General features: G+C 35.3%; 1 protein-coding gene across 1 annotated transcript; it reads right to left on the bottom strand.

Annotated features, from left to right (window-relative positions):
• Nucleotides 1-23,690: 23,690 nt before the first annotated feature.
• LOC131860354 (disease resistance protein RUN1-like) lies at nucleotides 23,691-43,726 on the bottom strand. The gene is made up of 2 exons (XM_059214750.1): nucleotides 43,077-43,726; nucleotides 23,691-25,917 (listed from the first exon to the last, which is right to left on the bottom strand). The coding sequence occupies exons 1-2, from the start codon at nucleotides 43,595-43,597 to the stop codon at nucleotides 23,691-23,693; spliced, it is 2,748 nt and encodes a 915-aa protein (XP_059070733.1). The 5' UTR covers nucleotides 43,598-43,726.
• Between the last annotated feature and the right edge of the window lie 28,363 nt (nucleotides 43,727-72,089).

The following is a 72,089-nucleotide window of genomic DNA, read 5'->3' as shown; positions in this document are numbered from 1 at the left end:
TTGTATGGCCTCAAACAAAGTCCTAGGATGTGGTACCAGAAATTTGATACATATGTGTTGAGTTTGGGATTTGAACGTTCTAAATCAGATCACTGTGTTTATTATAAATCTCATGGTGATCATTTCTTATTCATTGCATTGTATGTTGATGATATGTTATTCATTGGTAAAGGGAAAGGTATGATTTCAGAACTGAAGTCTCAGCTCGCTGCTAAATTTGAAATGAAAGATCTTGGTGCAGCAAAGCACATTCTTGGGATGGAAATTAGAAGAGATAGGGTGAACAGAAAGCTATGGCTAGGCCAGAGTAAGTATGTGAATTCAGTGTTACAGAGGTTCAACATGCAGAATTGTAGACCATTGAGTGTTCCTTTTACAGTTGGAATGAAACTATCTGTTTCAGATTGTCCTACATCCCCATTGGAGATGGAAGACATGAGCAGAGTGCCTTACCAGAGTGCGGTTGGAAGCTTGATGTATGCTATGGTCTGTACTAGACCAGATATTGCCCAAGCAGTGGGAGTACTTTCTAGATATATGTCTAATCCTGGTAGAGTTCATTGGGATGCAGTCAAAAGAGTCTTTAGATATTTGAAGGGTACTTCAGAGTATTCTTTGTGTTATCATGGTAATTCAGTTGGAGACATGACTTCCCTTGATATCCATGGTTATGTGGATTCAGATTGGGCAGGTGATATTGATAGCAGAAGATCCACCAGTGCTTATGTGTTTACTTTGTTTGGTGGTGCAATTAGTTGGATGAGTAATCGACAGGTTGTGGTTGCTTTATCCACTACTGAAGTAGAGTATATGGCAGCTACTCATGCTTGTAAAGAGGCCATTTGGCTTAAGAGACTGTGTTCGGATATTGGAATAAAACAAGGTACAGTGACAGTTTATTGTGACAGTCAGAGTGCAATTAGCCTAGCTAAGAACCCGACATTTCATGCCCGGACCAAACATATTGATGTTCAGTATCATTTTGTTAGAGATATGGTCGAAGATGGTAGGGTGAAGCTGGTTAAGGTGGAAACTTTGATGAATGTTGCAGATGCTTTAACTAAGGCTGTGAGCACAGAGAAGTTCAGATGGTGTTCAGAGTCTATGGGCCTTATGGCCCCTAGCAATTGATTCATTGTGTTGACATTCCCTTCCGCTCATGCAAGGTGTTCGACAAGTGGGAGATTTGTTGGGAAAAATGGTGTCTCAACCTTGCATTTATGCGCGGTTACTATTTATAGTAAGTTTTCATTTGAGCACGAAATGGTGCGAAACTCTCCCTGAAGCTTCTGGTTGGCTAGATAAGCATTCCGGTAAAGTTGCGTCGCAAGGTCACAGCTAGTTTTGAAGATATTAATGTTTTCGTCTTGGAGGGGTGCAATAAAATGTTTAAACTTAATTTTGGGGACTTTAGAGGCTCCTAAACGCCCTAAAAAGTGGCCGTAACCGGCAAGGCTCGTTACAAGGCGATAGAGCACTTCGCGAGCTTTCCGGCGCTTCAAACGGTTCGTCAATCGGACACCCGGTTCTCAAGTTATGGCCTCCGGAAGTTTGTACTCCTGAAATAGGAAAAATAATTTGTATCGGATACATAAATGAGTTGTAAAAGGGAGCAACACGTGTTGATGTGTGCTTTAACATGTCATAGAAGGGAGATAAGGTCGGCTACACCTTATTGGGTGGTTTTAGCCCATGGTTTTGTAATACCGTTTGACGGTTTCTTGTATTGTATCTCCTATTTATGAGGTGTGTGAGATAGAGGTTGTGTGTAAGAGTCTTATGGCTATTGAGTTGCCTCTGAATCTCTGATTAGTGGTACTCCTGCGAAGAGCTTGCTCTGCAAGTATGTTGTAATCTGTTTTTGATTGCTGAATAAAATATTGAGCTGCTTTTGGAGGGTGGGGTTTTTCTCCCGAAAGGGTTTTCCCCACGTAAATCACTGTGTTGTGGTATGAATGTTATTATATCTATTTCTATTTTCTGTAACTGTTGTAACGATCTGAAAAAGTTTTGCATTACCCTCCTCTCAAGGTTAGTGTAGGGAGTTGTTTCCGCTACTTAACTTCCTTACAGAAAGCCTACCCACAGTCACATAATACTTCTGCAGAAAGTATGTGATACAATGAGGGGCCTGCACATGTAGGAAGGCCAACAGCCTAGAGCATACTGCTCATTAAAAAAGAGTGTCACTGACTACAGAGAGGTTAAAACCACCTCAATATGATTGGACAATAATCCAAAAGAATGAACTACCAGAGATAGCATCTACCATGCCCGATTACAGTCCAGATCAAGCTCAATGTCGGAGAACTAAATCCTTTTCTGAATCCAATTCGATCACCAATGATCGACCAACTCCTCTGTCTGAGAGATATTACAATATTCGCACATTACATTCCTTGACCATGACCCTTTTCAACAACCGTGATACTCTACAAAGAGTTTCTACCTCTTATTTATACAAACCCTAAGGCCTAAACCAATAAGGTCGGCCACCCAAAAGATATTACAATAGGATCATTAGATAAATCCATATTACAATGATATGTCATGTCGGTTTAAGACCAAAACAACAATAACCAATCCATAAAACGTCCCAAAACATCTTGGTATCGTGTAGAGTACACATTAACATGGTACCGATCTATAACCTAGATAGGTACTAGACCTATTCTGAGTCCACCACACCAAAGCAATGTTTTCAAGAAATTGAAGCGCGATCAAAGAACATCTTCAGCATCCTGAAATCCATCTAGAAGTTGCACCAAAACCACTTATATATACTGTCAAGATTCCTCAGTGAACGCTCTGTCAGTTATACCTTAAACCAATGCCCGTAAGGGTTTACAAGAGTGTATGATAGCATCTGATTACCAAGTCAATACCAATTGACCAAAACATACTCTAGAAGCATGTAAGACATAAAATCAAACATACTCCATAGATCCAAACACGCTAGAAGTGTCCAACAGATAGTCTCTTATGTCGGTAACACTTGATCTTCTATCGATAACCAAAACCAGTCTGCCGGTAACCAACCATAACAGCTAGTGTTGACATCAATGACAAAACATCAATGCCACACATAATAAATTCATCCATAATGCCAACAATCTCCCCCTTTGGCATTGATGGCAACACTAGATGTGAACAAAATCTAAGTACCAAGAAATGTCAAACAAGTCTCCCCCCGTGGAAGACAACCAACAATCTCCTGAATAAATCTCCCCCTGTGAATGATATCTGTATAAGGCTATGAATTTATTTCACATTACTATCTCTCCCCCTTTGAAATCAATGCTAGAAATCTGACACAAATATCAAAGCAAGAATGTAAACCTCTGAATCTCAAAGCTGACTACTCCCCCTGAGTAGTAGCACCACTCATCAGCGTTAGAATGAATAATATCGTTGATAATGCATGTCGAACTGATGACAAACTGCATCAATCAAGTCTCTGGCAGAGGGACAGACACCCCTAACCTATCTCTCAAATATTCAAATGATTCCTTACACAGTGATTTAGTGAATATATCTGCAATCTTTTCTTTAGTGTTCACATAAACCAATTTGACTTCCTTTCCTTCTACCTTGTCCTTCAAAAAGTTATACTTTATTGATATATTCTTAGTCTTAGAGTGAAATACCGGATTCTTAGACATGTCAATAGTTGCAGAGTTATCACAATAGATAACTACTGGCTCACTACAATTTACCTTGATATCCTTCAACATTTGCTTCATCCAAAAGACATGAGTGCAATTAGTTGCTATTGCAACATACTTAGCTTCTGCAATACATAAAGAAATGCATGACTTTTTTTTGCTGATCCAAGAAACCAATTTCTTTCCAAGAAAGAAATCTCCACCAGAAGTGCTCTTCCTGTCATCAGTATCTCCTACCCAATCTGAGTCAGTATATGCACATAAAGTGAAATCATCATTCCTAGAATATCATAAGTCATATTCTGTTGTTCCTTGCAAATACCAGAATATCCTCTTTACTACACATTCATGATTTTCTTTAGGATTACTTTGATATCTTGAAACAATACTTACTACATTCATAATATTCGGTCTATTCCGAGTTCGATATAACAAGCCACCAATCATAGACTTATACCTTGTCGGATTTACCAGTGTAGAAGTATCCTTGATAGATAATTTATCACTTGTTACCATAGGAGTACTTACCGGTTTGGAATTATCCATACCAAAATTTTCAACAATTCCCTCAGATACTTAGTTTGACAGATAAAAATGCCTTTGTCAGTTTGAGTAATTTGCAAACCTAAGAAAAAACTCATCTTGCCAATCATGGACATTTCAAATTCATTCTTCATATTATTAGAAAATTCCATGTACAATTTATCTTCTCCTCCAAAAATGATATCATCAACAAACACTTCAATAATCAGAATATCATCATCAGTGACCTTATAATATAAATTACTATCAGCACTGCCTTTAGTAAAACCAAGCTTCAAAAGATATTTATCCAACCTTGCATACCAAGCTCTAGGAGCCTGTTTCAATCCATACAAAGCTTTCTTCAATCTACAAACCATATCTTTATCATTTGTTAGTGAAAATCCATCAGGTTGCTCAAAATATACTTCTTCCTCAAGTTCACCATTCAAAAATGCACATTTAACATCCATTTGATAAACCTTATAGTTCTTATAAGCTGCATAGGCAAGAAATAGTCTAACAGCTTCAATTCTAGCTATAGGTGCAAATGTTTCACCATAATCAATTCCTTCCATTTGAGAATATCCTTTACAAACCAATCTAGCCTTGTTTCTTACAACTTGACCATCCTCATTTAGTTTATTTCTAAAAACCCATTTAGATCCAATAACATTCTTATTTTTTGGCCAAGGAACTAAAGTCCAAGTCTCATTCTTCTCTATTTGATCTAATTCATCTTACATATCCTTTAACCAATGTTTATCCTTACAACCTTCAATAACAGATGTCGGTTCGATTTGAGAAATAAAACATAGCTCTTCATTTTCTAGTTTCCTTCTTGTCATAACTCCCTTATTCATATCTCCAATGATTTTATCTTCAGAATGATTTAATCTTACATACCTTGGTGTCTGCCAAACTTCAGGTTCACTACTCTGATCATCAGTCACAATTGAATTTACTGATTGTGTCGGTGTAACTGTCTCAATTTCCTATATCAGTTGAGGCATTGTCGGTTCTGTTATGATCATTTCCACTGTCAGTTCCCTGTCATATGATATAGATTGATTTCTATATTGCTCATCCACTTTCACATTAGCGCTCTCCACAATTTTCTGCAATCTTTTGTTATAACATCTATATGCTTTGCTTTGAATTGAATAACCAAGAAATATCCCTTCTGATATAGCATTTACTTCGAAAAATTCTAAAATATTTAATAGTAGGTTTATGTCCAAACCATAATTCATAAGGGGTCTTACCGATTTCACCTTTGATATGAACTCTGTTGAATGTGTAGATTGTTGTACTCATTGCTTCTCTCCAGTAGATGTGAGGCAATTTGGATTCCATCATGTCATAGATCTTGTTGCATCCAAAATGGTTTTGTTCTTTCTTTCTACTACTTCATTCTGCTGAGGAGTCTGGGGTGCAAATAACTGTCTCCTTATCCCATTTGTTTCACAAAAACAGCTAAACTCATGCGATGTGAATTCACCGCCTTGATCTGATCTTAGACATTTTATTTTCAATCTAGTTTTTGTTTCAACCTTTGCTTTAAAGATCTTGAATGTTTCAAAGGCTTCAGACTTCTCCCTAAGAAAACTCACCCACATCATTCTAGAATAGTCATCAATAATCAACATAAAATACCTATCACCTTGAAAGCTTCTGATCCTTGCAGGACCACATAAGTCAGTGTGAATCAAATCAAGTAAATCATTAGATTTATCATGTATGCTATTAAAATAATTTCTAACTTGCTTCCCCAATTGACATTCCTTACATACCGCATTATGAGGTTTCACAATCCTAGGTATATCTCGGATTGCTTTAGTTGAATTGATCTTAACAATACAATCAAAATTAACATGACACAACCTTTTATGCCATAACCAACTTTCATCAATATGAGCAATTAAACATGTCTTATTACCAGTGTTCAAGTGAAAGATATTACCTCCAGTCTAAATACCGGTTGCAATCTCTAAACCAGTCTTGTTAATGATTTTGAATTTTCTATCTTTAAACTAAAGTTGGAAACCCTTGTCCACCAATTGACCAACACTTAAAGATTATTCTTTAAACCTTCTACATAATAGACATTATTAGTATTATGTTTTCCATCCAAAGAAATAATACCTCTACCTTTGATCATACATGTTTTGTCATCTCCAAATCTGACTTGACCGCCATTGTATTCTTGCAGGGACAAATTTTTTCTTTTATCTCGAGTAATATGATGTGAGCATCCACTATCAATTACAAATTCATCCTTATCTTCAACTTTTGCTGCCAGGGCCTTTTCTTCATTCATGATAGCCGGTTCTGGTTCATCTTCCTTTAAAGCATAAAACACACATTCCTTTCTATTGTCAGATGCACTAGTAGAGTCTTATGTCAGTTCATCCCTAGAGTCACCACTTACTCCTTCCTCATCCGCTATGTAGCATTGTTTACCTTTCTTGAATCTATATCTGTTCTGGTTAGGCTTAAATGATTTCTTAACTCTTTCCTCAAATCTTGCATTCCTTTTAGGACATCTAGAAGCAAAATGAGCAATCTTATTACATGCAAAACATTTAAAAGGTTCTTTTCCTTCATACTTACTTCCCGTCGGTCCTTTAGGTACTCTTCTAGCAAATAAGGCTTCAAGTTTATCAAATTCTTCATCTTCTTTTCTCATATCTTCCAATTCTTTTGCATATAAGACTTTCCAATCACTTTTTTCAGTAGATGATGATGCATGAAAAGAAGGTTCAGACTTTGCAGCTCCAGAAGATCCAAATTCTTCAAGTTCAAAAGCAAATAATTTCTCAATCAGAATGTCTCTGTTAACAGAAGTGTTTGCCATTGTTCTCAACTCATTAATTGCAATTGTCTTCATCTTGTAAGCCAGTGGAAGGGATCTCAAGACTTTGAAAACTATTTCATCTTCACTCAAAGACCCTCCACAACATTGAATTCCCATAACAATCTCATTTACTCTTTCCATAAACTCAGTAATTCTTTCATTATCTTACATCTTCAAGTTTTGATATCTTACCCGATAACCATCAAGTTTAGTAATTTTCACAGTAGGGTCACCTTCATTCAGAGTTTGCAATTTATCCGACATAACCTTCATAGATGATTTGTCATTCAATCTCATGATTTGTTGATCAGTGAGTGCACACAAGAGGGCTTCTCTTGCTCTGCAATCATTGTCAATATTCTTATCCAAGTCTGCCATAACAGGATTGCCAGATGCCAAATCATAAGTTGTATATCCTTTCTCTATGATCTCCCAAATATCCTTGCCAAGACATCTAAGATGAGTCTCCATCCTGATTTTCCATATTCCATAGTTTGTTCCATCAAGCTTAGGGATTTCTCTTCTGAAAATAGTTGCCGGTGGATTTGAAGTGTTAGTTGCCATAGGATCTACCTCAAGTGGTTAAGCTTCTACAAAAGAGGACCAGAGCTCTGATACCAATTGTTAAAATAACCGATGAACAACTGAGAGGGGGGTGAATCAGTTGTTAGCAGATTATGCAAATCCAACAACTTAATAACCATAAATCAGAGCACATAAACTTAAATACCGGAATAGCAGAAACAAATATCGGTAAGCATTAAAAATTAATAATTAAACAAAGAATCAACACAATGCAACCATACCACATAACACCATGATTTGTATGTGGAAAATCCAGAAAGAGAAAAACCACGGTGGGAGGCCTACCCACAGTCAAATAATACTTTTGCAGAAAGTATGTGATATAATGAGGGACCTGCACATGCAGGAAGGCCAATAGCCTAGAGCATACTGCTCATTACAAAAGAGTCTCACTGACTACAAAGAGGTTAAAACCACCTCAAGATGATTGGACAACAATCCAAAAGAATGAACTGCCAGATATAGCAACTACCATACCTTATTACAGTCCCAATTAAGCTCAATGTCAGAGGACTAAATCCTCTTCTGAATCCAATTCGATTACCAATGATCAGCCAACTACTCTGCCAGAATGATATTACAATATTTGCACATTACATTCCTTGACCATGACCCTTTTTAACAACCATGATACTCTACAAAGAGTTTCTACCTCTTATTTATACAAACCATAAGGCCTAAACCAATTAGGTTAGCCACCCAAAAGATATTACAATGATATGCCATGTCGGCTTAAGACCAAAACAACAATAACCAATCCATATAACATCCCAAAACATCTCGGTAACATGTAGAGTACACATTAACATGATACCGGTTCATAACCTAGATAGGTATTAGACCTATTTTGAGTCCACCACGCCAAAGCAATGTCTTTAAGTAGTTGAAGCATGATCAAAGAACATCTTCAACATCCTGAAATCTATCTAGAAGCCGCACCAACACCACTTATGTATATTGTCAAGATTCCTCAATCAAAGCTCTATTGATTATACCTTAAACCAATGTCGGTAAGGGTTTACAAGAGTGTATGATAGCATCCAATTACCAAATCAATAACAACTGACCAAAACATGCTCCAGAAGCATGTAACACGTAAAATCAAACATACTCCATAGATCCAAACATGCCGGAAGTGTCCAACAGATAGTCTCTTTTGCTAGTAACACTAGATCTTCTACCAGTAGCCAAAACCAATCTATCAGTAACCAACCCTAATAGCTAGTGTTGACATCAATGATAAAACATCAATGCAACTAATAATCATTTCATCCATAATGCCAAAAATAACATGGATCTAAACCAAATGCTCAAATACACAACACCACCAAAAATCTTGCCAAGATCAACCACAACTTGCTACATCACCAGGAAAACCACATAACATGAAGAATGTCACTAGAACCATAAGATCTTCAAGAATGCACACAAAGATCATTGGGGACCATCAAAACAAATAGGAATGACCAAGAAACACCAACAAGAACATTAGAATCATCTGTAACAGTTGCATCAACACCACTTATCAAATTTTCATCGATCAACATTTGAAACTAAAGAACACTCAAATAGCAGCAACTGTCACGAAGAAAGATAACTTGTGGAGCACCAAATCATGATCCATTTGAAATGAAGATACACATGAACATCCCAAAAACTCTCCCAAAATCACAACTCAATATCTAATCACACCGGAATATACTGGAGGAAATATCGAATTTAGCAAAGCACTGATCAGAAAAACCATTAGACTGCAAATTGGATCATATGATATGATCAATTAAGATCCCAGATCACTGAAACCAACACAAAAAGATATAATGACACTATAAATACTTCATATGTCGAACCATGATCCCAATAAACCAATTCGCAACCACCGGTGCAATAACTCAAAGGAATATGTGGACATCAATGACAACATATCCTAGAAACAACAATGTCCAATAGTGTTGTCATTGATGTTAAACTTGTATGGCTACTTGTCATAGTTAGTTGCATAGAAATAGACTCACAGTTGTTGGAAATATATGTTGTCATTGATGTCAACCTAGTGTCTAACAATATGAGTTGTCTCTTATTAATGTTGTTGATGTTGTATAATTGTCATTATCAATAGTATCCAGTAATGAAGAAGTTGCAATAGTTTATTGTAGATGTTCAGATGAAGGGTAAGTGTACAAAGATGGGGGACCAAAAAAGTGATAAAAAACTTTTTGGTCCCCATCAGATTTTATGTTGTGCGCTAAATAAGGCATGTACCCTATTTGTTGTGTGTCAGATAGATATCACAATATAAAAAAATGAAAATCGACATTCAAACTTCATTTTTCTGTCAAACCCATGTTTTGAGCTATGATTTTGGCTTTCTAGACTGCTCATGCAATAGAAAGATTGTTTTTGCTTCCAGATTTGTGAGATCTTCATCAATATGGCACCACGATGTCAAGGAGTTCAAAGAAGTATGTATTTATATTTCTTTACTCTCATTTTTTTTAATCTATAGTTTAAATTAGGTTTTTAAATTGAAATTTGTTCTAAATTTTAGGAATTCAAAATCCATCTGAAAATATTGAAAACCCATCACCACCTCCTCAATAAGAGCCTTCGAAGAAGAGGCACATCCAATCCCTCCCCCAATTCCTAAACATCCCCCAGGCACACAAGAAAATATATTAGGGCAAATTGAAAACAACAAAAAAAAACTTGAGGAGTTGATAAATAGGCTTAAAAATCCCAATTCAACAAGCTCTCATAGGACAAGCCTTGCAGAGTCACTAGAATCCATTGTAGCTCATGTAGGTTCAATGAGTGGTCAAATTGATATGTGATCCAAGAAAAGAGAAGAACACAAATAGTTTTATGCAAACAAGTTATCATATACTGCAATAAAGAAAAACAAAATAAACAAAGTTGACTTGTGTGCACTTTCCATGGACCCTCGAACGAATCAATCATTACATCCTGGATGTAGGAGGTTCCCTATCCCTTGGTACCACCACAAAGGGATAAGGAAGAACTTTTGGGATAGGTGGTGGATAGTTTTTTAATAGCCGCCATGTAATAATCATGAGGTGCCTCAGTACTTTTTGAGGAAACTCTATTGTGAGTTTGTCCTCAATGAGATCCCTAACTATTTTGACTACCTAAACTTCCAAGGTAGGGGTGGGGAATTCTCACACAAAAAAGCAGGGGCACAACGTGACCCAAATGTTGTACCAAGACCCTTGCGTAGACCTATGGTGGAGCATGTGACTTTTCCTTCCATTGTGAAGCACAGTGTTGAGGTAGATACCTTAGAGTCCATTAGCTCGCTGACTCAGATCCTCACACAGTATGCTGAGCCTATAATACATGGTGATAGGGGTGAATCTTACAGGCCTCAAGTTCCATCTCACTATTGTTAGTCATGCAGGGTGGGTATGTGCACAAAGATGGTTGTTAGAAAAGTGGACACCACCCCAAAAAAACATGAAAAAACATGTAGCGCGTACACGGTTATAAAATTTAAAATCACCTCGTACGCGCTTAGGTCCGTTGTTCCCAAGCCTAAAAAGGGTAGTGCGTACACGTTGCTTTTAGGAAAGTGAGCGTGTATGTGCTCATAAGCCCTAAAGAACTGCGTATGCGACACCTGTGAAAAAAAAGTTAAAAAAAAAACTTCTTATTTTCCTACGACCACAACGTTTTTTTCCCCATTTCTTCCACGAAACCACAAACGGGGTGCCTCATTTCTCCTCTAGACGCTATGGATCAAGGTTAGTTTTTCTTATTTTTTGTGTTTCTTTCCCGTTTATTCAATTTGTTTTATGTTTTGAATTTAATTTCGTTAATTTTCATTAGGTTTTTTAATTTTTTGTTTCAAAAACCAGATTCTAATAATCCACAACAAGAACAACAAAATGCACCTCCTAAAAACCCACAAGATACACCCCCAATTCCTCCTTTTGACCACACACTTGAAACACGGGAGCAATTGATTAATCAATTAGGGCAAAACACGTCTAAAATAAATAGACTAGTTAATAAATTGAAAACATTTGAACTTGAGCATCATAAATCCCTCGCCACTAGCCTAGAAACATTAGCTAGTGGTGCCATAGCCATTTCCACATAAATCATTAATGGGGAAACTTTAGGTATAGGTGTTGTCAATACTATGTTGATGGGTTATCATACGAGGGAGTGAAAAACAAAAATATTAGTAAAAAACAAATATGTGCCCTTTTTCTTGATCCTAAAACTGGCGAGTCATTACCTCTTAATGCAAAGAGGTTTCCCATACATTGGTGTACCAATGTGTAGATGAAGAACCTTTTTTGGCAGAGGTGGTGGATGGTCTTTGATGATCCACCTTGTAATAATTATGAGGTGCCATTGTATTTTTTGAGAAAAGTATACTGTGAGTTTGTCCTCAATGTGTGGACAAACTATTTTGACATGAGAGAGTTCCATGGTAGAGGTGGCGGCTCTGCCCAAGATAGATCTAGAGTCCATAGGCGAGTAGCCTCGGAGAGTCGTCGCCCCTACCATCCAAACCCAAGGGGCATCAGGTTGTCCCAGTAGAGCTGAAAGAGTCGATGGAGCTACAGACTCTTTAGGCGGCCACAACAGTGATTGGTGCCATCATCCAGCATGGGACGTCATTAGCACACCCTATTGTACTTGATGATGAGCCATTAGTTGCTCCAAGTGGCGATAGAGAGCCCATTCAGCATATGTGTGTCAGTTGCTCGGGAATATGCTCAGGGACGAATGATGCAGCCGTTGCAGATGGATCCACATCTTATTCATGCACGATTTGCGAGAGTAGATGTTAGGCCCGCATGACTGAGGATTTGGCGCTAACAAAGGAGTTGATGGACATGGTGTTTGCCCATCAGCAATAGACACATGTGTGTTGATTTGAATTCATACCATTTTATTTATCAGTCACTTTAGATTTGTAAATAAAAAAATGAATTTTCATTTATACATTGATTTAAATTGAGACAAATAATATGCATTTCAGGATGCAGCAGCGGTATCCCATACTCCTCCTGCAGTTACTATAGCTACAACTTCAATACCTGAGGTATAAATTTTGTAACATGTTAAAATAGAATAGTATACTTTGCATTTAAAAAAATTATAAGATATACTAACTATCTTTAATGCTTGCTCCAATTTTTGGTTTGTAGGTGTTGACAGGGGACCAAATGTCCCAGATTGATGACATCACGCTCTCAGCAATCAATTTTGGCCTACAAGGCTATACGGTATCATATTTTATACAACTTTTTTTATGTATTGTTTTGATGGAATATGCAAGTCATTTCATTTTAGATTTTTTAAAATATGTTTAATATATTATCTGTACTAATATCTCATGTTAATTTTGTTTTTATAGGGTACCCCCTCCACATCTAGGCCTCGTCCTAAGAAAAAGAATTCCTCGAAGACGCCAAAACATGGGAAGAAGGTAATTGAACATATTTTAGTTGTACAATTGTTTGAAAATGTTGAAATCAAGTATTAGTTGAGGTTTGTAGATTGATTAGTGTTTTTTGTCTATTTTACATGTGTAATGGCCATTGAGCTATGTGGATTTGTTGAATGCACCTTATTCGCTCGTAGATCAAGAGAGGGAGGAGGTATGTATCTCTGCTTTATTTTCTCTATTTCATGATTATATGCACGCGTACATGTGAACTTGTGATAAATTATAAACTTATAATTTTTTCATACAGGAAATATCCATAGTTGCTTCATCAATGGCAAGCCCTCCTCTATGCACTGGAGAAGCATCTTAGGATCCGATACACTTTTGTTTGATATATTACATTAATTATTTTTAACCTACAATACTTATTGTTATATTAATTGTATTTAATCTTTGATCATTTTTTGTATAGGTAATAGCGACAGTTTCTCCATCGATGGTGACCCATCCTCAGTCCATTGGAGAAAAATCTTAGGCATCGGTACATCATTGTTCTCTATATTATAGATTTTAAGTCTTTTTGATGTATTTATGTTCGTAAATTGTATTAATTGTGCATTTAATCTACAATAGACCCCTTCGCGGTTTAGCCATAACGTGGATCCTTTTAAGTTTGTCTTCATGAAAACTCCTAAGAGTGACAAGGAGAGGAGAGCGAAGACATTAGCTCCGAGATCAACTGATGAGGCAATCTACATTTCAATTGCAAACGAATTATAGTTAAATGCATAGTTATGTTGTTAATTGTGAACTATTTCTACAAAAGAATTCTAACTTGGCTTTTGAATTGTGGTTTTGCAGCCAAATACAGAGCCGGGTACTACATCGAAGAGGCTCGATTTTGATGATCCACCACAAGTTTAGGATCATATAGTGTTAGTTGTGGTCATAGAATGACCAATACATGTAGATATATTCTACATTTTTATTGTATATCAATTTGGACATGGCATATGCCACATTTTTTTAATACTTGTATTGACTTGGTAGACATGTCTTTTTTTGATATATATAAATGTTGATATTTGATCCAATAAATGTGTACTGAGTTCATTATTCTGTATTCGTTGTATTTCGTGACTATCCTTTTATAAAGTTAATTGATCATTTGCCTATGTAATCAACGATATGAATATAAACAACAAAAATCTATGATGTAAAACATTGCAATCATTGAATATGATTTGATAAAATTTCTAAAATGTTGAATTAACCCTACAAAACTCCTTGTATTCAGTTCATTATTGTGTATTCACTATATTTGGTGGATGCCCTTTTATAAATTTAAATGAATATTTTCCTATGTAATCAACAATATGAATATAAACAACAAAAATCGGCAATATGAATATAAACAACAATATGTGTGTGGTGTGAGAGCACCCTCACACTTGCAATGGTCAAATTTTGGTTGTCGTATGAACAAACCAACATCACGAGCGCGTACGGGTGGGCGGGTTTACACTAGGAATGCTCCTCTTGTGCATCCCAAAGCACTGGAATGTTGAGAGTCATACCCTACCGACGCAATCTCTCAAGTGCCCTGAGTCCAAAAAATTGTCAAACTTTGACGGACTATTTCTTCGAATACAGGACACATATGATCGATCCGTTTGAACCTGTGGAGTCGTGTGAGGATCCTCTACAATTTACTATCTCAATTTTTGACGTCTCAGAGCCATTTTTAATTGGTAGCATTTTTTCGCCTTCTACAAAAACTGTCAGTTGCATGCAATGCAAAGTTGCAATATAGGCTAGAATTTATTCGGTTCATCGTGTGCACAAACTAACATCACGAGAACGTCCGGGTGGGTAGGTTTACACTAGGAATGCTCCTCTTGTGCATCCCAAAGCACTAGGAATGCTCCTCTTGTGCATCCCAAAGCTCTGGAACATCGAGAGTCATACCCTACCGACGTGATCTCTTAAGTGCCCTGAGTCCAAAAAATTGTCAAACTTTGACGGACTGTTTCTTCCAATCCAGAGCACATATGATCAATCTGTTTGAACCCGTGGGGTTGCGTGAGGCTCTTCTACAATGTCCTATCTCATTTTTTGACGACTCAGAGCCATTTTCAATTGGTAGCATTTTTGCTCCTGCTACAAAAATTGTCAGTTGCATGCAAAGCAAAGTTGCAATATATGCTAGAATTGATTTGGTTCATCGTGTGTACAAACTAACATCACGAGCGCATCCGGGTGGGAAGGTTTACGCTAGGCATGCTCCTCTCGTGCATCTCAAAGCTCTAGAATGTCGAGAGTCAATACCCTACCGACGTGATCTCTCAAGTGCCCTGAGTCCAAAAAATTATCAAACTTTGACAAATTGTTTCTTCCAATCCATGACACATATGATCGATCCGTTTGAACTTGTGGGGTCGCGTGAGGCTCCTCTAAAATGGCCTATCTCGGTTTTTGACGTCTCAGAGCCATTTTCAATTGGTAGCATTTTTTCGCCTACTGCAAAAATTGTCAATTGTTGCATCCTCATATTTTGAGTGTAACTATCTTCATTTTCTTGTTGAAGTTCAGACTGTACTGATTTCAAAAAAAAAGTGGCATCTTAAGACCCCTTTTTGGTCTCCCATCGTTGTGCACTTACCTTGAAGTATATTTTCTAAAATTGTATGATGATATTCTATGTTGGTATTTTGTTTGATGCTTTCCTATTTGTATCTCAAGAAGAAGTTATGCTGGAATGTTGAGAAGTGGTATTGGTATTTTTTGTTTTCCAATGATGTGCAAAAGTGAAGGCCAAGTGAAGATCAATAGCATGGATGAGATATATTGTCTTGCAATATGTGGCCAAATGTTGTGCTTTCTCTAGAAGGTTGGTGTAGTAGAAGTTTCAATATGCAAGTATACTATTTAATGTCCCAATGGAAGAATGTCTTATTTCCTTTAGATCATGAAGAGTATGGTGTTTCTATTAAGTTTATGTTGTTGCTAATTGATGATCAAAAGTGTATACATTTAGATGTTTGTATTGTTCTTGGTGAATATATATGGAGTTTCTTAGGCAAGCTACAATTGTGGCGATTTAAGTATGCAAGAGAGAATATTTAATGCCTTGTATTCATCTAGATGGTCTAGAGTATGGTTTAGGAATTTGGATATAATGTTAATGTTCTATGAGTAGTGTACTATCAAGTTTATAGGTCCTCTAATAGCTCAAATGATGATATTAGTTGTTGCCACTCTTTGATAGTAAGAGTGTCTATTAGAATAGTTCAAAACATGCATTGTGGCATCTAGATATGTGAATTTAAGTATTGTGGTCTGGAGGACATGTTCATTTGGTTCATGCAATATTCTAGTTCAACTATCTGGTAGTGTTTTTGTTTCACAAGTGAGCTATGTTGTTCTATGCTTCCTATATTCAGTTGTGTTATGTTTTAGCGTGCTCGGTTGGATTATCTTGTTTGGATCATGTATTTTGGTTTGGATATGCATCTAGAGGTTGAGCGAGAATATTATCATAGGTCTCACCATGGTGTGTGGAGATCTGTGATCAAGTAATTTACATTGGAAGGCGTTTTGGGCTGATCGATTGCTAAGTGTTATCCTTTTATACACATTACCTTTGGTGTTGACTCTAGAGGATATGCTAGCATGCGCAGTGCATTGGGTTCAACTTAGAAGGATGTGGTGAGATGGATTTGCGCCCCCTCTATCTCTCGAAGTGGACTGTGCTAAGTGTTTTTGGTCTAGGTGGCCTATTTTATGTAATATTGTATACTGTGTTTGTGGACAAACCTCAACTAGGTTTTTGATGATTTAACTTGTATTTAAGAAGTGTGAATGTATGCATTGATGTATGGAAGTTGTGTGAATTGAATGTGAATATTGTGCAAGAAGATTTAAAATTGATGAAGCATGAAAGTCAATTTGTGAATAGATTTGATGATGATATATTCAGTTTGATAGTGTTCTAAGACATTGGTTGATGTTTTATGTGTTTGGAATGATATTGGTTGCTTGACACGGTGATTTAAGGATAATTTCATGATTAGGAGATTCATTTCATTTTAGTTCTCCTATTCTTTCTATTGTTGGAAGACAATGAGTCTCTTGGAAACTCTTTGTATCTTGCCTCAAAGCAATGAGTATTAGTTGTGCAAGTCATTTTATCTTGCCCTAATGTAGTGTGTCTTAGCCTTGAAATTCCATTAGGTGCATATTTCTCCTTGGTAGTCATCCTAAAACATTTTAATCAATTTTGTTCATATTGTCAGTGTTATTCTCACTGTGGTTTTTCCCTAAATTTGGTTTTCAACATACATTTGATGTTCATGTGTTGATGGTTGATGTTTTTAATATTATTGTAAAGTAGTTGAATATTGCTTTAAGTTTGATAAATTAGTGTTTCAAGATCCAAACTGATTATCCCCCTCTTAGTTTTGTTGTGGGTTCAACAATTGCATGCATAAAGTATATACAACCATCTTGATCTTGTCTAGGAGCTTGATTGTTATTGATACAAGTTAAGGGTGTCTTGTTCATTTGGAAGAAATTCCTATTGTGCTTCTAAGGATAACCCAATTTATAAAATAACCTAAATTGAAGATGAGTTGTATCAAAAGGCCATGCTATAAAAAGGGTAGGTTACATTATACAAACAATTTTTTTTGGTGTGGCCTAGTTAAGACAAGCCCACACAACATAACATTGTGTATAGTAGCACAATCTTGGCATAATTTCTTGCATCTCCTTTATGTTTAATCTCTATTTTATATGAAAATTATTATCCATTTGTTGCAATAGGCCATTTAACCAACAATAAAGTCAAACTACCACCACATTAGAAATAGATAATGATCTAATCCCTTTTTAGTTATATCAATTACTTAGTCTCCACACTCATGTTTGTTGGTTATAGTTAATTAAAACTACATAAATTATAGATTTCAATATTCCATTGTATTTGATCATTTTAATGGGGATCTAGATTTCTATCATTGGATAAATAACATTCCAACTTAGAATCACCTTTATTTTTATACAATGGCGAATGACACATTAGATGAATGGTTTTTCTCTTACCTTATGTAGACATCTTAAAGGGAAATAATTATTTTACAAATATATGTTTAAACACTCAAAATTGACTCTTGTATTCCCCATGTATCTTTGACTATTGGTGTGAAAAGTATTATTACCTAACCAATTTTCTTCTACGACTTGTTCACACCTAGTTCTTGAGTTTTCTTAGGTATTGTTGACTTGTTTTATTTATCCACTTAAAAAATGATAATTTATTTTTGAAAATGATTAAATCTAGTGATCCTAGATTAAATATTTCATTGCAGTAGGATAGAACATCCAATTCCCTAAGGTAACGAGGTTATGGGATTATGATTTTACTTAGTTACCTAGATTTGGTCCAATTCAAATTATGTTCCTTGTAAGGTATACTCCAATAATATTTTCTTGGAAAGAAGAAAAAGGTATGAAAATGGCCAAGCCAAGTTTTCTGCAAGATCACAATGCCCGCATGAACTTCCCTTTTGCAATTGTCTAGTTCAATTGCCTTTTATTTCATATCTAATTCAATTGTATTTCCCACATGCCATCTATTTTTTCATGTCACTGTTACCCTTGTTTATGTCGACATGATGTTATCCCATCTAAATATATCCCATTCCATCATGAAATAATGCTAACATCATCACATCCTTTTGTTGATTTCATCATTGAAACTTCCCATTTGGACCAGATCCGTTTGTAAGTGAAGTTAGCATGTTCTATAGGTTGTTTTGCAAGTTTGATTTTGAGTGATTTTATCACATGTATAGTTTTGGAAAATATTCTTGTAAATGTTCTAGTGTCACTTCTTGGGCTTGTAGAAGCATAAAATGTGTCCTTTCTACTAGATTTATTTACATTAATGCCCATCGATGCTTGCAACTACTAGATTTTGATCCTTAGGAGTTTGGTAGGGTATTTTAATATATTATAGCATTCATTTAGATGGGGAATTGGCACCCATAGTATAGTTATTATTTCTAAACCCCATTATCAACAAGGTTGTCCCCTAGGTCATGATTTTGGTATATTTTTTGAGTGTTTTCCCCTCTTTTTGCACTCAAACTCATGCTTCATCAATACAAAGGCATGATATGTTACAAAAAGTGTTCTTCTCTCACTTTTCCAATCGAGTAAATGGAATTTTCAATTACACTTATTTGTGTAGACACTTAAAAATGTCCTTACCTAGTTAAATAAATATTTTACTTTATTTTAATTCATTAGTCTTTTCTTTCCTATAATTAAATTAATATTTAATATTTATTTAATAATGCTAACCCCACCTTTTTAAACTATTAATTAAATAAATGCTCCTATTTGTTTAATTAATTCATTATCCTCTTATTTAATAAAATAGTTTCTCAGACCAAGGCATATAGTGCTTAATCCTGCCAATCCAAGTTCAATTTTTGGTCACAGGTGCACATCAAAATTTCACTCAGATTTGTATTTATTATCTTAGTTTTGATGATTTTCAGTCAGTTATTTTATGATTTGAGTCAGTTGTATCCATCTTATTTACATAGATTCATATCCTCCCATATTTTGCACATTCTCTTTCATAGCAGTGAAGGAATAGAAATCCTAGAAGTATCCCTCGATTCTCTTTCACAAGAGTTAGTAAAAAACAATTACTCCTTTAGGTGATTTCATATACTAATGTTTGGATGAATGTGGAATTAGGTCCTAAACTACCCGATTCCATTTTCACCCTGCACATTGTGATGTCTGATCTCCTTGTGATCTCGCTCCTAATTGCTCCTCTCTTTCATATTTCTACTTCATCGTGAGTATTTGCATAGGTTCACATTCATGTTAAAATGGTGGATAAATGTAGTATCATAAATTGTAATCGACACAATTTACACCTCATGTTTGAGCTCTTACTTTAGCACTCCTATATCCATCCCCTCTCTAGGTCTGATTTGGTCCTATTATCCAACCTTGACGTCATGAACACCATTTAGTGGACCCCATCTTGGAAGTCCCTTCCCCATTTCCCTTTGTGTTGGTCTTGTTTATAGGAGGACCAAGGAGCCCCAAAACACCCTGGACCCCCTTAAATAGGCCCCAATTTGAAATGGGGCAGGCCCTTTATCTCCCCGATGACTTCCGGTCCCTATGGCTACACCTAACCATTGGAGGTTGGCCTATTGGAGGTTGGCTAGGGAACCCTATTTACAAACATCTTATCAATTCATTTAGACCTAGAATCAATCCATCATACACCCAATTATTTGTGCATCCATTGAGCAGTCATCAGCAAGCATTTTCGGAGACTTAAGGTAGCATTTCATCCTTCAAGCATTATGGAGCAAAATTACATCGATCTTCATTCAATCATGTGTGTGTAATTAGGGTTCCCATGTTCATGTGTTTGTCATGCCATTACATTCAACATTTGTGATTACATTCAAAGAGCATTTCATCATCAATCCTTCCATCAACAATTGCCAATTTGAGGTATATCGCATAGCATTTGCTTCAATATTTACATTATTCAATTTAAGGTTAATTCCTAAACCAAGGTTTGACCTAAGGATAAACCCTATCCATAACACTTTCTTCTCTCTTTATGTGTGTAGGAATACGCTCCATAGTTGTACTTAGGGATTCTAACAGAGTTGACAATAATGAAAAAGTTTAGCTTTTGATGAAGGAAAATTCAGAGGAATGGGGCAAATTCATACTACCTAGTCCCGAAATATTATACTATTTTTTTAGGAATAAGTTCTAAACATCTTTTACACACATCACAATTTGTGGCTTAGTGGGATTTTTGTAGTAGTCTATTTTCGCCAATTTACTTCAATTATTCATTGTCTTATCCCAATTTCACAATTGCAAATTCATTTCAACTTGAAAGAGGGGGCAACTTAAAAATGAGTGAATCTAATCATAATTTCATCTCTTATCTTATTTGGTTTGTGGCTAGATCTATTAGATTCATCCCTCTTTTAATGCATGGTTACATCTATACAAATATATCATTTTAAAAAATTCCATAAAAATTTACCATTTGATATTGAAGTAAAAATATGAGATGAAAATGCTATATGATTATATTTATATTATCTTGTATATCAATTGATAATTGAGATGTATGGATATAATATATATTTATAATGGTTAAATTTTTATACTCATGCCTTTTCCCATTTATGTTTTTCCTTATTTACATTTATATATCGATGAATTGTGCAATCTTGTGAAGTTGGTCTCTTTCACCCACATTGTCACTATTCCATCTAGACATGTTCCAACATCGTTTATCAATAGACTATCCACATTTACCCATACTCTTAGGTAATCTTCATGCATTATCCCTATCCATGCACCTATCCCTAGACATTTCATTCTCACCTTGATTTTTACCACATTTTGTTATAATGATAGAAAGATAGTTGTCTATTGTTTTGATCATAACTTTTGAATCGTTATTTGGAATTTGAACTCATTATAATGATGGAAGAAAAACTATAAAATATTAATTAGATTGCTTTTAGAATTTGGCAAATCAATTCCACATGCAAAAAATAAAAAATAAAAAATAAAAATTGTACATGTAGTTTTAATAGCTACAATTTCAAAATTAAAATTCAAGTTTTTGTCTCCAACTAAATATGTGCTTACAAAATCATTACTATGTGTAATTCTATTTAAAGATGATCTTTTGAAATCATTTGATACATTAAATAATCATTTGAATATCATTTACATTTAAAGAAAAAATAATACTAAACACTTTCTTCATACATTAAAATGAATCTAGATTTACATATACATGTTAAAGCAAGACTAAAACATTTTTTTTATTATGTAAAACAACTACAAATTTACTCGTTTATGAGGTTGACATAACTTAACGTGTCCCATGCAATAAATAAAGATATTTATAAATAATATTTATCTTTGTATAAATGCATTAAAGTAATAGAATCAATGCATTGAAAGAGTAAGAATGCAAGATTGGTGAGATCAAATCTTCAATGAACCTAGATGAAAGCAAATGTCTTACACCAAATTTGATGAGGTGGCATAAAGAGAGAAGTACCATTTCCAAGCTAAAGACAAATAGACTACATAATCCTCATGAAAATCATTCATCTTTTTTAATCATTGAGCTAAGTATTTTTCTCCTTTGCATTTAAATTTTAAAACTAATATTTAATTTTTCAAATATTTTAATGTATATGTCCACAATTTTGTAATCTAATGTATTCTATATATTTGTTGGTTAAGGTCATGATTAGTCTAGTTAATATGTTTTTAGGAAAGTATATATTCTTTCATAATATCTTAAAAATAAATAAAGATAATTTAAAATATATAATATAGATCAAATTTTAAAAATAAAAATTTCTAAAATATAATTATTTTCTTTAATTTTTTTTGAAGAGAAAAAATAATAGATATTTAACCTTTTAACTAATTCTAGACAAACAATATTAAATGAAGATTAATCATTGTTGACTAGATTAGAAATAACGATTGAGATATGATGAAATTGAAATAAACATTCATAAATAAAATAAAATAAATAATGATATTTAGAAATTTGACGTGAATATGTCATCATAAATTTATTAAACTAACTCATTAATGTATAAAAAAATTAGTGATGCTCAAAGGAATGGTCTAATGCATGGGAACCTATTGTCTATTTGTCTAGGTCATTTTTGTAATTATGAAGATTTGATTGCTATAAAATATTTTAATATTCTAGACACATGTTTTGAATCTGTATATGAGAACTTCTTATGTGTGCTTGAGAGTTTACCAACAAGAATATGTCTCCCTTTAATCAAACTCCTTGAATACCAAATCAATAACTTTTAAATATGATCAAAGATAATATACAAGTGTGTAAGAGGTACCTTAAATATTGATGTTCTAGTAAATGTTTGAATGATAATATTATAAGATTCTTCCACGACTACTAAATCTCTTCAAATAAATTAGTTAATCAACATAAAACAATATTATAATAAAGATATAATCAACCTAAATTCAATTTGAAAAAAATAAATTTCTTTCAACAAATTACACAATTATATTTATTTAACTTAATGTTATTAACCCATTTAAAAAAATATCTTCTCCAAAATTCATTTACCAAATTCACTGTTCCCTTAAATCCAACTAAAAATGGCAAAAGAACATTTGATTTAACAAAAAGATCGTTACCTAAGACACTTAGGTACGTCCAATTCAAATCAAGAAAATAGGGAAAAAACTAAGAAAACGTACCACAAAACAACGTTACGGGCGAATTGTAATGTTTTCAGATAACGCGTCGTCGGCATTTTAGTGTGAACATAGAAAAACTTAAATAGCATGCTCTTATATCATAAGAGAATCTAATAATAATAATAATACAACCTTCACTAAACGAGATCACATAACAAGACGTATAAGATGCAATTCCATTCAATACTGCCTCAGCACCTAGTTTTATGAAAAAATATTATTAAATATTTGCCTTGTATGTAGGACTAAGAAAATTTCAGTATCTGTTATTACTACATGAGAAGCTCCGTTACAATCCTTTTTAACTCTCCAGTCGAGGAAGCGTATCAACACCACTCGAATGCTCACCTGACTGGTTGCCAATCGTATGTGGACGTTCAATTCCACTCCCTTTCAATCTTAAGTTCTGCAGCCGTGACAGGTTGGCAATGCCATCTGGGATGATTTTTAACCTTTTACAATATTTCAAGTCCAAGTGCTGCAGCTGTGACAGGTTGTCAATGCTATCAGGGAGAGTATTTAACCCTTCACAACATCCCAAGATCAAGTGCTGCAGCTGTGACAGGTTGCCAATGCTATCGGGGAGAGTATTTAACCCTCGACAAGATCCCGAGTCCAAGTGCTGCAGCTGTGACAGGTTGCCAATGCTATCAGGGAGAGTATTTAACCCCGAACACCATCGCAAGTTCAAGTGCTGCAGCTGTGACAGGTTGCCAATGCTATCAGGGAGAGTATTTAACCCTTCACAACATCCCAAGTCCAAGTGCTGCAGCTGTGACAGGTTGCCAATGCTATCAGGGAGAGTATTTAACCCTTCACAACATCCCAAGATCAAGTGCTGCAGCTGTGACAGGTTGCCAACGCTATCAGGGAGAGTATTTAACCCTCGACAAGATCTCAAGTCCAAGTGCTGCAGCTGTGACAGGTTGCCAATGCTATCAGGGAGAGTATTTAACCCCGAACACCATCGCAAGTTCAAGTGCTGCAGCTGTGACAGGTTGCCAATGCTATCAGGGAGAGTATTTAACCCTTCACAACATCCCAACTTCATGTGCTGCAGCTGTGACAGGTTGCCAATGCTAACAGGGAGAGTATTTAACTCCCAACAACAGGACAAGTCCAAGTGCTGGAGCTGTATATTAGGAAGTGAAAATAGGGAATGGAAAGAATTGCCGTTCAAATGAGAGCGCTCTTGTAGTTCCATAATCTTCAATTGCCAAATGTTCCCCACAAACCTGGAGTGACGTGGTTGTGTCACTGCTGTGTCCTTCCCGATTGCAAAGGTGCAATCTACCAACCTTAACCATATCAAACTTGGAGGAATCATGGCTAGCGTATCTTCTATCGTGCCTTCAATGGACAGATGTTCCAAATCAAGATACTGAAGACCAGGACTGTAAAGCATTTCAAACCTATGTGAACTGCTGCTCACGAGTCGAATACGAGAGAAATTGGAGGTGCTTAAATGGGTGGCCTTCCATAGTCTGGTACCTTCTTTTTCTGTTTCAGCAATGGTCCGCCCCATGTCTCGCAAATGGTCATGCATATCAAATAATCCTTCGTCATCAATCTTTATCAATGACTTCATTACAAGATTAAATATGGAAGTGTCTACCATTTTGTAGATGGATTTCCAGAAAACAATGGGATGTGTTTTATCTTGTCCAATGAAAAAACAAGCAATATCCAAAAATATTTCTTTTTCTTCATCACTAAGAGCATTATAGCTGATTTTGAGTGTATTGTAGACTCTTCTGTGAATATCTGGGTTGAGAGTAATGTTGCTAAGAGCTTCTGTCCAGCAACCTGTGTCAGCCTCCTTATCATACAAAAAGGATCCAATCACTTCCAATGAAAGAGGATGCTCCTTACAAGCTTTTACTATTCCTTTGGACAGATCCTCATATCCGGGACTTGGATGTTTTCGGAGAAAAGTGTGCCAGCTGAACAACTCAAGACTTTCATTTATCTCTAATCCATTCATCTCGTGGATGTATTGGACTTGAGCAAGATTGACAATATGTTTATCTCTAGAAGTTATAATAACTCTACTATCAGAACCCAACCAATCTCCAACTAAAGCATTCAATTGCTCATAAGCATCCACATCATCTATAACAAGCAGCACACGTTTCCCTCCCAAACGTTCTCTCAACAAAGATATGCCCTTCTCAACATTGTACACTATTCCAACATATTTGGTTGACTCTTCGAGAATTTGATTCTGCAAAATTGTGAGGCCTCGGAGGTCTGCAGCAGCGGCACGGACATTCGATACAAAGGAAGCAGCTTCAAAATGAGCATAAAGTTGATTGTACAAGGCCTTGGCAATTGTGGTCTTGCCAATACCACCAAGACCCCAAATTCCAAGTTTAACCACTTCATTTGCTGAATTGAGATGCAATTTCTGAATGAGAGCATTCTTTATGTTGTCTATTCCCACTGGATGCTTGGCAACTTCTAATGACACTTTATCCAATGTCTTGATCAGGTCATTCACCACCTTCTTCACTAACCGAGCTTCAAAGCTGCAAAAATAATAGCAAGAGATGCAAGTTGTGCTATAAACAAAACTCACATCTAACATGAAGAGAAATATTGGAAAACACAATACTTTTGGTACATATTAAAGAGGATTTGTTAAAATCAGGGATTGATAAAAATAATTAACATTGAAGAATTATTTAGCCACTCTAATAAACAGCTAAATAGTTTCAGTTTAAATGTTAAAAAAGTCTAAAAGTCAGTTGGAAGAATAAGTATTCATTGAATTATTTAACATAAAATAAAATTTGTAAATAAAATAATTATAAATAAATAATTATTGGACAAGAATTAGATGAAAGAAATGTAATTTATTTTTTAAGAATGAAAAAATTCAAAAATATCTATCTACAATTCTTTTTGGTTTGTTCTGTTATTGTTTACTTTTACTCTGCTGTTGATTATTTCTATAAATAAAAATTGAAAAACTTAATGAAATAAAAAATATGGAAATGTAGAAATTAAATTAACAATCTTCATTACTTAATATAAAATAGTTTTTAAAATTAAAAAAATTGTTAAAGAGGAGATCTAGATGTTATTATTCTTCTATCAAATAATTAATCATATAAAAATATATTTTTTAAATTAGATTATACTTATATTAAAAAAAAATTATTATATAAAATTATTTAAAAATTTTAAAATTATATTAAACAAATAATATTTAAATATTTTTAAATTTAATTTGGAAGAGAGAAGTTTTATTACAATAATACCATCATTGTAAATAATTAATTTCGAAGTAGAAATTAAATAAATTATATAAAATATATATATTATGTTAGATTTTTTAAAATCACTAATATATTTTAACTACATCTAAAGTTATGTATGCTTATGAAATGAAATAATAATATATAATCTTGTAATCTTAAATATTGATCAATTAAAGAAAAACAAAAGAATGTGAAGTAACATAAAATATTTAGGATGGTATTCGTTTAAATTAATTTAAAAAAAAGTATAATAATGTAAACAAAATTATTTTCTTACTACTTTGTTTAGACTAATTGAATGAAGTACATAGACTAATCGAATGAAATACATATAATTCAGTCATTCAAATGACAAAATAATTTAGCAATTAATTGTAATTCAAAACAAGTAAAAGCTTAAGTTTTAGAATATTTTTCTTCACAATAAAAAAAAAAATTGTTATGAACACTTTTATAAAGATTTTCATATACGAATTTGTTTTCTTGTTTGGTAATTGCCTAAAAGTTATACTTTTTTTTTAGATAAAAAGAATTAAGCCTGAAATATATTAAAGTAAAATATACGTAAAATGTTCATAAGAAGGATGAGCCAAATACAGAACAAAAAACAAGGCACAATATCCCAAAATTGCCCAGAGAAATCTAAGAACAAGAAGAAGCAATGCCAATAGTAGTCAACCAATACCAATATATAAAAGCCACTAAGAGACAAAATACCAAAAAATCTCAAGCGATTAATGGCATCACAAAGGAGATTGGGTTTGCATCCCAGGGAGTTTAGGGATTTCAGACAAAATGACAGACCAAAATTTTTCATGAATCCAGGGTTCAAATTGTGGTTGAAACCAAAATGGGTATGGGAGGATCAGAATAGATCTGTAGGATTTGGGCCAGATGTCAGAAATCTGGATAAATGGCGGAGAGATTTTTCTAGACCCAAAGGGGACCATCGTCTGAATCCTGGTGAGCGCAACACTATTACGGTTGGGGCAAACACGGACAGGCAAAGGGTGCAGGAGAAAGAATGGAGACCAAAGAAGATCCCAAGATCTGGGTCGTCTATGAAACAGAAACCCAAACCTGATGACAATCACAAGTTGTCATTTTTTTTCTGGATAGTAAAAGTTGGAGTGATTCAGTGGCTTTTTTCAAAGACAGAGGTTTTTTCCTGAAATGTTTTGGAGATTGGTCGACGTTTTGTCATGTTAAGAAATGGTGTGAAGAAATGTGGCCCTTCAAGATGGAGATTAAGACTATACCAAATGGGTATTTTCTTGTCATAGTAGAAAACAACAAAGACAAGAATTGGGTCTTACAAAATGGCCCTTTTTTCTTGGGAGGACGAGGAGTTTCAATAAGGGATTGAGAGCCAAATTTTAACCCTATCAAAGCATCAGTAGAGGAGGTCCCAGTCTGGCTACGTTTATATAGTCTCCCTAGGGAATATTGGAATGAGGATATTTTTCAAATGATTGGAAACAAACTAGGGTTTTACCTTAACTCGGATGAAGCCATTTCTAAAGAAGATTTTAGCTCTTATGCAAGGATTTGTGTAAGCTGGAAACCCAATTTCCAGCTCCCGACATGGATAGAGATCAACAAAAACACGGGGAGTTGGATGCAAAAGGTGGAAGTTGAGGAATTTCTAGAGAAATGTTCAGTCTATAATAAAGACGGTCACTCGAAAGAGGTTTGTTTGATCCGACCAAGAGGAAAACAAATTGATGATCCTATGGAAGCTAGAGTGGAACATTTTGTTGAGATACATCGAGAGGATGGTTAGTCGAACTCTCACAAGGCAAGGAAGTTACCTCAACCATTGCCAGAGCTAGTGAAACTTGGACCTCCAGTTGAGGACCCAAAGATGAATGATAAATCAGGAGGAGCATATCCAACAACCCATTTGCATGCCATACAGCTAGTGGAGGAGGCGCTAAATAAGATGGAGGTTGCTATGAATGTTATAGATACGAGTATGGGGGGTACCCAAGGGGCTCGTCCCATAGAGAGAGGAGTTTCAAGCCCAGGAGAATTGTGAAATCCTGAACGTTGGGGCGGATAATAAGTTGGGAGAAGAGAATGATGATAGTCCTTGGGAGGTGGAGGAAGATGAAGAAGACATACTAGAATGCAAAACTATTCAGCAGTCGGCCTCTCAAATTGATAAAGCGGCTATCGAAGAAAAGAAATCCAGGGGTCGTAAACCACACAGAATCTGGATTGCGATGGTAGGAAATGCAAAAGGCCAGTCTAAATTATCAGTAGGGAAGGGGGCTACCCTTCTTGAAAGACAATGAAGATCCTTAGTTGGAATGTCAGGGGTTGAAATGCTCTGGACAAACGTCGTCTGATCAAGCGAGGGCTTGACCAGGTGAAACTAGATATTGTTTGTTTGCAGGAAACTAAGCTCAATAGGGAAGATGCGAAGATTTGGCTGGGTACTGGGAGATTCTAGGAAGGAGTGTTTTCATGTGTAGAGGGCTCTTCAGTTGGTTTGGGAATAATCTGGAATCCAAATCTCATCAAGGTTGAAGAAATTACTTACTCTCACGCATGGTAGGTGTGTAAGGTCCACTAGATTTTGGAATCAATTGTGACTTTTTTTTTATCAATGTTTATGGACCTACGAGAGGTAATCTACAGATGGATACTTGGAATCAAATCTTGACTATTCTAAGTAATTTTACTCAGGACCTGGTGGTGCTTGGGGGAGAATGTCATTCTAGATTCTAGTGACAAGATAGGAGGGAGAATGGGTATTACTGCATCCCAACTGGGTTTTCAAATTTTCATTTCTGCTAATAGCTTACAAGAAGTTAAGACCAACAAAGGGTCTTATACTTGGTCGAATCGGAGGACATGCAAGGAACACATTGCTGAGAAGTTGGATAGATTTTTTCTAGAGGGTATTTGGGCTTCTAAACCCCTCCTTTATGAAGCCAGGGTTTTACCCTTGGCAGCTTCTGATCATCTTCCTATTGAGCTCCTCATTTGCCTAGATTGTGCTTTGATTCGTTGTCCTTTCAAGTTTGAGAAAATGTGGCTCCGAGACTCATCTTTAAAGGAGTTTGTTGTGTCAACATGGAAGGAGGCCCCTGTGAGAACAAGGTTGGAGGCTTTTAAATTTTTAAAAAAATTGCAGCATCTCAAAGGTAAATTAAAAGAATGGAACAGGGTTAATTTCAGAAACATCTTTGATAGCAAAAGCAAGGTTGAAGTGGAGCTAAAGGATTTGGAGTGCTCAATTTTGAATCATGGAATGACACTGGATGCTTTAAATAAGGAGAAGATGCTAAAACTAAGACTTAATGAACTGTTGGCGAGTGAAGAAGTTTATTGGAAGCAGAAATCAAGAGAAGGTTGGTTAAAAGAAGGTGATAAGAACACAAAATTCTTCCACAATTCAGTTAAAGTTAGAAGATCTTGGAATAAGGTGACGAGTATCAAAAACAGGAATAATGATACTTTAAACGACTTAGAGGAAATCAACAAAGAAGCAGTGGATTTCTTCATTTAGTTGTTATCAAAGAACCATGAACTAGATTCTCGACACCAGGAAACTCATCTGAGTAACATTCTGAAAATAATTTCAGAAAATCAAAACCAATTTTTGTGCAAACCTGTTTCAATGGAGGAAGTGAAACAAGCTGTTTTTTCAATGGGGGTGACAAAGCCCCGGGACTAGATGGTTTCCCCGGCCTTTTTTACCAACAATTCTGGGAAATTGTGGGTCATGAATTAAGGCAGGTGGTGGAACAAGTGAGAGTAAATCTAAAAGTGGGGAAAGAACTGAATTGCACATTCCTTACTCTAATCCCTATAGTGGAGAAGCCTTCCTCTTTTGGCGAGTTTAGGCCTATTTCTCTATGCAATGTGATCTATAAGGTAATCACTAAAGTTATTGTGAACTGCCTGAAACCCTTACTCAAATTCATAATATCGGAGGAGCAAAGTGGTTTTGTACCGGGGAGATCAATTGTGGAAGTAATTATAATAGCACATGAAGCCATTCACTCTATCAAGCAAGCAAAGGTGGAACGAATGCTCATCAAATTAGACATCAGGAAAGCATGTGATATGGTAGATAAGGAGATTTTGTTCTGTGTCCTAGAAAAGTTTGGTTTCTGATCTCACTGGATAAACTAGGTGAAAGCGTGCATAAATGGACCACAGTTCTCAGTCCTAGTTAATGGGAGCCCTCAAAGTTTTTTCCTAGCTTCTACGAGATTAAGATAGAGGGACCCGCTTTCTCCTTTTCTCTTTATTATCATGGCGGAAGCTTTGGGACGATGCATCCAGAAACTAAAAAATGAGGATAGATGGAAGGGTGTCCGAGTAGCTGATGGTGTGGATCCTATAACACATCAACAGTTTGTAGATGATACAATACTATTTGGAGACTCTTCCTTAAAAGAAGCTCAAACTATTAAAAGAACTCTGGATATTTTTTGTGAGGTATCTGAGCAACAGGTAAATTGGAAGAAGTTTGATATTTTCTTTTTTAATACAGATCCTAGAAAGCAAAGAGAAATCATCAGGATATTGGGTGTGAAAGCTGGCACCCTTGCTGGGAGATTTTTGGGAACACCTTTGTTTGGGGGGGCCAACAGGACTCAATTGTGGCAAAGATTATTTGACAGTTGTGTGATTAAGTTAGAGGGCTGGAAATGCAAATGGCTTACCTCTGCGGGTAGACTTCTATTATTAAAATCACTCTTCAGCAATGTCAATCTACTCCATGATGTGCTTTAAAATTCCAAACAAGATCTCTAGTAGCATCAACAAATTTATGAGAAAAAAAAATTGGAATGGGAAGGGCGACCAAGACAAAATTCCCTTGGTTGCTTGGGATAAAGTATGTCAACCCCGTCAGGTGGGAGGGGCTGGTCTGGGAAAGTGGTGTTCTCTAAATGAAGCCTTGGGAGCGAAATTGGTTTGGCAAATGTATGCAAAGTCGGACCATAAATGGGTTTAGATCCTCAAACATAAGTACCTAGATTCATTACAAGCTGAGAGGATTTTTATTGTCCATAACAATCTAGAACTTCCTTTTATCTTGCAAGAAATTGATCACATAACACATAACTTGGCAAATAGGGAATGGGGAGAAAGCCAAGTTTTGGACAGATTCTTGGGAAGGCAAACCGGCTCTATATTTGAGGGAGAATATTGATAGTATTAAACAAGTTACTGAGGACATTTGGGGAACTACAATTAAGGATTATGTATAGGCAGAGCGGTCCAATCGAATTGAGGTTTGGCAATGGAAAAATATGGAGGAGTTACCTTTGTCTCCTCAACAGAAGAGTTGCTTTTAAAATATTCTGGATGAATACTCCCCAACTCTTAACACAAAGGAAGATGCCATCAAATGGTGTGGGTCAAAATCAGGTGCATATTCAGTTAAAATTGGATATAATATTATTGAGAATGCAAACCTCCAACCGAATTGGCCTTCCCAACTATGTTGGAGTTCTAAGTGTCTCCCAAAGGCGGGAGTGTTTACCTGGCTGGTTTTGAAGAGGAGTATTCTGACAGGAGATAGGATGCTGCGTTTGGGTTTCAACGGGCCTTTTCAATGTGTCATGTGCAAAAAATATGAGGAATCTTTAGATCATCTGCTATTAAATTGTGATTTGGCTCAGGGAGTGTGGAGGTTTGTTTTGAGCAAATTAAGATGGTCAGTACCTCTTCCAGATAATATTACTGACCTCCTCAGGAGATGGTTTGAGGAAAAGTACAAATCTGCTCTTTCGAGTGTATGGACAATATCGCCCTCTACGATAATCTGGGAATTGTGAAGGAAAGAAATAGGCGAATCTTTCAAGATAAGTGGGAAGGGCTTGACATATTGTGTGGGAGAGTAGAGTGGGCTATTTCTGAAATTGCTTCGTCGGCAACAATCAATCATAACTTTGTGAAACATCCATATAGTTTGACAGATAGCTTAATTCTCACCAGGTGGCCTCTTATTAAACTCAGACCCATTCATGGGTTCCCTAGGGTTAATCCTTTAATTGATCCTTTGGATGGAGAGACGATAAAGTGGTCAAAACTAGAGAAGGGGTGGTTGAAAATAAATTTTGATGGAGCTTCAAAAAGCAATCCAAGGATTTCAGGTGCAAGATGTGTGGCTTGTAATGATGAAGAAAAGATCCTATGTACGGGTGCTAGAAGGCTTTGAGATGGCACTAATAATGAGGCGGAAGTTCAGGCGGCTTTACTAGCAGTTGATTTAGCAACAAATATGAAGGTGGTGAAGATACAATTGGAGGGTGATTCCCAAATTATTGTCCAAGCTCTAGTTAGAGGTCATACATCGTGCTGTAAATTGAACAAATATGTAAATAATATAAGTGAAAAACTGAAAGTGTTCAATAATTACTGCATCTCGCATGTGAAAAGAGTTGGAAATACTATTGTGGATGGGTTGTCAAATGATGCATGTGGTCTTGCACCACGGGAGGTGAGGTGGCGGAATAGCAGAAAAGAAACCTTAAATGGAACTAAGATCACTTGCCAAGTTGGTACGACAAACATTTCAAATTTCCTGTCAGAGGCCGGCTTTTTCCTGTGCAAGGTTGAGTTAATGAGTAGTTATTGCGACATGTTATGAATTGGCAGCGATGGTGGAGTGTTATGCATTAAATGCAAATTTTGTAATGCCCGCACAGGTAAGAATAGGCTTGGTGAGTTGGTGAAACCAAATTTAGTTCTGGTTTCATCGGAAATTTCTGCAACTTTTAGCAAGCTCAGAAATGGAAGCAAATTTCACTTTGCAATCCTCCAAGCTTATGCCGGCTTTTTGAGGACCTGTCCCTCCCAAGAAGCTCGAGAAAATGTTTCTGGCTAAGGACCCTCTACTCTTGAAAGCAATTCAATTGGTTTTAGGAGAAGAGGTGGTTGTTATCCACCACCATTATAGGTACAGAATAGACATCTACACGCTCCTCATGGCATGGGGTTTGGAGTTGGGACACACTTGTAAAGAAGTGAGGAAAGTCTTGCAGAGAATAGTTCCAAGAGAGTACCTTTTAAATTTGGACTCCCTATTGGAGTGGGCAGTGCCAGGATGGGGTTTTAATCTCGCAGAAGATATCCCAAAGGAGAACGAGGAATTGAGGGCACGACATTCACGTATTCAGTTTCTTCGCTGCCGTGAAGAAGCCAAAGCACGCTTCAAGGATGATGTGAAGCGAGGATGGGAAGGGCTGCTAATTTTTGTCCAAATTATGGGCATTGAAGATGAGATTAGGTAGGAGGGTGGAGAGAGAGTGGAGGAATTGAGCATTAGGAGGCCGATAACGAGGAGATTACCTGCAAAATTGGCAAAACATGCGTGGGGTGATGCAAAGGGCGGACATGGTGGTGAGTCGGTAAAACCAATCTCACAAGGGGCAACGGGCAAGGACGTGGAAGGAAGGATAGGAGGTCTACACATGGGAAGAGGAGACTCTCGCCGACTTAGGGTGGCTAGTGAATCGAGTGCCTTGACTGCAAGAGATGGGAATGAAGAGCGATGAATTGGTCACAACAGGCAATGGTACCTCAAGGTGCCAAATTCCTCTGCTTTTTTTTTGTTTTAGTTGGAAAACTTAAACTTTCCGGTTTCCGTTTAGTACATTTCAAGCAGAATCTGCCTGAATTTTGAATGGCAAGATGTAATATGTAGTTTTTTCGTACTCATAGCATGGGGGTGTGGGTATAGTGTGAGCGCTGGTTACTACATCTGAAATTCCATTTTTTTTGGGTGGATGGTTTGGACGTTTTTTTGGTGGGTGGTGTTAAGGAACTTCTTGATAGTTTATTATCTTATTGAAGTTGTAGTGTTTAGTTCTAAATAAATAAAATACAAATATTACCAATCAAAGTATTAAAAAAAAAAGCTCGAATTACAATAGAGGAGAAATAAATTGGGTGAATTTTCATCCACCATCTCCTTCTCTAAGCCCTGCATAGAAGAAACTTTCTCCATGAATTGGTATCCCACAAAGAAATTTTTCTTTTCAGAAAGAAAAAGGGCCTTAGAATGCCTATACATAGCTAGCCCTCCAGCCTCATGAGGTCGCCTCTCGTATCCACAAACACCATGAAGGGGGTTGTCCACCCTAGCGAGATTTAAACTTAGCCCATCATTAATGAGCCTAGAATCATCCTCCTGAGAAACTTGCAAAGGGAAATCAATTTTGAGTCTATTTGAAGAAGGCCTACCAACCCCCTTGGCAGCATGCCTATTAGATTTATGAACATGGATTTTATAGTTAACTAGTCTAAGAAGAGCATGGAAAAGATAACTCTACGACTTCAGAGGGGGAAACAATCTCCATGAAAGCCATAAGCTCCTTGTCAAAAAAATTACAATTATTTGCTTCCAAACCCACTTTAACCGCCTCAAACATCTTGACGTACTCAAGGCTTTTCATAAGATTTTTTTTGGGAAAGATTCCCCCAACCCAACCCTTATCTGAAAAAAGATCATAATTTTTAACTACTTTCTATAATTCCCTTGAAGGAATTAAATCATCCCTCACGAAATGAAGAACAAATTGCAACAGGAGACCATAGTTCTGAAGCATATCAAAGTTGTTTGAGAGAAACGAAGACAACACCTAATAAGGATAAAGGATTTGCGACACCCTTGGATAAAGAATCTCCTCCCCAACAATGGTGATTATAGCACTCAACACTCGTGGATACTTCCATTTAAATATTGCTTTCAAATTGTCTATGTCGAACGAACCAGAGGTGGGGAATTCCCAACCTTTAATAGGCACTGAGATATGATTATTAAGAGGTTTATAATCCATGGCAGTAGCAGAGACAGAACAGAGAATAACACCTAGATAGGGAACAATATAGAAGCACAACATAGCATACACAAGAATCCACATCAATGTGGCGCAATGAAAAAGACCAAGATTGCATTTAAATAAAAGACCCCTCCACAAAGGCATTCGTAAATGGAAATAAATTTGAAATCATGCCAAAAATCTGGGGGATCCACCAACACACAAACATGACACGCAATGATGAAGTCCATCCAACAATGAATGTGCGAGTTGATGTTTGAGAGCAGAAACAACACACACGACAAGGCATCAAACATTTGAAATAAATGCCAATAGATAAAAATCTCCAAAAGAAATGACCATAAATTTGAAAAACTCATGCGAGATGACATTTCAAAAAACAAAAGGAAGCATTTTGGCATGGATCTCCCAAAAATAACAACAGAGCCATCAAAGCCAAGTACTCTTGCTGAATGAAAAAATTAATAATCAATGGAAATGACCTTCGCCAATTCATCATTGGCCAAAATCTCAAGCTTATTAAATACGACAGCCCCCTCCCCCATTCAATAAGTAATCCCTATTTTCTAGCGTGTCTGCCACCATGTTTGCTTCTCTAAAACAATATTGAATTTTATAATTTTCCAATGACTAAAGGAGCAATCTTGCCTCTTGAAGAACGTAATCAATTTCCCAGTTGATCCCATCACTCTTTTCAAGGGTTGAGATAGTGTTAAGAGAGTCCCCCTCCAAAATCAAATTCTTCAAACCAAGACTAACCACAATCTATAACCCAATAATTAAAGCTAAATCTTTGGCCAAATTATTAGATGCATCAGGTATCCAATTTGCTCCCACAAAAAGCAAGTCACCATAACAACTCCTCAAAACCCAGCCAATACCCGACACACCAAGGTTGCCCTTTGCTGCCCCATCAAAATTTTATTTGGCAAACCCGATATCAGAAGGCTTCCATTTTACATCTTTCCTATTAGCTTTTGGGAGCTTATTTTGAAGAAGGCCTCCTTTGAATGAAAGAGAGATACCCTACCAATTCTTAAGAACATAATTATCCCATGAGGTAAAAGAAGCATCTAGCTTCTTATTTCTTGAGGTGTAAGCACACTCTGTCTTTAAGATTGCTTTCTCAATATTGGAAAGACTTTCTACAATTGATGACTTGTCATGTCTAAAAATCATCTTGTTTCTCATCCACTAAATGTTCCACACTAGACTAACAAGAGTTATCTCCCATAAACAACAAAAAAAGGCATCCCCAAACAACAAAGACCAAGATTTAAACAAATCTTGTAACAAAAAATGGGAGGGGAGCACTCCAACCCAATTTATTACAGAGCCAGGACCAACATGCCAAAGCAAATTCATAGTCGAGAAAAAGATGATCCTTAGTTTCAAGCACTTCACCACATAGAACATAATTAAATTGTGGGCAAATCCTCAAAAGATCCATACAATCACTAGTAAGAATTTTACCTTATAAAGCTAATCAAAGAAAAGTGCCAGCCTTTGGTAGAGCAACATCAAACCAACAAAAATGGAAAGTTCTCTTCCTCTAATCCTTGTCTTGATCATCCAACACCTTGTAACCCAATTGCACTGAATAGTTACTTGAAGGAGATGGAGTCCAAACGAGTCCAAACCAGCTAATCTTGAGTGTAAGAGAAATGAATAATTCTTTTACTCAATTCAAATTGAAGGGGTGTCTTTTGATCTAAAGGAACATCCACATCTGCAGGAGTCTTCCAAGAAACCTGAGAAACTCCATTGTGAAGTGACACTATGAAATAGTCACTAACCCTAACCCCCCACAAAGATTGCAAAGTTTCTTTCAAAGCATCCAAACCCTACATCCTAACTAAAGGAGGGAAACTGTTCCAGGAGTCTTCCCAAAAGTAGGCTTTATTTCCATTATGGATGACCCATGATAAGTGAGGTAGCAACACTTTTCAACATTTAACCATGAAATTCCACATTTGAGATCCATGTGGCGAATCCAAGGTAGTGAAAATCCTTTCAGCCTCATCATAGTCGAAATATTTCCGTCTCAAAATATATGCCTATTTGGAATTCGGATTAGAATATACTTTCCAAGCAAGCTTTGCACCAAGGGCCAAGTTGTGAGTGTGGAGTTTTTGAATTCTTCCACCCCTCGAATACTTCTCACCACAAACCTTTTCCCAACTCAGCAGATGAATCTTCTCTTTAGAGTCCTTATTACCATTCCAAAGAAAACTTTTGAGTTTAGATTCCAATTTTGATAAATCTATCTTAGGAAAGGGGAGCATTGACATAATATAGTTGGGAATTGAAGATAAGACTAATTTAATCAACAAAACTCTAGATGCTTTTAAGAGAATCCTCAAGATCTGCCTTTGTAAAAAAGATATTCTTAAAAAAATTCTTATTCCACTCTTTAATGAATCCCTTGATGTTTTGGAGCTTTTAACATAACTGAAAGATTCTACAACCATGAACTTATGGAGAAGTCTACCACCACACCCTAAGAAGTGAAAGGAATTATGGATCTCTAAACCAGAAAACTTCAAATTTGAAGGATGGATTAGACCGAAACACAAATGGAACAAAGGATATGGTCGATTGAAGGGGAAAACGATCTGATCCCGAAAAAGACAAAATCTGAGAAGAGGCAGTTCCAAACTAAGAAAGACAAATTGGATTTGAAAAAAATCTACCCAAACGCACAACAATATGCATAAAATGCTTTCTTCTATTAGTCCATGCCACTTGACCATTCATACGTGCACTTAGTCTTTCAGACCATTATTACTCACAAAGCCTTTAAAACCTTGCATAACCTGAGGAGGAGGAATGATTCCACCAATCTTATCTTGAGGGGATAGAACTGCATTAAAATCCACCCCAAGAATAAAAGGTTGAGTTGGATAATTAGCCAAGACTGTTGACAAGGAGTCCCAAAGGATTTGTTTTACCACAGTGGGATTTGGGCCATAAATATTAATCAAGTGAAAATGAAGATTGGATAAAGAGACTTCAACTTGAATAAAGGTTTCCTTGCAATGAACCTTATTACCTGAATGTTTTGATCCTTCCAAAGAATTGCAAGACCTCTTAAATCCCCAATCGAAGGAGAGGCGACATATTTCCACTTTTTCCATTTAGTGAAAGGCTGAGATTCTTCTGACTCTAAAAATTTAGTAACCTGTAATAAAATTAACTCCGCCCCACACCCATCCAACTGAGATTTGATGAGGCATCTCTTGTTAGGGGCGTTAAGGCCTCTAACATTCCAAGTGATAATCTTCATGTTTGTCACAGAGCATACAAGCCGCAAAGCATACTAGTAGCCCTGGGTAGTGACCTAGGTGGCAGGAGAATGGCAGATCATACAGTGGCAGAGGAGGTCGTACAACATAGTCCGGATGGAATGGTTCAGGAGACGACCGTACCAGAGGAAGAAGCAGTCATACAGGAGATCGGTGTTGGTACAGCAAGTACTGGCATGACAGACACTAGTACGACAAGTACTAATACGGTACCAGCAGGGAAAGATAAGTCGAGGAATGTACTGATGACAGGAGATGGTCTGGAGGAGTTGGTGGTACTAGACACACTGACGGACAAGGATATAGATGCATCTCTAGACGGGTGGCTGGGGCAGTTTGCACTCACACCTCACCTTCCCACCTCACCTTCAGCTTATGCCATGGCAGTTGGACGGAGCCCGACTCAGCATAGGATCACCCCTATCATAGATCAAGATGAGAGTATGTCTGCTAAGGAGCATAATAGAGCAATTGGAAGTGGTGGACATGGCCCGAAGATCATCGATGTTGAGGAGAGCAGATCTAGAGGACTACTAGCAAGTCTTCACTTCACTCTGCCAGACCGTAGCAATCCAAGCTCGCTCCAACGATTCTTTGGGGAGCTACATGAGATTTAAGATATAGCATGCAGAATGGCACAGTTGATTGGGCAAATGGATGTCGGCAACTTCGCTGACGTTGAGAAGTTGTGCCACTTCATGACTTTCGGATGTGCGGACGAGTTTACACGCCACTTTGAGCAGCAAGGGTGGCTAGACAGTAGTACACCAGAGATGGTACAAGAGTGGAGGCACATGCGACTGGTGGAGGGAGTGGGCACCTTGGGTGCCACCTTGAGCAGTATGGAAGGATTTTTCCGGAATGTCTACCTGCAGATGCGAAAGAGTCAGATAGAGCAGCAGACCCAGTGGCTGTATGCAACAAAACTGGCAAAGGAAGGGGAGAAGCATGCAAAGTTAGCCGCAATGGAGAAGAACCTGAGGATTGAGCTAGAAATGAAGGTGACTACTTATGAGGCTCGTTGCAGCATGCAAAAGAAGGTACAGGTACTGGCAGCACAGGTGGTTGAGCTTACTCTACAGATGGAGCAGAAGGACAAAAAATTGTTGGAGGCCGCACACATGGTCAAGAAGGCACGGGAATGATAGCTGATAGCAGAGAAGAACCTCAAACTCCACACAGGGCAACAACCTTCTTCTTCGACCACCACAAGGACGCCTCCTCCCCCTTCTCAATCTTAGTCTTTTGTTTGTTATTCTAGCTCCTGTTGTCTTGGTCGTTTGGAAGACGACTACTTTTTTGGGGGGGCTGATGTTAGGGCTCAATAACACATGTTAGTTTATAGTGGGGTCGGGTGTTTATGTTTGGTTATGTTGAGTCGACGAAAGGTTCCCATGGGGTAGTTGGTAGTTAGTAACGGTTGGCAACTTGGCCAACCATCTCCTATCATCGATACATCCCCCGACTCATCTTTCCCTGCTAGTACCGTACTAGTACCAATCGTACTATTATCTGGCATGCCAGTACCAGTACCCATCGTACCAGCATCGATCTCCTGTACGACTGCTTCTTCCTCTGGTACGGTGGTCTCATGAACCATTCCATTTGGACTATGTTGTACGAACTCCTCTGCCATCGTACGATTTGCCATTCTCCCACCACCTAGGTCACTACTCGTACGATCATGCCTACTGGTACACTCTGCGGCTGGTACAACTTGTGAAATTCTCCATGATCTAGAATTATCATCAAGAGTTGTTTGTATTCATTCTTTAATTTCTTCCCCTTTTTTTTCTCAAAGAATTCCCTTTTTTAATAATCCTTTTAGTAGCAGAAGTTTTAGTTTTCACTATAGAGGGAGTTTGGAAAATAGAAAATTGTTCAGATTCCCCCTCATAAGTTTCTCCCAACAAAATTTCCAACATGACTTTCTCTTAGATTGGGGAAGTAGACTAAGAAATAGTGCTCTGCTGATTATTATTCTACGTGATTTCATGACACCAATCATTTGAAACAAGGGGACAATCATTACCCTGATACTCCCCTGAATGGTCAAGTATTTGAAGGGGACAATCCTTGTCCTCTTATCAACTTGACGTGGTATCTCTTCTATTTCCTAATTACAAAATTTCAGTAACAATTCCTCAACTAACATGACATGATCACCAAGTACGAAGGGTTCTTTAAACTCCTGAAAGAATTCCTTCACCCAAGCACTTGGCTTCTCTAAAACATGTCACGACCCTTATTATTTTTATAATTATTATTTAATAATTAAAGTAATTGAGTAACTATCTAATCATTGAATATAATTTCATATAACATGATTTTTTTTATTTTAATTAATTGACTTTCCTTAAATCTTTAAAAATAAATAAAATATATATGTATATTAACAATTAAGTATCATTAATTATAAAAAAAAATTAAATAAATTTTTTTATTATATTTTCTATTAATCAAAATAAAAAAATAAAAAGTTATATTAAAATCATATATAGAAACTTCACTTAAATATGAGAAAGTTTTAAGAAAAGCTATCGAATAGCTTTAGGAAAGATAAGAACTTAATATAGAAATATTAAGTTTTGTTGCCCGCACTTTCTTAAAAAAAACTAATATCATCTTGATTTCCATGCAAGACAATTAAAAAGTTTTTACACGGGAAGGAATGGAAATAGAAGCCAAATCGAGATGGAATCGAATTTATTTTATTTCTTTTAAGTATGAGAGCTTTGCTGTAAAGCAAGTAAAAAAGTAGTTGTTTAATTAAAAATAGTAAATGAACAAACTTGATAAGTAAAAATTGGTAATGCCAAAGAGGGCACGCGCATGGCAGTTTTGAGAGAGTGTTAATTAGAAAAAAGAAAAGAAACATTTACCCCACGATTGGAGATGAACTGCCATAACACGGCATACCAAATGTTGAGCGGTGTAAATCATGCAATGGTTAGATGGTTAGCGATAGTTAATTCAAGTTTCTTGCAGTCTTTTCGGTGATTCATGGGTATCACTAATGATTGCATGATGTTAGCGTAGGTTTAACAAAGGGAACAGCACTAGTTATTTTTCATGCTACACCTTTTTCATCATCAACCATAGAAAAGTTTGCATTGTTTGGTAAATGATCTTGTTTGAAATCAGTTGATTAATTTAGAATTAAAATGTTAGAACAATAAGTTATATGATAGAAGATAGCTTATGTTAGTTTATTTATTTAATTTAATTACATTTAGGTTTACTCTTAAGCTTACTTAGTCATCCATTTACACTTGACACTTGACACTTGTCCATGCAAGATGTCAAGTCAGTTAGGAGGTGTTAGAAAAGTGTCAACTCAGTTTCGACACCTCACGCTACCTTTGTGGTAGGCAACCCGCCACCACTCCATGTTTGAGGAGTCCTATCCTCATTTTATGGAGATTGGGTGCCTTTTCTATTTCCTATTTATATGTGCTCATAAGCTAATACATTTGATCGATTTTGATCATATTCGTGTAATCTTGTGCTTATTTTAAATCTCTTTTGTTCCAGGGTTATTACAGTTTCTAGTAGTAGTAGAGAGTCATGATGAACCAAATGATTTGTGGATCATTGAATTCTTAATTTAAAAAGATAATCACGAAAAGAATTCATTCCTTTAATATTTCCGTAAAGGTTTTACTAAAAAACCTGATTATGCAAATTTCATATTAGAAAAAAATACAATTAGTTTAATAAAGCAAATATATTTTGAAAAGCCGCGTAATTCCATAAACATTTATTTTGGTGTATAAAACCTAATATAGCTTTAGACACTCGAAATAAGCTCTAAAATTGGTCATAGTCTCTTAACGAGCACAAATCCCCACGTTCTTTAATCCTTTTCAATGCCCCCTACTAATACACGGATGAGTCTATTATGGCTCCAAAATGACACTACGGATTGACTAACACGCGTGTTAGTCACGCGTTTTAACGATTGCGATTGACTAACCTGTCGCTAACACACTGTACGAAAAGTTCGTTTTGGAGCCAACACAACCCTAATACACTATGTCAATGTTTTATGGATTTTTTTGCAGGCACAAGTGCAGATGCAGATGTAATAATATAGGATTAAGTGGGCTCAAGTTACAAACAGATCCAATGACATAAAGATGATTGAGGACCCCCTTCGAAAAAAAAATCCAAGGACCCTGAAACTTAAACCCCTTCTCTATGATTTTATTTGACTGGGAACATATATCACCTATTATGCAGTGGTAGCCACGAAATAAGCAACAAAAATATATAGAAAAGCGAGCATAAAGTGAGATTCATTACATACCCTTGAGTGATATCTATGGACCATCCTGATCGAGAACAGATATCATGAAGGGCCTTCTTCCAGCTGTCAATCTCTTCTGTTTGGTACCGATCCGAACGGCTATAAAATTTGAGAAATGATTGCTTATAGGGACTGGTCTCATTTAGAGGATATCTGACATGAGTTGGATCCACATAATAAAAGAGTGGAATGATCAAGCCAGGGGTTCTCACCATTGCAGCAGCCTCCTTGAGACACCAAGTTGAGTCTGCATAGCCTTTGGAAAAAATAGGAATGCGTATGGCACTGCCCTCCATCGCTTTTTCCAAGCTCATGTCAATGAATTCCCCCTTTTCCGATTTCTCGCTGTCTAAAAAGACATTCAATCCTGCTGTGGAGAGGGCTTCATAGAGATGATCAACCAGAGTGTTTCTGACATCTGGTCCCCTGAAACTCAGAAATACATGATACCTCTTTTCGCTGTTGAAAACAAGTTTAGTTGTGGGAGGTCTGTATTCTTCCATCTTAGAGCTTGATTCCATGATGTCTCAGGAAAGCTTACAAACGATAGAGAAAAAGACACAGGATTTAGCCCTAAAATTTTCAGATCTACAACTCAAACATACAAATGTGGTCGCACATTCCCATGCTATAGCATATATGTAGTTGTAGATTGCAGATGACAGCCAGTCAATTCGGGCGGGCCCACTTTTATCCCATCTTAACTGGCAGGACAGGCCTGCTTACTTTTATTTCAACTTAAAATAGGGGAAAGGACTCAGTAGTCGTGCACCCTAACTTCACGCTTCTCAAAATCCTACTTGGAAATTTCGAATCACTCCGATTTTTTTACAGCAGCTTACTTGGCAAGTCCCCTGCTTATAACTAAGGTTTCAGGGCCACATCATCAAATATGATGCCACATCAGCATGCTTTTTGCCAAGGTGTCCAAAACAGCCCCCCAAAAAAGTGAGACCAATAGGCGTGCAAAAGAGACCCCAATAGTTGTGCAGTCGATGTGGCATCACCTGATTGGTTACTTTTTACAATATTAGTACATTTCTTAACAACTATTGGTACATTTCCTAACAACTGTTGGTACATTTCCTAACAAAAACTGATATTTTTTGTTTCAAACAATAGGTTTTATTTATTCAATTTTTGGAACAAAAGGTATCAACAACCCTCACAACAATTGGAACATGCTCAACTACTGGGTCCTTTCCCCTAGTGCGTCGACTTTTCTTCCTGCCTTTTTCCACATCTTTTTTCGTATTTCTTTGGATTCTTCTGAACATTTAGGTTGCCGATTGACAGCCACTATATTTGGCGGGGCCCACTTTTATTCAAACTTAAAGTTTATGGCAGGCGTGCTCACTTTTATTCCAGCTTTTTTACAAATCTTTTTTGTCGTTTCTTTCTATTTTTATACGAAAACCATCTACAATGACATAAATAAAAAAACTTTTTTTAAAAATAATTTGATATGGAAGTGACGGGTATTTTAAATGAATAATTTGACATGGACGGGTGTTTCAATTTTTGTGTAGGTGTTATTTTATTATTCCAAATAAAACAAAATCCTTCCATTTGTTTCCAGCTAGATTCACAGCTTTTTGCATGGAAGGCTTTTATGTATGTGTATTCTTGATGTACATTTATTTTACAGATGATTCACTTTATCTCTCCGCATATTTAATATAAAAAATAATTAGTAGAGATAACTTTATGCTGAAGGCATCTCTTATTTGAGATGCACAACCTCTATTTTCAAATGGATAGCTAAAAATTGCTTAAAAGTTCTCCATCTTTCTTGATTTTCTTAATTATATATTCTTTTGATTTTAAATTTTTACTTATATCATGTATATATAGTACAAAAATAGTTCTTAATTGTATATTTGATTTTTTTTAACATTGTTAATTTTGTGTCTTTTTAAATTTATTTTAATTATAATATATATATAAATAATTAATTTTAATATATATTAAATGAAAATTCTTTAATATTTTAATACATATGTAGATAGAATGTTTTCAATAAAAATGTGTATTTTTAATTACTTATTAATTTAATATTTTTAATATTAATTATTAATTTTTAAAATCGTTATTCTATTAATATTTTTTTTTTATATTAGAAATCGAGAGTTCAAAATATAGACAGAGAGTTTATACAAAACTAGGGAGCGGGGGGCAGGGCCTCAACTGCCAATCAGAGGAATATATACAGTTATCTAACTATCCAAAAAGAGGGGGCATAGCAGAATAAATCAGAATTGGAGGATCTCATCCTGATCCTCCAGCCATGTGGTCCAACCCTGTTCGCCTTCCATCCAGACCACCTTCTTTCTAGCAAGGATCTGGGAGCACATCTCAATCTTGTTGAAGGGAGGAGGCTTGTTGTCCTGTAGATCCTTTATCAACTTCTGCACTACCTTATCGAAGGAGGTCTAGTTCTCTGCGATCCTAGCCCATTCGTACCTATCTTGCATCTAATAAACAAACATGGTTGCCCTGCCATCTTTTAGGAACCACAGTAGCTTATTTCTCTCGAGGTTCATCACAAAACAGACCTGCACAGCAATTTTGTAATGTGTGAGTTTTTAAAAAAACTCAGTACGTTCCCTTGTAATACCTTGGAACTTCTCCTCATTTCTGAGTTTCCAAATAAACCAAAGAATATACGAAGATAAGATTTGCCAAACAAGATTAGTATCCTTTCTCAGTCCATGAATAAAACCAGTAACTATATCAAGAGGAAACACAAATTCTGCAATAGAAATTCCAAACAGAAGCCAAATATCTCTAGCAAAGGGGCAATCGAAGAAGATGTGGCGCGCAATCTCAAGTTTTCTGCAGACAGAGCACTAGTCATATTCAGCCGATATCCTACTAGGTAATCTCTCCAACATAAGTTGCCATCTGAAGCACTGAACCTTAGGAGGAATGGGGGATCCCCAGAGTTTCACAAAAGATTGCTGCCAAGTGTGGGGGCTAAGATTAACATACCATAGTTTGTTGATGTGCTCAATCACCGACGGATCATTGTTTAAGAGGGCGTAGATAGATTTGGCTTTGATTTTAGGGAGGGTAGAGCCATCCTTCCATAGGAATGAAAGGTACCTCTAGGCATCTACATGGGTGTTCTTAGGGAGGTCATATTTAGTGCTAAGGGCTTCCCAGCTAATAAGGTGATCGTGTTCAAGAATATCTATAATGTACTTGATTCCTTTATTATGCCAATGCTTAGTTGAGCAGCCTTGGGTTAGGGCAAGGGGTTTGGAGTTGTGATGCAAGTTCCACCATATTGACCTTTCACCGTGTAGGGACTTATCAGAGTGGTACAGATTTTGATTGCATCTTGCCAAATGAAGTCAAGCGATGCGTCGAGGGAGAGCCCAACAGATTTAAGTTCTTGTAACATCAGAAAATCTAAGTTTTTGTGCAAATCCAAAAACCTTTTGATAACAAATTTTCTGTCAGGCGACTCAAGGCCGTGAATGTTCCATGATATGTATTTCATCAAGGTAGAGGGTTTATGGGGGGCTGGTAGGGAGATCGTTGTTGATCACTAGATTTCTTCTTGTTTTTGGATCCCATAGGCCTACCTTTTTTTTTATTAAGGGAGTGTCCTTTCATAGATTCCTCATCATCTTCACTGGTTTTGAGAGGCTCCGCTCTAGTATCGACATTTCCTCCTATGTCGGACCTAGACAACTGGGAGCCTGGAAAGTCAGGGAGCATAGTGCTAGATCTAATTTCTTCTAGACCTTTATTGGCGTATATAACCTCTATTATATGATTGTCCTCTATTTCTTTGAGCGAATTTGAAGCCGAGGGATTAATGGTGCTAGTGTCAGAAGTAAGTCCTGCAAATGAAGAGGAGACCGAATGAACGGGGGTTCCAGATCTGAGGATCATTGCAGGGTTATTGCTAATGCTAGCATCATCATCACGGCTAGGGTTTTCCAACTTATTAACCATATTTCTAACCACAGATTTGACAGGGGACTGCTCAAGGACTAGGGATTTAGGAGAAGAGGCCAATTGGCTAGAGGAGGAATGGCTAGGGTTTAAGGCTTTGAGAGGGGTAAGTTTACGCCTCCGTTTCCTAGATGTAACAAGTTGGAAACCATCAGCGGGTGAGTCAACGGGGTTGTGAGAGGGGATGGAAACAGGGATGAGGGGCTCGGAGGCCAAGGGTGCGTGATTGGGCACGAGAGGGTTAGCGACAATAGGAAAGGGACCGGGATCTGTGGACAACACGTCTTTAGCGATCTCAATAATGGGAGGGGGAGGTTGCGTATTATTAACATTTTTAGGGTTTACAGAAGTTTCACCAGAATTATGCATTTGCTTCCTACAACTGATAATTGGGCAAATTTTGCGAATGTGCCTTTCTTTTTTGCAGAGAAAACAAGCATTTAATCCTCCAAGTATTTCAATCGGGCAGACGAATGTGTCTCCGTTAATATCTAGGTTTAAAGATGGTGGAATGTTGATTCTGGGCTTGATTGAGACAAGCATTCTTGCGTCTAGGTTGGGCACCAATCTAGCAGTTTCATCAACCCTAACGATTTTACCAAAAGGTACCATTATTTGGGGAAGAAAATGCCACAAAAAGGGGGGGACATCCTTGAGGATGACCCATCTGGGAGAGGATAGCGCGAGGACTTCCTCATTAACCGCCTCTGGAGACCAGGCTAGGGCTCGAAAAGATGTATTTCCAACCGTCCAGTATTGGTGTTTAAGAGCTTCCAACTGGGCTTCATGCATGTTGAAGAAAATGAGAAAGAGACCTCTCTGAACTTGTCTACAAAATGTAATTTTAAGCCCTAGTTTAAGATTCCATAAATTATGAAACCAGTCGTCTATGAATTTTCTAGGTGGGCATTTTTGAGCATCAACACAGGCAAAAAAGATAGCAATTCTATTAATATTTAGATTTAAATATATTTTAACTTTGCATTTAGTTTTTATTATAATTTTGATTTACATTTAAATTTAGATTTCAAATTTGTTTTAATTATTTATAGAAATTACAAATAATAAGTAAAAGTTATTATAATTAATTTAATCTTTGATTATTTATATTTTCACTTTAATATATATGACATTATTGATATTTCAATTATAATAAATTTAAAAATTGTGTTTACCTTTTTCTATTATTTATTAATTTAATAAGATTAATTTTTAATTTTTTTCACTTTAGTATTTGAAATTTGATGTATTTTGACTTTGCATTTAATTTATTTTATTTTAATTTATAAGTTTGATTTTTTTAATGACTTATATATTTTTATGAAATTACAAATAATAATTAAAAGATTAGAATTAATTTAATTTATAATTATTTATCTTATTAAAATATTAATCATTGTATAAAAATTATATTTTAAATTTTTATCCATATAATAAAGTATATTTCAAACTACAAAATATAAATTAAAAGTGATAGAGTGAAAGACTCTCTCTCTCTCTCTCTCTCTCTCTCTCTCTCTCTCTCTCTCTCTCTCTCTCTCTCTCTCTCTCTCTCTCTCTCTCTCTCTCTCTCTCACACACACACACACACACACACATCTTATATCTTTACCTTGCTATCTCCCCTCTCATTATCTCTCTCTTTCTCTCTCCATTCTATCCTACCTCTCACTCTCTCCCCCTCTCTCATTATCGCTCAAACTTTCTATATATCTCTACTTCTTTGCTATCATCTCTTTATTTCTCTTCCTCTCTCTCCCTTTCTATCTCTATCACTCACACACACACACACGTGCGTCATGTTTCTCCCTCCCTATTTTTACTTTTATATCTCATTCTCACTCAAACACAGACTCCTTGTTTCTCCTTCCCCCTCTCTCTATATTACTTGTCTCTATTACCTCCTTTAACTCATATTATTGAACCCCTATCTCTATATTCCCTTCTCTCTCATCTTCCCCTCTCATTGTCTCCCTCTTTCTATCTCCATTCAACTCCCTCCCCATCTTCATATGTCCTTCCATCTCTCACTCTTTATATTGTTCTCTCTCTCACCCCTCTATCTTTCCCAAGTTACATCTATCTCTCTATCTCTCCTTTTTATCCCCATCCCTCCCTCTTTCTATCCCTATCTCTCTCCCTCTCTCCATTTCACTCATTTCTATATCTATCTACTTCTTTTTCTTCCATCTCTATCTATTTCTATATATTTGTCTTCCTCTATATCCCTCTCTCCATATCTCTTTATCTTTCCCCTCTCTATCTTTCCCAATATACCTCTCCTATTTTATCTCTCTACTTCTCTCTATCTTCACTCTCTTTCTATCTATATCTCCCTACCTCTATATCCCTATCTCCATATCTCTCTCTATGTTCCTCTATCTATTTTTATCTATATGTCTCTACTTATATCTCTCTTTGTGATCCTCTCTATCTATTTCTATATCCCTTTTTTAATATCACTCCCTCTCTCCTTTATCTCCAACTCCATCTATATCTTGCTCTTTATCTCTACCTCCTTACCACTTTCTCTCTTTTTTTCTCCTATCTCATACAAACACACACACTCCATGTTTTTCCCTCCCTATGTCTATTTCCATATCTCTCTCTCTCTCACACTTCCTATTTCTTCCTTTCTACCTAAAACTATCTTTTCCCTCACTATCTCTCTCTTCTCTCTCTATATGTCTATGTTTCCCCCTCTCTATCTCTATATATCTTTTTGTTCTCCATATGCACATGTTTGTCTCTCTATTAATTTTCTTTGTCATCTTTCTCTCTAACTCATGTCCTCTCTATCTCTATATCCCTATCTCTCACTCCCCCTCTCTGTATATATCTCATTATATCTCCACCTCTCTCTTATATTCACTCCATTTATTCTACTTTAGACCACTATCTTCCTATTTCTCTCTCCCTCTATCTTTCTCTTGCTCCTTCTCTCTAGATCCTTCTATCCATACACCTATTTTACTATCTCTATCTCTCTCCCTATCCCTCTCTTTATGTTCCTCACTCTATCTATATCACCATCTCTTTCACTTTTTATTTCTTAATCTGTCTTATTCACTACATCTATCCTACTTTATATCTCTATGTCTAATTACCTCTCTATCTATCTACATATCCCTCCTCTCTCTATCTCTTTCTATATCTCTTTATCTCCCCCCATATCTCTCTCCCTCACTCCTTCCCTATCCTCCATCCTTCTATCTCTACCTCTCTCCCTATCTCCTCCCATATATCTTTATCTCTCTTTGTCTCTCATTCATATATCTCCATATTTCCCTCTTTCTCCCCCTCTCTCTTTATCTCCCCTATTTCTCTTTGTCTCCTCTACTTCTCTTTATTTTTTAGTCTCTGTGTCTCTAACCCTAGAGCTATATCTCCTTATATCTCTGTCTCTCTATCCAACCATCTGTATTTATCTTCGTCTCTCCCTCATCCTCTATATATCTTTACATTTTTCTCTTTATCTCCCTCTCTCTATCTCTCTATCTATTTTTCTGCCTCTTCCTCTCTCACTCTATCTTCCTCTCCTCCCTCTATCTCTATACATTTCTCCCTTTATGTCTATATATGTGCATCTCTCTCCCTTCCTCTCTCCTTATCCCTCTTCCTATACCACTCTCTCTCTCTCTCTCTCTCTCTCTCTCTCTCTCTCTCTCTCTCTCTCTCTCTCTCTCTCTCTCTCTCTCTCTCTCTCTCTCTCTCTCTCTCTCTCTCTCTCTCTCTCCTCTCCACTCCATATTCATCTCTATACTTATCTCTATCCCTATCGGGCCATCTATATCTCTATCTCTATACTTACCCATGATTTCTCTCACACTCTTTCCTCCTCTATCTCTAAGTATTTTCAACCATATATTTCCCCTCTCCCTATTGCAAACATAATATATTTAACTCTGGTAATGGATCCTTATTATCTTCCTAATTTAGAGGTTTTATTTTAGTCATGTTTGGATCCTTGTAAGTGGATTCATAGTTTATTTGAAGCTATCACTTATTCATTAAGACCTATTTTACACAAACAATGTCATTTGGTAAATGTTCTACTAATCCACTTGATGCACTACACAAGTATATGCAGACAATAGATTATAGTCTTCCCTCTCTCTATCAATCCATATCTCTCCCTCTCTCACACCCTTTTCATCTTCATAGACCTCCATATCTATATATCTTCACCTCTCCATCTCCATTTGTCCATACTTATTCTTCCATCTAGATCTCTTAATGTTTATCTTGTTATCTCTCTATCTATATAAACAACTATATTTATCTCTCTCCCTTCATATATCTAAATATCACTTTTCATCTCTATTTTTATCTTTCTACCTCTCCCTCACTATATATGTATCTCTATCTCCATCTCCATTTCTATCTTCCTCTCACTCACTCACTCTTTCCCCCTCTATCTCCCCCTCTTTCTATTCTCTCCCTCTCTTTCTCTATCCCTCTCTTTCTCTCCCCCTCTTGCAAATGTAACATGTTTGTTGGCAATCAAGCTTGATTATCTTCCTAACTTAGAGGTTTAATTTAAATCATGTTTGGATCCCTCTAAGTGGATACATAACTGATTTTAAGCTATCACTTCTCCATTGAGACCATTATTACACAAACAAAATCATTTTCTAAAGGACCTACCAATTGATAAAGCATGTATTACATGTAAACGTATGCAAAAACAAACAAAAAAATATCACATTTACCTTCCACAGCTTTTTAGTGCACCCATTACACACCAAGGTACAATTGCTAGTAAATATGTCTAATTAAGAAACATTGAGAGATATTTGTTTTAAGTTATTTTATTTACTTGAGAGTTACTCTGTTCTTCGATAGTGATACTTTAACACAAGCCACAATTAGGTAAGTAATATTTTCTAGAATTGATTAAATGGAATTCATTGGACTAAGTTTATTAGAAAATATTAATAATAAGTTGCATGAGGCATTTCATATCACAATCAAATCCCATTTGATAGTATCTCTATTATGTATCCTTGCAGCCTATGACAATTATGACTAGTATGTGAAATTATAAAGTATATTGGTTTATCATTTGGGACAATGTTGTGGCAATATTTAAGATAGTGTCACATTAGGAACAATTTTCCAACAACACGGGGATGAACCAAATCAATTTTTCAACCTTCTTAAAATATAAGGAATTTCAAGACAACATAAACAAATTGGAAACTACTTATGTCACACACCAATACTAACGCATTTGAAAACAATTAATCATTCTTGTCTACAAAAATGAAAGAAAACATATAATCTATTTCTATTTGTTACCATCAACTTTCAACATGACTTTGGACCTATATGGAACAAGCAAGAAACATAAACATTAGCTTCTTTAAAATAAAATTTTAGCAAGATTTAGAGATTAAAATTCATATCATTTTGGAATTATTTTTTTTATGACATAAAAACTCTATCATACTTTAGGTCAACTTATAGAAGACTAAAATGATAATAGGTATTATACTCGCCTCTTTATTGATTTAAATGGAACCTCCAAATAGTGCTAAAATTGGTCAAGTCAAAATAAACCTTGAAACCTTTTGAAATATCTAAATATGCATTTTTTACACCACTACAGATGCTTCCAAGGATACTTGATATTAAAAATATTCTTAAAGAACTTCACAAAAATGATTCCAAATCTACAAACATCTGACAACAAGATTAATAAATAAAATATAAAAACTAAACATAACTCAAACAATATTTTTTGTTATGATGTAGGATTGCACTTGAGCTTAGATGTTGTTGCATCAAGCATGATAGATAGGAAAAAAATCATGATTTTTTAAGGCTTATGAAATTTTATGTTTTATAATGTTGTTTCCATGTTTGGAAACTTAAAATATACTCATCCATGTCGCTTCTCATGGTACTCTTTTTTTAAATTTTGCTAAATATTTTTAACACTCTGTTCTTTTGATCCTCTTAATTATATAGGTGTCAATTATTCCTTTCTAGTAATCTATGTACATCTATTCTTTCTCCAAAGGTAAATCTATAATTATATATTTGTATTCACTTGTTTGTCCTTCATAATATCAATACAAATGAGCGACATTATATACTAGAGAAATTTCAACTTCTTTAAGTAGCTCTACCTCATAGGCATTTGGTGATTAATTGTCAATACATTATAATATGGTCTTATCTTTTTTCAATTCACTTTATGAGTGGATTTGATTGGTTCAAAAATTCTCTGCATGTCTTTGCATTTATGTTTCAAGTGTTGTGGCTTGGAGGACATGGTTGAAATATTTGTGTGTTGTCCTAATTCTAGTTTTAGGTGATGAGGTGTTTTGCAATGAGGTTTAATGGTGTTTTGTTCAAAACTATGTTTCCTAGCAACTGGCAATTAAGTGTTCTATATTTGTTTGTGTTGCACCAACATGTATAGATGTGACAATGAGAAAGAAGTATTTGGGAATGTTGTTCATTGTTCTAGGAATGTCCTTATGTACTCAACATGGTATTGGATGATCAATTTGGTGTTGCATTGTGTATGATGTTGTCTTTTTCCAAGTAACTATTGTTGTTTGGCCAATAGAGGTTGGTTTTCTAGTTTGTGCTATGATCTTAGTGTTATGTGTTGACTTTGGAGAGTCTGTTAAAGTGTATCTGGGTCCTTCCTTTAGTGTGTGGGGATTTGTATTGAGTTAATTCATTTGGATTAGATGTTTTTGGGCTGACTAATTATGCGCTACATTATTTTTCTACATGTTACCTTGTTGCTAACCTTGGATGATGTACGCTAGTGTCTGTCTTTTGGGGCTTCTTAGGGAAGTGTAATATGATGTTTTTAGGTCCTCAATATCTCTTGGAGGGTGAGTTCACAATAATGGTTCCCACTTTCACCCACGAAGGAAAAATGCGATGGTGGGAAAAAAAATTTGAGGGTGTTTACTCAAACTAGGGGTGTTCGAACAAACTACCCTTTGGGGTTCACTCGAACCCCCCACTTTGCTTGAACCCCCTCTTTCGAGTTTTTCTTGATTTTTAATTATATGGGGGGGACGGGGGGGGGGGTCTCTTTTTAAACCACCTTCATTCGAACCCCCCTTTTTACACTTCTCTGAAACTTTCTACAAATTTCTATAGATTTTTGGCCTTCAAACCTCTAGTTGAAGGCTCAAATGGAATAATCTTGACAACCCAAAATGTAGTATGGTATTCCTCGAAGCAATCTTTCCAATGACTATAATTTAATTATATTGTAAGTTTATTATGATCTTGAATTTAAATTTTTTTGAAATATTGGTTTTTCAACGAACATGAACTTCTCTATTTGAAGCATTGGGAAAAATAGTAAACTAACTCAAAAAAATTATGAAAAGTATCTATGCCCTACATATTGTTGTCTTCTTTCTAACAAAAAAAAAATGAATTTTGATATGTGTGTCTCTGTGTGTGTGTTCAAACATACACCTATGTCTAAATTATAATTAGTCGGATTTCAAAACTTAATAAAATGAAAAATATTCAGCATCACTATCAAACCAACTCCATGCCCTGGATATTGATGTTACAAACCAAAATTTGAAAGAATTAAGTTTTTATTCATTTATAGAAAAAAAATTATGCATTTCGGGAAGCACGTCACTCTTAAAAAATGTTGTTTGCTGTAAAAAACAACTTTTCAAGGGAGATTGAAAAATAAAATAAAAATTCTTCAAAAAAAATTAAAAAATATATATTTAGAATCTGCAGACAAGATGTTACAAATCACTAATTTACATCATCTTCAAATTCTTAATGGTTTAGAAGTTATAGGTGTTGGAAAGTGACGATTATTTTAAAAATGTTCATCTCAATGTCAAAGTTGGCAAAAAAGTGGGAACCATTATTATGAGTTCACCCTAGATTGGTTCGCAATCATCACAATTGTGTTTGGTGGCTGACTTGATAGGACCTATGTTTGTCCCCTTTTCTAGGCGACCCAATTGATGTTTGGAATAAAGAAGATGGTATATAAAAAGATCAAATCAGTGTGCTTGTGTAGAGTTGGTGTGCATGATGAGGTGAGGTGTGAGAAGTTGTGATATGTGCAAAGTGCTTTAGTGATCATATCATTTGCAGAAGTTTGAGATGCCAAGACAGTGAAGGTGTGGTGATTGTTGTTGGAGTTGGTTTTTTGTAACAGAGATTCAAGGATAGATTCAATTTTTTTAAAGCTTCATGTATTTTGCCCCAAAGTAGTGAGTTTCAGCATGTAAGTCCTTTGTATCTTGCCCTGGAGTAGTGAGCTCCAACCTACAAATTCTTGTGTATCTTACCTTGAGATAGTGCATCTTAGACTACAAGTCTTTCAAGTGAGAGTGGTCTTCCATGGTAGTTAACCTAAAATAGATTTGCAATCATTTTCTTATATTGTGAGTTGACATTCATTGTGATTTCTATTTGGGTTTTCCTCGTAACTTTGGTGTTCTCTTGTCCATTTGTGTTATTGTTCTAGATGTTTCATTACTACTGATAAGATTAAGATAAGTTGATAGTGTGTTGGAGAATAAAGTTTAAGTTTAGTGTTTTATGGTTCAAACTGATTCATGCCCCCTCCCCCCTCCCCATCTTAAGGAGTGTTCAACAATAACATTGTGATTCAAATTATGTTGGTGTAAATAATTATTCATCATGGATATTATTACACTTTACTTAAGTTTACTTAGGATAATGCATTTCATAGTAGTTTGGGTATGAGACACTTGGGTGTTTGTGCCACATTGGGATAGTGTGTGTAGGAGAAATTCCACTTTTTATGGTGTTGATCTTGTTGTTACACTCCACATTCAGTGGGTGATCCACCTCATGTAGACTATTATATTATTTCTCCTACCTACCCACACCTATTTCCTACCTACCCTTGTTTCTTATTGAGCCACATGTCATGTTTGTGTGCTCACATATCCCTAGCCTTGCCTATATAAGCAAGCTCATCTACATTGTATGTAACAACAAATGTTGAATTGATTATTGATCATTTTCTATTGATGAGAATACAGTTTATTCTTGTCCTATATTGTGTCTCTATTTTGTACATTTCATTGAGCTCTTGATCTTGGCAAAATCTCACAAATTCTAAAATATAACTTGTGCCATTTCATGGGCCCAACTTGGTTGAATATGTAACTTTTAATTTTTGAAATGTATTTGGATCCATTTATTTTAAATAGGTGGCTTAAAACCCAAAACAACACCATTTGAAAATGTGGAATCTAGGAAACTCTTATTAACTAGGGGCCCTTAGGTCTTTAGCACTCGAGTTTACTTGCCAAGAGTAAAATGTAAAAATTACCTCTATAAAAGGATGCAAGCCACACATTCTTAAGCATTGGACATTTTTAGGAGAAGTAAAGGATAAAGAATTTTAACTTTTTGTGATCATTATCTTCCTTGGTGGAGAGACATTTTGTATCTTTTTTTATTTGAATTATGATTGTTGGTGAAGTTTTATAAAAACACTTTAAAGTTCATATCATTTTTTGTGAAATTGTGAGGTATTATGTAAAATCTACATGCATAATACAATGGTCTTATGTATTTTATTTTTATAAATTCCTTATAAACTTGCGTATACAATGTGGATGATAGGGTACATAATACTAATCAAAACATTATAGGTTGAATTGAACTTGATCATAACTTACACACTTAAAACATTAACCAAAGTAGAGGACTAACCATTTGATTTTCTATTTATGTTTCTAAACCCTAACTTTCTTTTTATCATTTTTTAAACAAATTGTTAGAATGTGATTAGATTAAGATAATTTTATTTGAGATCTTAAAATATACATTATAAGTAAAATAGATTTCACATATTAAATGCATGACATATACATGCCTCTTGAACAAAGAAATCAAATAGACCACTAAATTGTTCCAACATTTCTATGACCTGACATACATGACCTTGGAGGTGATTGATTTTCAAGATTCCTTATATGACTTAATACAATTGCACAATTTCACCTAAGTTGAATGAATTGAATTAAAACTAACAAAATAAACATGCACACTAGATCAAAAATTTTGAAAATGATGATATTACAATTGAATTAAGGTCCTCTTGTAATCCCTATAGAATAGTCAAATATGTGGTTCAACAATTGTCAGTAGTATGACTAGATATCATTAAAGAGTCAGACTTGTAACTCCCCATTAAGTGTGATATTACATAAACAATTTGTAACCAATAAAAGAATTCTTCCAGACGATGAAAAATACCACATAGGAGAAATACAGTATTAAAATCTATTAAATATAGACAACAAATTAGCTTTGTCTACTAGGCAATAGTTCTGGGCAACATTAATTTTTTGGGAAATATGCAACTATGGTGAGAGGGAAGACAATATGAATGGCGAGTTGTAAGTAGTATGTTTTATGTGTATTTGTCGAGGAAGTTAATTTGACATTGATCTCAACTTGCCTTAAACATTGATGGCTCATGTCTTGAACATTGATGGCTCTGCAAAGAGGTTGTTGAAAGGGTTTTTGCAATATGCACTTGGGTTTCGTTGGTTGACCTGTTGTGTGGAGTTGGGTTTTCAAGTGTTAGGTATATTGGAATTGTGTTATGTGCTATTAGAGGATATCTCCAGGTGGGGTTTTATCTTTTGTAGGTAAGATGTCTTTTTGGTGCACAATCTCGTGTGATTTTGTGTGTGACATGTTTATTTGTAACTAGGGCTTCAAGGCAATTTCTCCCTTATCATAGTTGTCGACTATTTTCCTTTGCAGTTGGATACTTCAGTGCTGGTTAAATCAGAAGGGTCATGTGTTAGGTGTACAAGTAAGCCATGGTTTCATAAAAAACTTTTACTTTGAGTGCAATGTGTTGTGGGTTTTCAGTATTCCTTGATTGTGTGGACAAGGGTTTTAAGACAAAATGGTTGTTTCATTTTTAGGAATCTTCGTTGGTTCAGGGTTTAATTTTGGGAAAACAGTTTCTATTTCTATTTTGAAGATGATAATTATTAAAAGGGTTTTAGCAAAACAATGGGTTGTTTGGAGAGATTAATTGAGTTGGGTTTTGTAGTTTGCAGAAACCAACATAAGTTTAGGGTTCTATTTCAAAAGCTGAGTTTATTGAATTGCATTTCAAAAATATTTAAACATGAAAACCACAACTTGTATATCTCACTAGTTAGGTGTTATGGTTACACTTCCTTTGTATCTATTTTCATCCTAGTCACTAAGCCTTTGTAGAAACCTAGTTACGCAAAATGGTGTTTAACATTTATATGCGTTTTCACGGTTTCAAGGTTTAGAATTTTACTTGCCTATGAAGAAGGGAGATTAAACCCATTTTTAGTTCATTTTGTTGTTGAACTCTTGTGTCATACTTCTTTAGTTTCTACCTAGTTTTTCCATGGCCACCAAAATACTTATCACTGCACAAAGGAGGTTTGCGAAATTTTCTCATTGTTGAATTATTATAGATATGAAATTGAAAGTGCTCCCATTGTGAATAGACAATTGGTAAATATGCAGGCTTAAACCCTATTACAACCCTCTCAATGAAACTATTTGCCCACATTTCTTATTCCGGAACTCGATGAAAATATGTTTATTCTTCTAGCACAAAAAATTCCACACATAAACTTATTTTCAAGCATCTACTTAAGTTTTTCACGTTCTATTTTCATCATCCATATTTACAATTTTGAGTGTACAATTATCAGGATTTAATGCAGATAAATTTTATCACCCCATCTAATCTTGTTCAATATGCAGAAAACCATATTTGAAATTACATATACTTACACACACACACATGTATGTATGTATATTTTTTGAAACAGTTTTATAGCAGATGGGAATTGTAAAGTTCTAATGATTTTCTTGAAACAATAAGTGAAAATCTTTGAAAAGAAGAAATATTATAACAAAGAAAAAAGTAGTATGCAAAGCATGGTGTAATTTTTATTGAAAATTAAATGGAAACAAAATCAAAACATATAACCAAATATGATAGTTAAACATTAAAGAGGACCCATCCATTTTGAAACAGAATTGCAGATTGAACATACTATAAAAATAATGCAGATATGCATGTCTAAGAACATTTTTGAAAATAATGCAAATAATTACAGGCACTCTTTAAAATTTAAAATGCAATAATGTATTTGGAAAGCCAATATAGTTCATTAGATTGATTAGGAGATCAAGAAAAATTGTATAAAACAAATTTTGAAATAATAGGACAAAAAGATTTATATGGATATATATATCTGCAAATCTATTTTTGGAAAAGGACGTGGATCAATATAGGTATTGTCCAAAATACAATAATGATATTTAAAATTTGGAAATATAACTATTATGAAAGACAAACAATAACAAACAAAAATATGGTTAACTATATATGTGTGTGTAAATGTTAGTTTGTCTAAGCAATTAGTTTTTTTTGTGTACCTACCTATGTCTGCATTTGCATAAATGTGCATATTAGAAAAATATTGTGTGTATATACGTATATATAAATCTATACACGTATATTTGCAATGCTATTAATATTGATTTGAAATTCTTGTTGAAATAAGATAATTAAACATTAAAGAGGACCTATCCAATTTGAAATAGAATTGCATATTGAACAGACTATAAAAATTATTCATATATACATGTCTAAAAATATTTTTGAAAGCAATGCAAATAAATATACACATTCTTTAAAATGCAGTAATGAATTTGGAAAGCTAATACAATTCATTATACTAAGAGCACAACATAAAATATGGTATAAAATAAATTTTCAAAGAGTAAGACAGAAAGATTTACATGGACATATACATGTGTAAATCATTTTTTTTAAAAGAATGCAGATTAATACATGTATGCTCCAAAATAGAATAATGAAATTTGAATTTTGAAATAATTATCTTCAGCTAAAGCTCAGCAGAAATAATGTTCACATATGCACATATACACACCACTTTACAATCAAACATATATGCACCTATACACATGCAAACATATTAATGAAGGAGCAAGTAGAAGCAATAATATAGATATTTTGACACACAAACATAACACACAAAAATATAGTTGAGTATATATATGTGTGTAAATGTTAATCTGTCTAGGCTTTTTTTTTGGTGTACCTGCCTATGTTTGCATATGCATAAATGCACACATTAGAAAAGATTGTGTGTATATATGCATATATAAATCTATATATGTATATCTGCAATGCTATTAATATTGACTTGAAATGCTTGTTGAAATATAAGACTGTAATAATAAAAGGAGTCATGAAAATAGGTGTTTAACAAGATTAAGTATTATAAGGGCTATTCACAATTAGGTAAAACAATAATCAGTAATAGTTCTGAGAAATCCCCCCAAAAATGTAAAGTAATGTTGTATTGATATGTCCTCATACTCAACACAGTATTCTATTGTATTGGCTATTAGTGTAATTGCTACTTGCAGATTGTGGGTGAAGGTATGTTGGTATTTCTTCTCTTGATCTTAGAGGTTCAACTTTAGAAATGCAAGGGTTAATATCTAGAGTTTTTGCACCTGTCATATTGATAACCTTTCCGTTGAAATACCCTACTCAAGCATTCTGCACAACAAGGATGACAAATGTTCTAGATTTATACATATTCTTCAAGTCCTCACCTAATTCTTTTGATGTATTTCACCATAGGTTAACATCAATTGTGAAAGTTGGTATATCATTTATTTTAACTATTCTCTTTTTCACATTGGTCCCATCTTTTCTACGAATTATGAAAATCTCCCCAACGTTCACTACGACACCAATAACATCAACCAAAGTATTGTTGATGTAGTTTATAACTTCATTAATAGGGGTGAAATGAGATTTTTTCTCTAATCCAACAACATCATATGCACAATACTTCAAAACTGAAGTTTCAGTCAAAAAAATCTCAAGATGGTTGTTCAACTTATTATATTTTGTGTTTGCTTCTTTTACAAAACATTTCCAAATAACCTAGTATGCTCCTTTTTCAACTCAATGATAATGCAATTGTGCTATTTCATCAAAGAAAGTGACTCTAACTTCACACCCCTCATCATCTATGATATCAAAACTAAACACTTGCCCGTTGGCTTTTGATGTACTATATTGGTGCATTTTCCTCTTATCTGTTACTCGCCCCTTTATTGTCCATTTATTTTGAGAAGGGTTCAAGATTTTTACGGTACTTATATTATCAAAGGCATTGTTTTGTGCAGATGGAAAATCTATACCAAATTTAAGAGCGCATTTAGAGGGGGGGGGTGTTTCTCGTCCCAACATTTGTTGTTATTGCTCTTTAAAGAGATACCTAGGTTTTCCAAGTAAGGCACAACTTATAATTTTCACTTCTAGAGTGAATATAATTATAGTCATGTAAAACAAACAAAGGGAACTATTGAATTCTATAAATGTTGTTTAAATAAGCAATAAAACAAGTAAAGACAAAGGAAGAAAAACATCTTACATATCCTACATTGTGTTCCAAACATATCTACAAGCATAATTTGTCAACAACAGCACGAAGCCTATCTTCAAAGTCTCTGTATCAAACATATTAGTATACTTGGGTGGCAAAATGGCCAATTGCATATACGTGTCATCAGATAAGACAATTTTGTATCTCTCATTCTCATCTTGATCACCTGCCATTCTCTCAAACAAAAAAAGTTGGACCAATGTTGAGAGACATCATCTCCAGCATTGATAGATTGGATTGCATATGATGTAAGCTCAAACTGTTGATCAAGTCCCTATAAGGATAGCATAGCAAGCCTGAATACATATGCCAAGAAATTCTCTTTTATATGGAACAACTCAACCAACTTTAAATATGTTTAAAAATTGGCACAGAACATGTTCATATCACCAATAGAGATATTGATATTTCTACATTATGAATATTGATATATGTATATCCAAGCCTATGTAGATTCATATCTATATATGCATTTACATAAATATGCTAGCTCCACATGAAGATTTGCATGTACTTTTCAATTTGAGAATGCATTTGTGTATGTACATGCCTTTCTATACAAACACATTTTTCAATGTATGGACATAATATATCTTGATGCATTGAAATATGCAAATCTTCAGAGCTATTCTGAGAAAAGAATGCATAAGTTTATTTACATATATTAAATGGAAAAAATATCTTTAAAACTAACTTATTCAAACTTTCATAGAACTATTCTATATTGTTCAAACACAAAAAACAATGTTCCCAACCTCAAATTTGTAAGGGCACACAATGTATTAACTTACCAAAGATTTAGGAAGAGGTTGTTGCAAGGCACAAACAGAGCTTGTTGGCGATGACATAGTGACTAAATCTCTTTAGAATTCAAGGAATGGATTTTGTTCGATAGTATATAACGTCTATAGGACAATAAGAAGGATAAAAATAGTTTAAATATAAACACGATTGAAAGGTATTGTTTAAGAATTTATAGTTTTTGTTTAAATTGTTTACATCTCCCTCATTTGCTTTTGACATTTATAAAGTTAATTACCTCACTTCTTCTCATACTTGCTTTTCCAATTCTAAATATATCCCATTGCATGGCTTTCATCAACTTGAATTAATTCATAATTTGTTGTCTTCCATTCCGCGCGCACTACTACCCTACTACTGTGCATTACTTCACTAGTCACACTGCCCTCACACTCAATGTGTCACACTTTTCCCTAATATTACCTTCTCCTATTGCTTTCCTTCCAATAAAACTTCACTTCAATTGGTTTCAACGTTCCACTCTCTAACTTTTCTTTGCTTTGCACCACTGCCTATCGACTTCATGTTGTGTGTAGATAATGTGCAATCGCTAGTATATATTTTATATTACTTTATTTTATTGAAATTGAATTGACAAGTGTTGTTGTATACTTGATGACCATTTTTTTTCAAATAGATTTACATGGGTAAAAAAATAGATTATTCTCTAAAGTATTATTAAACGAACATTAGGGTAAGAATACTTTATGTACGAAAGTAATAATTAATAAAAGAAAAATCCTTAATATTAGAATCAAGCTTATGATTCACCAATGATAAGGGAACGCGTATGGTATGTTATTCTAGGATATGTTTGATCTTTTATATTAGAGGTTAATATTTTTTTTAATTATTTTACATGGTTTTGTCTAATTAAGGGTGGGTCATCTTATCTTATTTCCCCATATGTAGGGATGCCATAGGTGGTAGTTAATGATAGCTTTTGATGAACTTCATAGCTAAGTTTTTGGGATTTGTTCATTATGGAGATGATTATTATATAAACTTCCTTATTGAATTTTTTATTGTTTATGTGAATTATATTAGAACAATTGTGATTGGAGTTATATACAAACCTTGAAGAGTAGACATATGAAAATGTATAGACCAATAAATTTAAATGCTCATTGAGTTATTGAATACTCTTATGTACTCTTGCATTCTTTTGTATGCTAATTTATGCTCTCAAGTAAGCTCTTTTATGCTCATGAATGCTTTATGCTTTTATATGCAATCTTGCGTTATTGAGATAAGATTGAACTTCTAATTGACTTTCTTATTGAGCAAGATATCATATAGATACACAATGTTTGGGCTTATTAAGTGAATGATTCGAGCCACTATCTTTTTTCTCATATACTAAAAGATACAATTGCAATATGTGAATGAAATGTTCTTAACCTTGATTTCAAGATTAGTTGCATGATTGTATTTTGGAGGTTTTTTTTATCTTCACTATGTTTTTGTTGTGTTTGAGATGGAATTGAGATCTCAATTTTATTTTAGATAGTCAAATAAGGATTGTTGCTTATGTCTTGATATGTATGTTATATGCATCTCATGTACTCATGATATCATTACACTAGTGTTAGAATGTGGATATATCACGCTTCACAAATTTCATTACTATTGTTAATATCTCATTGCTAGTCTTCCTCATTGGGCTAGGTATCTTTCGTGTCATGAAAGATTCTAGGGCAATGTAACTACTTCATGGTAGGGTGGAAACATGATTCAACAATGTTTTCACCCATGGTGTGCTTGAGGGAGATAGATGTCAGAAGTTCCTATCATGGTAGTCTGCATGATTTGTTTCTATGTATTCATTGAACTATCAACCTTGTGGTCTATTGTAAAAGAACATATGTTCTTAATGTTTAGCCTCGTTATCAGATTTTGTACTCTAACTTTACATCAAAATGTAATATCATGTCTCTAGACTTGCATATTTGACACAACATTAGTTCGTGCTTGTTTATGTATATTTTTGTGATTTATGTTAATTTGATATTATGGTGGCCCTTACATCCTTTATATTCCCCTCCACTTTGGTGTGCATCAAAATAAAACTAAAAAAATTATAAAATAGGAAATAAAATAAATAAATAGTCGCAATGGGATATAGACATTTTGAAATAAAGAATCTAAGAAACCAAAACAAGTGTGAGATTCATTTATATACCTAATATACACTAGCTAGATATTAGATTTTTCATGTCATCGGAAAATCACTAACTTGTAAAAAATGCAAAAAAATAAGAATAGATTTGGTAAGACATGCCCCTTAAATCAAGTATGTATTACAATGAAATGCCCACCAATAGAGGACAAAAGAAAGAAAAATAAAATAAAATATGCATATTTTGACTAGAAGATAAGGATGATAAATTAAATATATTGAGTATAGAATATGTACCTATATGTGCAATTTATATTTGTGGAGGTGGAAAAAGAGAAACCGGGTGACTAGGACCTAATCCCACTTTAGCCAACACATTGGGAATATGAAAGAGCTTAGGGAGATAGCTCACTTTGGCTACTTCTTGTGAGAAAGAGAGAGCCAAGGATTATCTCTTAGGGTTTCTATTCCTCTTGTTGTATATGAAGATAAGATGTGAAAGATTGATCAAGTAGACTAGGATATGAACAATGAAGCATATATGAACTGAAATTGCAAAAACTTGTAGAATTAGAACTAAGATACTGAAAGTAGAGAAGTAGAAGAATTTGAATGTGTATCTGGTGTTTAAAAATGAGTCAAAGAAAGTTGCAACTGAAGACTTGCAAATATGATGTTCTGAGCTTCCACCCTGCTAAATTTCACCTGAAACTAGGTGGACCAGGGCACAGGACCAGGGCACCCAGAGAGGACCAGGGCGCCCAGAGAGGACCCGGGTGCTCAAAGAGGACCAGGGCACCCAGAGAGGACCAGGGCACTCAGAGAGGACCACGCCATAGAACCAGGGTGCCACACCCTTGTCCTGATGATTTCTGCTCAAATTTAATCTTCGGAACTGTCTATGTGCTCGGTCGGATCTAAAATTTGCAGTGATGATCGAATCTTGTACCTGCACCTACAACTAAAAATAGGGTTTTGGGTGGCTATATAGGGTTTTTCCTTAGTCAAACTCCCGTGTTGGTGATTTCCACCTCCACAAATAGGTGATAATGTATTGTAAATGTGTCTACAGGAATCTTGTGTGTGTGCAAGACCCTAGGATGAATGCAAACAATCTAGAGCAACCATAAAGGGTAAACCCTAAATGCTTTTAATTGACAAAGTAAATACTCTAAATCAATGATGTAAAGTGATCTAAAGCATGAATGTAAACATACAAATTGATGTGATGAAGCTCATGCAAAGTCATGAAAATAACATGAAACCATACCCAACCCCTAAGGGAGGGGTACAAGCCAATCGTCAGTCGGTGATCTCCTATTATTCTTCAATGTCTTCAAGGCTCCTAATTGATGATGAATGCTTGATGAAATGTTGTTGAATGTTGTTGAATATTGTTGAAGACTCCACATAGGCTTCTCTTTCACTACATAGAAGGCTCCTTGTGCTCCAAAAACTTGCTCTTAGATTCTTAGATCCGATAGATGCCTTCAAATAAAGAAAGAGAACTCTTATGTATGAAAACCTAGATCTTAATTTCGACTCAATTTCGTCTTTAGGCCAACCTAGGATTTTAATTTCCTGCCAATCTTTTGGGGTTAAGAATTATAATATCATAGAATTATGCTCTCGAAATTTCGAGAAAAAAATCGAGGACCGTGTGCACTTTGCATATGGTCCGACCAAATTTTCACCAAATTTTCAGGGTTGTTAGATATGATGATATTAGAGAGAATCCCAAATTTACGGCTGATTTCGAGGTGTTTTGATGTGCAAATCGGGCCATAAAGGTCGAAATAGGACATAATTAGGGTTTATGATTTAACGATTTATTGGAGGAATAAAATAAAAAAGGGTGCACTTAGGGTGAAGGGCCCAATTTTATGATGTGGGAGTGATGAAATATGACTTTAGATTTAATTTAATTAATTAATTAAATGCTTAAAGGGAAATTACAATGCAAGATGCAAACACACTAAGGTGGGTGCTAAACTAAGTGTGGAATTGTACCACCCTAGGAAGGGTGTACAATTTATGACACTACAATATCTATCAAATATTCCTCTAATCTTCCCTAAGAAGATAGATAATGAGCACATTATAAAATTTAAAAATAAAATAGTACCTTACTTTCGAAGTGGTAAGATCAATTGAAATCATAGAAATAATATGAGCACATTATATGTAAACATAATACTATAATATGTAATAAAAAGAAAGTGATTGGGATGAATAAGATGATAATAAATAATGTGGTTGCACTCATGCATGATAATTGGTCAATCTCAAAGGAGATGAAAAAATGTACCATATTACTCTATGCTCTTGTGGAGTTATCTTTTATGATGTTGTTATACACAAGTGGTGGCAATGAACCATGATCATGAAGTATTCTTCATTAATAAAATTGGTATGCAAATGTGGCTTTGATGTTAACTTTGGATAAGCAATATAATATGTTGTCCTTCATACACTTATTTTTGAGACTTGCTAATAGCTACATCATTCTCTATAGCTTACAAATTTTATGTCAAATTCAATCTCTTGAGCTTCATTTTATATATTATAATATATCTTTCATCTTTAGGATAACCATAATACCACCAAAACTAGTTTTCACTTATGTCTTCTTACATATATAATTATTCATGATTATTATAACATATATATAGTGATGGACAATGACCCACTAGTGGTATAACTATTGGTAGTGTCATGCCAACTGCCTAGCCAAAGGCATGGTAACAAGAAAAAAACCTCTAGACACAAGCAAAAAATACAATTTGATTTAATGTTTCAAAACAATTTTTTTCTAAATTAAAACTTCTACAACTTTAAACACCATACTAGACTTGACCTAATATGTATTGCAATTTAATTTTTAATAAACTTAAAGTTTTTAAAATTTATTTAATCTAAGTGGGAGATAATTATTTTTTTCAAGAATTTCATTAATGTTTGAAGCAACAAAAAATTAAACACAAGAGAGTAACAAGAGCTAATAGAGGGGCCCAATCTACAAAATCCTCTCATTTAAACATGCATTTATTTATTTATCTTGTTAGTAAACAGGGTAATAGAAAAAAAAGTTAACATTTTTATTTTATTTTTTTCACATGGCTTTAGGTTGTATTGCCCATCTTGGGGCTAAAAATAATTTTCATTTTTTCAACTTGGCCAAAATAGGGAAAATTTTATGTCAATATTTATTTCTTAGCTAACACAGATCTAACAACGAGGTTTGTTTTGATATCAAGGATCATTTGTGAAATTTTCCCTCCAAAACTCTCATAATGAACACCCATAATAAAACCCCTTTTCCAACTTAGATGCATAAACCCAGATCTTCAAAAAATAACAATAAATTTACACACCAAAACACTGGATGTACAAAATAACAACTTGCAAATGTGTGTTCATACCTTTAAATATTTATAAAGCCTCTTGCATTCACATGGTTTCAACTTTGTACATAAAATCTACTCATCCAAGGGTTATACCATCATAGATATTTATTGACGAGTGCTTTGACACACTCACCAACAGTAAGATAGTTTATGTGAACACTCACCACATCTCCTAAAAAGTAGTAATTTTTGGGAAACTAACTACTCCAAGGTCTCTATAGTCGGGTCTCGACGGTGATGGGCAACTCAATGGTTGATATGATTGTACCTGTCAAGGGGCCTGTTGGTTAAAACAATTTCAAATTACCTTTTTTTTGTATTTTTTGATTTGGATTCTCTCAAAAATAAAAAAAATAAAAGATAGATTAGGGGAACAAGGAAATAACAATGAAATCAACACAATAACAACTGAATGATCCACATGGTTAGAATTTCTTAACCTAGTATTATCAATATTACTAAATTAGCATTCAAATGTTAAACTCCAAAAACTATATAAAGTTAGACAACTTCACATACCAACGGAGATGAATATCATCAAACCAATAATCACCCTATCAATTTAATCCTCATATACCATTTACATGCGCAATATGATTCATAAAATAACAAAACATCCAAAAGAACTAGTTGTTGATCCAAATAATAGAAGTTACCAGATAACGAATATCATAACCATATAGAACACACAAGTAGATCAGGCAATCCACAAGCTACTTTTTGTATTAAAATTCAAATAGTATCAAAAAATATTCTAAACTCATAAAAATCTACATCAAAATCTCTAAATTGGACCTCAAATCATCAATTTGCGGACCGTTACAATGAAATAACTTCTCCAATTTATAGAGTTTCTTGTCCTACTTTCTAGAAAATAAATCTATCTAAATTAAGCACCATAAAAGCAAGGAGTCGCAGTTGACATGCAAGTCTCTGCCTCAAACTCCAGTTAACTACTACGAAACTGTGACTGGGTGACCATTATGAAAACAGTGCTCCATGAACCAACACTTCATAATCATGCAAAACTTGCTCAATAATTAAAGTACGTGCTGGAGTAGTAGTTGAAGTCCTAGTACTAGTAACATGCAAAATTCTCAAAAATATCATGCTACCATTAGCAACTATATGTTTATCTTTTACTTCTTTTCATAGCTCTTGTAGTTACTAATGAAGCATGCAACTACCTCAGTAGAAGGATCAACAACATATTTGATTCTAAACTTGAACTTCTTCAAAATTTCCTTTGCGTTCTTTCGCCTATCTACCAACTTCTCTATTATCCCTCCAGCCAATGTTCATTCATATGTCTCTTACAAGAAGTTGTATCTTTATCCCAAACCTTTGTAGCCTCCTCCTCAGTAGTCAACAACACTTCATCACTAGAAGGAATACCAAATACCAAACCTAGCATGTCTGCTGATAAATCTATCACTGTCCGACCTTTGTCATCTATACATTTCCTGGTGTCCGCATCATAGAATTGTGCAATAGTCATAATGAACTCTGGGGCTTGTAAAGATTGTGGAAAAATTGTTGCCTCCACTAGCCCTAACATCTTGATCCTCCTATATTGAGCATCCAACCTTGGTTTGTCCAATTTTGTTCTAATATCTTCTAGCTCTATATGACCTACTTCAGTATCAGTTACCCATTTGATCTGATCTTCTAATTTAGAAGCATAAGTCTGGCCCTGGTAGTGGTACTTCATTGTTATAGGTAGCTTATCCAAATCTTTAACCTTCTTGTTGGATGTTAGGTCCATTTAATTACAATAATATGCAGGAAAGAACCAAAAATTAGCTTATCATATAGTCAAAACATCAATTTTATCACCCACTTCGAGGTTCTGGGGTTCCGAGGTTAAGTGGTTAGAACTGTTCGAGGGACTTTGGAGTTCCGAAGTTCCAAGGTGGACTTAGTTAAAGGTCAAAAAAAGGTGGTCCAGAACTCTGGGGTTCTGAGATGAAAAAGTGGCTTAAGGGAAGAACTTCAGAATTCCACGGATCCGGAGTTTCGAGGTTCTTAGGGGAAAACAAGGGACCTCTGGATTCTGAGCCAAGCCTAGGGAATGCGAAAAAAAAAAAAACACAAACACACAAAAAGAAGAAACTAGAAAAACACACAAGACAGGAAGAAATCCACCAGCCTAGCGAAAGAAAACACATGAAACTCAGCAACACGGAGGCACAAACTCGGGAGGTCAGAGCTGAAAAAATGGAAAGCTTGAATCAACAAATGAACTTTGAAAAGTTCATTTTCCCTATATATACCTCCCCATAGGTCGTTCATACAACTGCCTTAAACACAACCTTGAGAGTTTGGGGTTCCATACTTCCGAGATGATAGACAAAAAAAGAACCAACACACCTCAGAACTCCAGGTTTCCAGGGTGTGGCTCAACATCAAATAGGGAACCTTGGGATTTCAGAATTCTGAAGTTCTGAGGTGAAACACGTAACAACTTCAGGATTTTGGAATTTAGAAGTTCACAAAAAAATAGGCGACAAAACACAAAGAACTCGGAGTTCAGGGATTTCGGGATTCCGAGACTTTAATGAAAAGAACAAGGCAAAACCTCGGGATCCTAGGATTTTGAAGTCTAGACAAAAGGCAAGAAACAAAAAGCCCACCTCAGAACTCCAGAACTATGAGGTTCTGAGGTAGAACTCAAAACAAAGCAAAGGACACCTCAGAACTTCAGGGTTTCGAAGTGCAAAAAAGAAAAAACTAAGAAAAGCAAAACTGCAAAAAGAAAAGGAAAGAGGACCCATATTTTCAAGACAAGGAAACTGATGGGGTTAGATATGCAGGGCATGACAATATCTAAACTCCCACAACCATAAATATTGATCTAATACCAAATGTTAGGAAAATCAACGATAATGATCAATTTATTTCCTAAATAACCCTCTTAGAGAAAAGAATGAATACAAGTTTACAGATAACCAAATGCAAAGATCTAAGATATATCACAAGATAACACGAGGTATACCATAGGAAAACCTCAAGAGAGGGAAAATCCCAAAATCTAAAGACATCCATTCTCAATGTATTATTTAAAAATGAAAAATTACAATACACTTGCAAAGCCTCCCTAAACACATCTGAAAATGTTATTGTTAGACAGATTTGATACCGAGAGTAAATTGAGAGTGGGGGGGGGGGGGGGTGTTAATCAGTTTACTATCAGAAATAAGAACTAATGCATATCTAAACCATTAAATTGGAGCACAAAGAAATCAAAACAATGAAGAATAGAACATGAAAGCACAGTACACACAACACCAATATTTTGACATGGAAAACCCGGTGGAGGGGAAAACCAAGGTGGGAAACCCTACCCACAATCTGATAATACTTCTGCAGCACTATGCAAAATTACAATGGGGATTGCACTTGCAATCAGACCAACCGCCTAGAGCTCATTGCTCATCACAAAAAGAAGTCTCACTGACTTACAAAAACATCAGACTACAATCTGGAAAGAATGAACTTTGAAAGTAGCATCTCCTAATGCTTGATACAACTCCAGTTAAGCACATATGTCCTCCCTACAATACAAAAACCTTCACCAAATTATATATTACTCGTTCTCACATAAACCTTCCTCTAATAATGTAGACATAACCATCCATTCCATCCATATATCAATTACATGAATAAGTCACCTATAAATACAGATCATCAACCTTATTGACAAGGTTGGCTAAACCCTAAACCCATAAACCCATAATAACAAAAAATACATTACACGGTATCATAGGACCAATATTATGATTTACATTACATAGAATGGACCTAAATCAAGTAACCAAACAATTTCATCCTCCAGAAATTCCGCTAAGACCAAAATCCAACAGCTTCACCGACCGATAGAAACCCTTAGTGAAGTAACACAAAAAGTCTAACCGAATCCAAATAGGACCACCATAACAATACGCCAACCAATGCAAAGTCACCAAACACTCAAAATATGATCAAGAAGCACCTTCAACATGATAGAAACCAATTCCATAAGCCAGACTAAAATCGTCTGACCAAAACACCAAATATCTCTTACCGGTAAAGCTAACCGGTACCGACAAATACCAACCGGGAACGATAGTTACTGGAGCACCAAAACATGAACCAACAGAATATGGCAAAAAAATAACCATCCACAATAAGCGTCCAAAATCAATTCCAAAGATCTGATCATTCTGGATCAGAATCATAG

Source organism: Cryptomeria japonica, chromosome 11, assembly GCF_030272615.1.
Source record: "Cryptomeria japonica chromosome 11, Sugi_1.0, whole genome shotgun sequence".
NCBI classification, from domain to species: domain Eukaryota; kingdom Viridiplantae; phylum Streptophyta; class Pinopsida; order Cupressales; family Cupressaceae; genus Cryptomeria; species Cryptomeria japonica.
Note: the sequence above shows the minus strand (reverse complement) of the source record. Positions and strands in the feature narration are given on the sequence as shown.

What these genes read in the sequence shown, in the direction of transcription:
- LOC131860354 (XM_059214750.1), bottom strand. Translation starts at nt 43,597, where the DNA reads ATGGAATCAAGCTCTAAGATGGAAGAATACAGACCTCCCACAACTAAA. An exon ending in TCCATAGATATCACTCAAGG is followed by an intron (nt 25,918 to 43,076) that starts GTATGTAATGAA and finishes TTATTTTTGCAG; the next exon opens with CTTTGAAGCTCGGTTAGTGA.